This window comes from Callospermophilus lateralis, chromosome 12 (assembly GCF_048772815.1).
Source record: "Callospermophilus lateralis isolate mCalLat2 chromosome 12, mCalLat2.hap1, whole genome shotgun sequence".
NCBI lineage: Eukaryota > Metazoa > Chordata > Mammalia > Rodentia > Sciuridae > Callospermophilus > Callospermophilus lateralis.
In genome coordinates, this window is record NC_135316.1 from 36,252,148 (window position 1) to 36,324,236 (window position 72,089).

At 32.0% G+C, this 72,089-nt stretch overlaps 1 protein-coding gene and 1 pseudogene across 1 annotated transcript; both read left to right on the plus strand.

Moving 5' to 3' along the window:
* The first annotated feature begins 9,387 nt into the window (after positions 1 to 9,387).
* On the plus strand, positions 9,388 to 10,201 carry LOC143411631 (tubulin beta-2A chain pseudogene; annotated as a pseudogene).
* A 21,978-nt stretch (positions 10,202 to 32,179) lies between these two features.
* Positions 32,180 to 38,703, plus strand: Slitrk6 (SLIT and NTRK like family member 6). The gene is made up of 2 exons (XM_076872137.1): positions 32,180 to 32,646; positions 34,993 to 38,703. Exon 2 carries the CDS (start codon positions 35,017 to 35,019, stop codon positions 37,534 to 37,536), a length of 2,520 nt encoding a protein of 839 aa, XP_076728252.1. The 5' UTR covers positions 32,180 to 32,646; positions 34,993 to 35,016; the 3' UTR covers positions 37,537 to 38,703.
* Positions 38,704 to 72,089: the final 33,386 nt, after the last annotated feature.

Consider the following 72,089-nt stretch of genomic DNA (forward strand, 5'->3'; position numbering starts at 1 on the left):
TCTGGAAGATTCATATTTCTTTTCTCACAGAGTGACACCTGCATTCTTCCATTATAAAGGTAAGTTTTCATTACTGTGAACAAAATGCCTGAGAAAAACTACTTAAGAAGGAAAGATTTATTCTGCCTCCTGGATTCATAGGTTTCAATCTAAGTTAGTCAGCTCCATTGCTGTGGGCTTGAGGCAGGCGAACATCATGACAGAAAAAATTGGTGGAGCAAGACTGCTCAGTTGATGGTGGCGGGCGGGGTAGCTGAGGGAGATAGGATATTGTCCCCAAGGGTACTTTCTCCACTTAAAGTTCCACCACCTCTTAAAGGTCCATTCAGATTATGAATTTAACAATGAATTAATCTATCACTGAGATTACTATCTTCATGATCTGATCACTCCCCAAAGCCCCAACTCTGATCATTGCTGCAATGGACTAGGCCTTTAATAAATAAGCTTTTCAAGGATATTAAGATCCAAACCAAAACAATTGTCTTTCTATTAGACTCTATACTCTGTATGAGCAGAGACTTTATTCATTATTATTATATTTCCAATAATAGAATAGAAATAAATATTTTAAAGAATATCTAAAACATTGTGAATAATTGTTGAATAATAAATATTCACTATGATATATAATATTAACTTAATCTTACATTATATACTCTCAAATATATATTGATTCCAAAATTATGAAAACTAACATTATTATTTTTGTTTCTTTCCTTCTTTTTTGAACAGTGTGCCCTCAGTTGAATTGTAAAGTCTAAACTGCTAATTGAAATGCTTGCTCTTTTTTATTAGTAATAGTGCTACTACAAAATAGATGCCCTTTTACCTATGAGATGAATATGTCCTTCTTTTTGTTGGTGGGATCAAACCCAGGGATGCTTAAACACTGAGCCATATCCACAGCCGTTTTTATTTTTTGAGACAAGGTCTTGCTACATTGCTTAGGACCTTGCTGGCCTTGGACTTGAAATCCTCCTCCTTCAGCCTCCTGAGACACTGGGATTATAGGTGGGCACCACCACCCCTGGCCTATATCCTAGATTTCAATGCTAGAGTATACTAGATCTAAAGAACAAAAATTCCTGGCAAGATGATAATATCTACCCTGAATTTTACTTCTTGTTTGTTAATCAAAGTTTATGTCATTTTATTCTACCATATAGATATGTTTTTTCCTTTGAAATTAAAAAAAATGTTATCACTATGTTGTGAGACTCCAAAATGAGTAAAACTTGGAGACCATCTGCCTGGTAACAGATAATGCTAGCTTACCTTGGGGTGTTAGAGGCAAACATGGTAAAAAGTGGTATGATCTTGAATATTATTTGAAAGTAAACTCAATTTACTGACATTTTGCAGTGGCTGATGTGTTGGATATGGAAATTGAGTGAAACACAGAAGTTTAGAATGACTGCAAAATTTTATATCTGAACAATGAAAAGATGGCATTCTAATTAACCAATAGGTCATGATTAATTTCTGGAAAGGGGAGAAAAGAATTCCTCTGGATATTTTATATTTCCTTTCCATTCTATCACTCTTTTTGTTGGTGGTATTGAACCCAAGGATGCTTAACCACTGAGCCACATATCCAGCCCTTTCATTTTTAATTTTTGTACTTCTAAGTACAGTGTTGATTTTGCTGATCCACAAAGTGGATAATTTCTTGTACATTAATGGAAGATTTTAAGAAAATAATAATCTGCATTTCACTGTGGACTCTGAGAAAAGAGGAACTTGGTTTTGTTTTGAAGACCATTTTACCTATAACCTGCTGCCCAATCGAAAACAGATGCCAAATAAATGAATAAATTACTTGGACAAAGAGTACCTGGAATATCTGTGGTTCAGTCAGCTTTTTCATTGCTATGACCAAAACACCTAACAGGAAAATCTTAGAAGATGTAAAGTTTATTTGGGCTAACAGTTTCATTGATGACTGACTCCATTTCTCTGGGCCCAAGGTGAGGTAGCACACCATAGGGGAAGAGCCCAGCTGAGAAAAATTACCTGACTCATGGTATCTTCAGGAAGCAGAGGGTAAGTGGGGAATGCACCCAGGAATAATAGCCCTTCTAAGGCATTCCCTCAGTGATCCACCTCCTCTCCCCAAGCTCCACTCAACATGTTAGCAGTCAGTCCATTCAAACTAGGATGAACTGATAAGTTACAGCTCTCATAATCAAATAATTTCACTTTTGAGTGTTTCTATATTAACAGGAACTTGGAAAATAGGGCTTATAGCAAATCTATGTATTTTCCAAACTTGAATTATAACATTTTTCCTATTGTTTAATAATTCCATTGCAGATATCAAATATTATAAGATTATTGAAGATAAAATGTCAACCTTGTTTATTATAATCATTCTAAATATATATGCACATATATTTTCACTTATTTGATGGCATATATTTACTCTTACTACAGTTTCCTTCATAGAATAAAAAAAATCTGTATATATATATACACACACACACACACACACACACACACACACACACATATACACACACACACACATATGTTTATATCTCTTCTATCTATCTCTATCTATATATACGTGTGTGTGTGTGTGTGTGTGTGTGTGTGTGTGTGTGTGTGTATAGTAAATACATGCTTTTCTGGTATATTTAAAACAAACAAAAAATTCAACAAATTCTGTCATTTTATTCTTTATGTTTAATTAAAATATCAGTAAAATTTTAATAGAAATATTTCTGAATTACTTACTCCTAAAATGAACACAGCATGGAAAGGATATAAAATTTAAAAAAGAGTAAGTACCACTTTGAAGCATGGTTTCAGACAGCCCTGGAGTTGTATCTGTCAGCATCCTGTTCCTGTGAAAGGAATGTCATTGTTTTCTAAATTGTAAAAAAGCAGAGATGCTATGGGGTTTAGCTTTTAGCTTTAGATCTATAGAGGCAGAATCCTTGTTACTCTGCAGACAAGTTGTTGTAAAAAGAAATCAACAATTTTGTTACTTAGCAAATATATATATATATATATATATATATATATATATATATATTTGTTACTTAGCAAATATATATATATATATATATATATATATATATATATATATATATATATATATAAAATTTACGTCTATGCACATATTCATACCCTCTTTATTTACAATTATACTTGCTCAAAGGCTAATTTTTTAGAAGAACTTTTAAGAACCGGACTCAAAGATATTAGACTGGAAAGGGAAATAAAGCTCGCAAAAGTTATTCATAACACTTAGTTTTAAAAAATTATTCTACCCAAACCAAGGAGGTCTACCAATCCTCTGGAATAGCAGTCTTAAGGGAAACATACCCATTAATTTTATCTGCAATATACCATTAGATATTAGTGCTCTGATGTGCGTGTGGTAAATATTTGCTCCCAAAATATGGGCTCTCTATTCACCTCACTGATTGTTTCTTTTGTTGAGAAGAAGCTTTTTAGTTTGAATCTATCCCATTTATTGATTCTTGATTTTAATTCTTGCACTACAGGAGTCGTATTAAGGAAGTCGGGGTCTAATCCAACATGATGGAGATTTGGGCCTACTTTTTTTCTTATAGGTGCAGTTCTCTGGTTTCATCCCTAGGTCTTTAATCCTCTTTGACTTGAGTTTTGTGAATGGTCCAAGATAGGGGCTTAATTTCATTTTATTGCATATGGATTGCCAGTTTTCCTAGCACCATTTGTCGAAGAGGCTATCTTTTCAATATATATTTTTGGCACTTTTGTCTAGTATGAGATAACTGTATTCATGTGGGGTTCTCTATTTTCTATTCTTTATCATTAGTCTACAATTATCAGTCATATGTTCTCACTAAGGATAATGCCTAGCTAGTGAGATAATACTTTATAATTTTAAGATTCAAAATATTCTCTTAGAGGGGAATAAGTAGCAGATGACATCTTACTCAACCTTTTATTTAAAAAAATATGTACATATCTCCACACTAACAGAAAATACTTATTTTAACAATAGTTACAACATACTATTATCACATGCCAGGCTTTATGCTATAGCTTATGTTTATTTTGCTTAAAAGTAAGCTCAATCAAACTTCCACAAACATTCAAGAAATAGGCTCTATATTTAGTACTCATTTTTACTACTGAGGCAGAATGATTAGAATTTCAAAGTTACATGAGTCTCATCTGCTGAGTCAGGATTCTGATGCTATTACTGACTCTTAACTTTTAGCCATTGCACAATGCTACCTTACTAGGTACTTGAGAATTTTTTCAAATGTCCTTACACCATTGGCATGTTTGCTGTGACCCTCCAATGGGAACAGTCTGGGTCTCAGGTAAATATGAATTGCTGTCTAACATGAAGACTGTAACTTTAAGATTAACCTGAATTGATATCCAGACTCTTCTTATTTTTATTTAAATTGCCTTTGAGAAATAATTCCTGAAGCCTTAGTTTCTTCATGTTAAATTTATTACAAAAATTTTATGTAACATTTAGTTATCTGGGGGAAGAAATAAAATAAGTACATAAAATTTTATAGTTTCTGTCTCATAGTGCTGAAAAGATTTACTGAGGTTATGACAATAGGCATTTTAAAAATAAGGCACAGATATATTAGATGAAATATATATGATTGCATAGAAATTATCTTTTTTTAAAAGAAAACATGTATCAATTGATCCTGAATTCAGTTTGATTTTTAACTCAATGCTTTTTAAATAATTGATGAATATATCCTGATTTTTCAAGTCATTCTAGGCACATTTTCTCCTAAAATATTTTGAACTGAAAATAATTCCCTTGTCCTTATGGACTATATTATCAAAGAGTACATAAAATGAGTTCTTATGTCAGAGTTGGCATGTTTGAGGTCATTAGAAACATACCAAACATTATTAATTTTAAAATACTAAGTATGCTTCTAGCAGTTAGAAAGTTGCAATCTCTTGAGCAGTCTCAAATTATTCTTGCGTTCAGTTCTTTATTCATGGTGTTAATATAATTTATTATTATTATTTTTTAAGATACAAGAGTGCTCTGAGTCATCAACTTTATAACTATTTTTGGACTTGAATTCTCATTGATATGTTTATCTTAGCTGCCCAAATCAATGATGTGTCTTCATGATTAACATTAATGAGCTTCTCAAGCTTTTCTATATATCCTTGAATCACAAGCTAAATCACAATCCTTTGCACCTACCTTTCTGACTATGAAGTAGACTGAAGTGAGATGTGCTCAAAGATTTGGAAGATGAATTTATACAGAGGCCATATTCCAGCTGAAGTTTTTGATGTCAAATGATGTTGAGTCACCCAATCTCAGCATTTCTATGTCTGGTCATAAGAATCACAACTGTGGGTAAAAAGAATCAGGGATACAAATATGGCACTTTGTCTTAATTCCATGCCTCAGTTATGTCCCATGATTGTCACTTTAATTCCAGGCCTCAGTTATGTCCCATGATTGTCACTTTTTCAGTAAAGCCATTTAAGCCTCTAATTTTCCATATAGAATCCTTTTCTTCTTTAAGTAGCTCATTTTGTTGTTGTTGTTGTTTTTTCCCTGAGCATTCATATTCATACTTTCAGACAGTCTGTTCCCATAATCACCTAAAGACTTGCCCAGGATTTCTAAAGGAGCATGCACCATTGGAAATTTATCTTACCCATCTTTTTGGTCATGTTTCTTGAGTGGATGGTTTTCAATCCTATTTGTACTTTTTCTCTGATCACTGACTTATTTCCCTGTAATATTTTTACATTCATCCAATTCATTTCTCTTATTCCTTTTTCTCTAATTTTGAGGAATATGAAGTAATCAGAGGAGCTCTACATATTCATCCTCTTTGCTTATCTTCAATGTGTATTTTTCCAATTGTAATGTTATTTTATTAATAACAACACATTATAATTCTTTGAAATGAGAAAACACAGTAGATTTAAAGCTATGAAGAATTATGAGTATAATGGCTCAACTGGACCTTTGCTTAAATTTTTACTGATTTCTAAAACAATGCTTAACTGTATGAGTAGCTATCTCTTCTGTTTTTTTTATTCTACTTTATTACCATCAATTATTTAATTTCTCATATATGCAGGCTAAAATATAACCTTAGTTTATAAATCCCCTTTCCTTCAACCCAGGCTCTCTAAATTTCCTGGAATCTCCATGCTATTACAGCACAATTTTAATAAAAATTTTAAATGCTTAGCATTTGAATGGATGAATCTAAACTTACTCAAGGTCCCCCAGAACAGAAAAAAAAACTCATATTACAAGTAATACCTCTCACCCTTTCCCTTTATCCAATCAATAATCATGTACAACTTTTCCTCATATCAAGGCTGTTATTTACCATTATTCCATAAGGATAAAATCTTGTAGAATCTTTTATTAAAAAAGGTGTACCATATAATAATTAGTATAATGATCAAAATATTAAAATTATCTTAAGCATCCACCATCCATATTTACTAGTATTACAAATTCTTTTGGGGATTTGCTTAGCTCATATTTGATTACTGATATATTGTTAGGGTTCATATAGACCATGAGGGCTTTAGTGGCATCTGTTCCTTAATTATAAAATCCCTCCAAAGTTTATTGGTAGCTAATCTCTAATATTTATTTTATTTAAACTTGTTCAGCTATGTCAAATTGTAAGGTTTCTCAGTAAATGAGACAAGTTATAATCATCTTCTGTTTTCCAAACTGCTAATATGGATCTACAGTCTATTATACTAAACCTATAATTCATAATTTTGTGCTGACTTTACAGTTGCAATTACCCAAGCTACCTTAAATAGTGTTTCTTTGTCCCAGGAACTTATTAGGCACTTTTATCAATTGCTTCTACATGATATTAGAACTTTGGATCCTATGCTAATATTTTAGATTTCCATTTTGAGATAAATATTGTGGATTTGGGTAACTTGTTACATATGTTTAATTTACTATTTTTATTCTATTTATTCTTTTTAATTATATATGACAGTAGAATTCATTCTGATGTAATTAGACAAGCATGGAATATATGTAATTCTAATTAGGACCCCAGTACCTCTCCTAACTTTTCCCCACCTCCTTCTCTATTGATCTTTCTGCATTTACCTATAGTTATTTTTTTTATCTTACTTCTTAAAATCAATTTCTTATGGGTGTACACGATGGTGAAATTCACTGTGGAGTATTCATATATGTAAATAGAAAATAATATCAGGTTCATTCCACTGTCTTTCCTTTTTAATGTGCTATATTTTAATAATTTTAATAAGCAAGTCTCTCCCTCTATTAATAAATTTCTACTCTGATAGGTAGTTTAATTGAAATACAATATAAACATTCACAAATTGAATCATTTAATAAATCATCTATTCAATTTTTAATTATAATGTTTATTTGATGTAGTTAATAAAATATTGTTGGTTAAATCTCTTAGAATTAAAATAATTGCTCTTCTTTCAACTGAATAAAGAAAAGCAATTATTATTTTTCGCTGGTTACTTAAATCACTGCATTCTCTGATTTTTGCTATAACCACTTAATTTTTTAAAAAGAACTCAATGTTGCCATCTGGTGGAGAAGTATTATTGGCCTTTCCTCTTTTTCTTTTAATTCTTTTTTTTTTTTGACCTGGGGATTGAATCCAGGGTTTTTCCTTTGTTAGCCAAGCATTCTAACATTGAACTAAACCCACACCCTGTATTATTGGTTTTGTTATGGTTGCTGCTGTACTTTTTTTTAATTGACAAATGAAAATTACTTATATTGTGCACAGCATTTTTTCAAATATGTAGATGTGGCTAAATCAAGCTAATTAGATATTCATTACTTCACCTTTTATTTTTCTGTGGTAAGAATATAAAGTTTACTCCCTTGCCAATATTTAAGAATATAATAATTGTTATTAACTACAGATCACTATTTTATAATAGATCCTCTAAACTGAGTCTTCCTAGCACACTGAAATTTTTTTTTTGTGGGGGTAGGGTACTGAAAATTGAACTCAGGGACACTTGACCACTGAGCCATATTCCCAGCCCTGTGTTTATTTTATTTAGAGACAGAGTGTTACTGAGTTGCTACTGCCTCACTTTTGCTGAAGCTGGCTTTTAAATTCGAGATCCTCCTGCCTCAGCAGCTGGGATTACAGACAAGTACAACCACACCCAGCCCCTAACACACTGAAATTTTATACCCTTTGACCAACATCTCCTCACACCCACTCCTTCACTCCCTAAAGCCACTATTCTACTTTACTGGAACGAATTTAGCCTTCATAGAATCCACATATAAGCAAGGTAATATAGTACTTGTCTTGTAATTTCTGGCTTACTATATGATTTTTAATTAGAATGACTTTTAAAGTATTATTTTAAATATTTAATATTTCAAGACTTCAAAATAATAAAATTACTTGTAATTTATAGCATACACATATGAAATTCCATAATAATGACTTTAAAAATTAAGAATAACAGTATTAGCCCATAGAACACTAGCACCATAAATTTTTATTTTTTTAGACAAGGTCTTTTATTGAAATTGTAAAGGACATACATTGCAAGGTATCTTCAGATAATAGGTTCCAAGACCCTTGTGTATACCAAAATTGACAGATTATCAATTCCCTTAATGGTGTAATAACTGTATAAACTCTATGCACATTCTTTGATATGCTTTAAATTATTTCTGGATTACTTATAATACTTAATAGTGTAAATGCTAGGTAAGTAGCTATGGTAATGCATTGGTTATGGAATTAAAATAAGTAAAAATGTCTATGCATGTTCAGCATGAACAAGTTTTTAAAATATATTCAAACTGTAGTTGGTTGAATCTGTGCATTCAGAACCAGTGGATACAGAGGGATTACTGCATGTATGTATTACATACATGAATTTTAAATATTGTAGGTAAACAAGATTTTTCAACTTGGAATACAACTTCAAAATAATATTTTCAATGACCTGAAGATAGTGAACCAAGCCCTCTGGCCTCCACCCTCTCCAAAGTCAGCATCATTGCAGGAAATCATGAACATTCAGGCAGGCCAGTGTGGCAACCAGAATGGCACTATGTTGAGACGTCATCAGCCATAAGCATGACACTGACCCCTCACCAGAAATTACCATGGCAATAGTGACTTACAGCTGGAGAGAATCAATGTAAACTATAATGAAGCAGCTGGCAATAAAAACATACCTCAGGTCATAAAACCAGGCACAACTGAGTGAGATTAGGACCATTTGGCCAGATATTCAGGTCAGACAACTAACAGGGGCCCAGCTGGAGAACTCATCATGGATGTGATGAGGAAAGAGTCAGAAAGCTGTGACTGTTCCCAGGGCTTACAGCTGACCCACTAGCAGGGTAGTGGCACTGGTTTGGGTATGGGCATCCTTCTCATCAGCAAGATCTGGGAGAAGTACCAAGACTGCACCATGAACACCTTCAGCATCATGCCCTTGCAAAATGTGTCTGACACAATGATGGAGCCCTACAATGCCACCCTCTCTGTACACCAGCTGGTGGAAAACACAGATAAAATCTTCCACGCTGACAATGAGACTCTATATGACTCGTTTCCGCATTTGGAGGCTGACCACCCCCACATATGGTGCTCTCCTGCTGGCGGCCACTATGAGCCAAGACACCACCTTGTCTGAGCTTCCTGGGCCTGCTGAAGCAGATCTGCGCAACTTATCGGGGTGAACATGGTGTCTTTACCCCACGTGCACTTCTTCATGCTGGGCTTCTCGCCCCTGACCAGCAGGGGCAGCATGCTGGTACCTTGCTCTGACTGTCCCCAAGCTCACCGAGGAGACGATCAACGCCAAGAAGGATGGCCAAGTGATACCCCCTCCATGGTCCCTACCTGGCAGTGGCTACCATTTTCTGAGGCCGCACGTCCAGGGAGGCAGTGGACAAGCAAATGCTCAGCATGCCGAACAAGATCAGCAGCTACTTTGTGGAGTGGATACTCCACAACATGAAGACTGCCATGTGAGACATTCCACCACCTTCCGTGGCAACAGCATGGCCATCCGGGAGCTGTTCAAGTGCATCTCGGAACTGTTCACCGCCATGTTCCCGCTCAAGGCCTTCCTGCCCTGGTACACTGGCAAGGGCGTGGACAAGATGGAGTTCACCAAGGCCCAGAGGATCAAGAATGTCCTGGTGTCGGAGTACCAGTGGTACCAATAGTACCCTGACCAAGGACAGGGAAAGTTGGAGGGGAGGGCGGAGGAGACTTAAGAACTTCCCAACTAAGGCCTGCTTCCTTGGTGAACTTCTACTGTCCTTCAGCGTCATCTTTCTGCTTTATATACTATGATGCTCAGATTTGCCTGCCAGAAGTTCACTGATAATGTGAATCTGCTAAAAACAACAATATTTTCTTTTTCGATTTAACCCAGTGGCGCTTAACCACTGGACCACATCCCCAGCCACCACCCCCCTTTATTGATTGATGGATTGATTGATTGTGTGTGTGTGTGTGTGTGTGTGTGTGTGTGTGTGCTTCATTTAGAGATGGGGTCTCACTGAGTTGCTTAGTTTCATTGTGTTGACCTGCAGGGTGAATGAACAGTTCTCCGAATGCAGACAGTGGGTTGTATTAGGAAAATTAGAATTATAAAATTGAACACATGACTCATAAGTGGAAGTGGGAAATGGTGAGTGAACCAGCTCTGATGGAGTCTCCCTATCAACAGGAGCCATCTGCAACAGTGCAGTTCTCTCTGCATTTTTGCACGAAAAGATTCCCTGAAGCAGCTTCTCACTGTCCATGTCCAGGGTTACTAGTTCAAAGCAATGATTTAATCCCGACAGTTTATGGCCTTGAGATCCGCCTGCCTCAATCAAGCTGCTGGGATTACAGGTGTGCTCCACTGGGACCAGCGACAATATTTTCTTAAAATCTATAAAAGTTCATGCGATCCTTATACTCTAATTTTTATTCTGTTTGTGAGTTATAAAGTTTCAGGGTTTACACTTTCAGCAATAAGTTTTCTGCTTCAGTGCTTTTAGCAATATTCCTCTTCCTTTAGTAAAGAGATGAAAGTTCATGTTTCTTATCTTAACTTTCCCAAAATATTAAACCAGTGGATACAGAAGGATGACTGCAAAAAGAAAAACAAAATTAGTGATATCAAAACTTCAAAAGAAAAACAAAATTAGTGACATCACGCATGCTCATTAAGACACTATGGCGATCTGCTTTTTGTCTTTGTGACTGATGAGAACAATTTAGAGGAGGAAAAGTTTATTTGACTCACAGTTTTAGAGGTCTCACCTGGCTCCACTTCTCTGGGCACAAAGTGATTATATATTTTGGAATTTATTTATCTCATATTTTCTCCAGCAACTCCCCACTTGCCTACAATTACCACCCAGTAGTCCATTCAAATTATTATTCTATCAAATGGATTAATCCACTGATTTATTTGTATAGCTCTCATAATTAATTATTTAATCTCCTAAATGCACACAGGAGCTTTTGGGGGACACCTCCTATCTAAGCCACAACCTACACAGTAAGTCCACTTTAACTCTTTCAAGAAATCACAATGCAATTTTTTGAAGGTCATTAGAAGCTGATACTGATTTCATGGTATTTATGGATGAATTGATGTAATTTTCAATGAAATATGTAAAACATTTTTAAAATATTTATCTCTTGATGACTTATTTACTGAATTTATAAAATTTAAAGTTAATTTGGAATGATTTTTCTTTTGAAAAGAGTGATTTAATGACTTTATTTTTAAAAATTCTTTTTAGTTATACACCAGGATATACACTGACATAATCACAAAAGCATGGAACACAACTAATTCAGTCCTCAACACTTTTCCCTGCCCTTCATCCTCTCCCTGCATTCCACTAATCCCCTTTCAATCCATTTACAGTTTACTTTTTTTTTTTGTCCTGTGTTTACATCTAGTGCTAGGACACAGCATTCTCAAAGAATATATTCCTTTTGTATGCTATGTCTATGATAGTTTTTGTTCAGCAGATGGCAGCACATGCAATATTATAAAATTTTATAAGCACAATTTCTAAAAGTTTGATTTTTTTCAAGTTACTGAACTTATTTAAACAATCTAAAATAATTAATTCTCTTAACATTGGTATTTTGCCTGATGGATTTATAAAATTAATCTTCTTAAGCCCAATAAATGACTTTTAACACATCTCACTGAAATATGTAAAATATCTCTTTGTGCCAAAAATACTGGTGAAAATCTATAAAATCTTCACTAATGTATTATAAAACAATATGTGGTTAGGCTCACCAAACTTAGATTAGTTTCTGTATTTATAATTAAAAGAACCTATTGCCTATTTGTGTAGTGCCTTCAAAGAACTTCTAGATAATGAGTTTAGATCATCACAAAACCTTTTTGAAATCCTTTGGTGACTGGTATTTTTAAATTATTGCTCTTCAATTATTTTAAAAGACATTATTTAACCATAAAAAAGTACTATTTAACCATAACAGAATAAAATCTTCTACATCATTTTAGGAATAGTTACAAATAAATCAATTTTCATATTAAATAAAATTCATCATGTTAAGACTCCATTTCTTGTATTTTTGTATCTTGTAAAGAATAAGGATCTATTTTAATGTGTATTTTCCTCTCCAAATTCGAATAACTCTTCAGAAAAGGCTTTTAAATTTGTTTGACAAGAGTGATATAATTAGATTGTTGAAACAAATACCAATATTTTGACCTTTTTAGTAAATACACCAATTCCATAAGTAAAAAATGTTATAATCCCAAGAAATACACTGCTACTTAAATAAATCTAAATTTAACTTATTTAGGAAATGATAGAAATCACCTAGTTTCCTTATTCATATTACAGGCCATTACAGTATCCCTCAATTTCCTGTTGGTTTCTGGAGTGTACTGTAATACTCATAAAATAGTCTGTTGCTACCCATTTAATCTGCATTTCCTCTCATGTTGTAGCTTTTCACTTTCAGTGCTATGGACATTACCTTGAGGAAACTTCAGGGATGCTGAGTATCCTATTTATATTACAGAGCTGGGGGCCTGCAGTCCTTTATTCACTTTCTGTCATTTGTCGAAAGTGGCCATTTTTGTCATTCAGATTGAGAAATATATATTTTCTTTTGGATATTTATAGTAATTATAATAATCTGAAAAATAGTCTGCCAAATGTTTTATTACTTCACTATGGTGCAATAGCTTACATTTCATTACTCTTCAGTCAGACAAACTATAAGTAGTTTATTACTCCTGTGTTCTTCCATGAATCTTCTCTTTGTATATTCTTAGGTATTTATGTTTGTGCATATGTGAACACATACAGAAACAAAGTTTAAACTTACCATTGAATAAAATCTCAACTACATTAAACCACAATAGAATTTTGTAAAGTTTCTGTTTGATACAAAAGATGGATATTGTAGGTTTTTCTTACTTCATCTGTTTCTAAGAAAGCATTTGTCTATAGAGGAGGAGGGTTATGTTATCTGTGGCAATGGGAGAATAGGGTTTGGATACATCATCTGATTCCCATAGTTTTTATTATGTATTGGCTTTAATGAAATAGACCAATTTTACTTGGCCTGTTAAGAAACATGTAGGAATTCATTACTGCAGTGATACCTTTCTGTTGACACCAGTGTACTAATTGCATACCAGCTCCTTCAAAGTCCCCAGTGGAGTTGGAGGTTCTCTCATTTGAATCATCAAAATATCTGCCTGTCACTATGCATCATTGTTACTGCAACTCAGTGCTCTGCTGCAGACTATGAAACAGAGCTTCGTGAGGGGCTCCAAATAGAGATGCAAGAAAAGCATCCCTGACTTTGGATTTTCATTCAAACTCTCTAATACATTCCTCCACATGACCCTGAAACTCTAGCAAATCAGGGCATAACTGCCAAGACACCTACTTCTCAGTTCTTTCTTTCCTTTCAACTTTTCCTCCCAGAATTGTTTTGGTTTTCAATATTTTTTGTTCACATTATATTTTGCATAATTATATTACCCTTGTTTCTGATGTGGAATTTTTCTACCTATATCCTAAAGTTTAAAAGGCCTTAGTGGATACCACAAGGAAGCATTTAATTGATGAAAGAATGAAAATAGATTCAAAATGGTAGTATTCATTGGAGCTCAGGTACAGAATATTGATTTAAAGTACTAAGATGATATTACATTATTATTTCAATTTAAGATTGTAATACATTGTTAAAATGGAGATTAGTTCAAATGCTTTTAATTGAGTTATCAGAAGTCCATGATAGATCTTTATTTTAGTAAGTTTTTTCCTCATGCAATATGATATGGGAACTAATCTACTCAAGTTGTCTAAAATAGTGAATAAAAAGTGTTTTGAGATCCAGGTTTATCATATGCCTTCAAGGTATAAATAAATTTGGAGCTATCGTGAAGGAAAAAATATTTTCTTTGGCAAATATTAGATTTCTGTGACATTTTCCTAATCTTCATGGGGAGAAGAGAAGTATATAATTTCTCCTTCTTTTCAGTGAAAGAAGCATTAAGGATTCCACTTAGACTTAGCTTGTGTCTCCTAAGTCCTGTGATAGTCCTAGGGGATGCCTGGACTTAGGTCCCAAACCTAGAAAAGCCACAGATGAAAACTGAAAGGTCGGTCTCTGAGAGAGCAAGGGAGGGGACCTCATGTATTCATGAACCACAGCCACCTGTGCACCATCAACTCACTTCATGTTCCACCTAAGAATTCTCTAGAATATTTGTGATGTCTCCCAGATCACATCTGGAGAGCAGTGGTGCCTGTTGACCCAATGGTCTCATGATATTTGTACTTATTTTAAATTTACAATAACCCTCTTGAAGATTAAATGATGGGTGTTTTAGTCAGCTTTTTTGCTACTGTGACAAAATAACCCAACCAGCTCAATTGTAGAGGAGAAAAAGTTTATTTGAGGACTCAAGGGTTTAGAGGTCTCACTCCATAATTGGCTGACTGCATTCCTCAGGGCTCAAGATGAGGCAAGACACATCATACTGGAAGAGTGTGGCAGAGGGAAGCAGCTCACATGATAATCAGAGAGCAGAGACACAAAGAGAGGGATCTCCACTTGCCAGATACAAATATATTCCCTAAAGCCACACTACCAATTCCTATCTCCTCCAGCCACACCCTACCACTTCAGTTATCACTCATTAATCCCTATCAGGGGTTTAATTCACTGATTAGTTTAAGACTCTCACCACCCAATCATTTCTCCTCTGAATCTTCTTGCATTGTCTCACATGTGAACTTTTGGGGCACTCCTCATATCCAAATTATAACAAATCACTTCTAGATATAGTGCTGAAATAGCCTGACCATCTGTCAGGCTCTCTTTCACATTTTCGGCATCTAGAAGAGGAAAAACTTACAGGCCCTGGAAGTTGAATAACAAAAGTGCAAAGAGGTCAAGACTCTTATACAAGGCTTTAGAGTGGTTTAGAGTAGAATTATACAGAGTCTATTCCTTTTCATAAGCAATTGCTTCCCAGTCTGCACAATCAAAACATTAAGTTCTACTATGTGAAGAAAAGTGAATTATAAAAATTAATTATAATGTGTATAAGAGAGAGTGTGGAAATAAATACAAACAGCAGAAAGCGACTGAAGTTTAAACTTGTATTATATAAATTACTAAATGTTATTTCTATAAGTAATTTATTAATCTTAGAGCTAAATTAATTTATTATATTAGTAAATTATTTATATTTTTCCTAATTTTATCTGAATTAATTTAACCTTCTTTTTCTCTCTTACTTTTGATAAAAGTGCCTAATTTTTCCATGTATTTTAAATTTAACTTTTAATTTTTTCTTAAATTATCATAAATAGCAGAGAAGACTAAGTGGTATCTCTGTACTACTACATACCACAGATACAATTTTAATAAAGGGATTAGAAAAACAATAAATATTTTTAACAAATACAAAACAATATTTTTCTTTGAGTGTGCTATGTTTTCAACTTGGAAACAAAGTGTTGGTAAAAATGTAATGTTTTATTTCTATTTTTATGATATGGCTTTTTTATTTGTGCTTCTTACTTATAACTATGAAATTGTCTTTAAAAATGTGTTTAGACTTATAGCTTTTTAAATGTAGCTATTGAAACATGTGCATTAGATGTAGTTTTCCTGTCCTAGAAATCTATAAATCTGAAGGTATTTTTTCCTTAAGATTAAACTTTATAATGGAAAAAAGTTAGCACTCCAGTTCCAGATGATAGACTATGTAAATGTTTCTTATTTGGGTCAACACAGATAATGTTTTATGTATTTTAAAATATATCATCATTGTTATGGAAATAAATATTGGGAATAGCTATATTATGTAGACATAGATTTCAGGAGAATAAATTCGTCATAAAACCAATTTGTCTTGTATTCAGTGTTTAACAGTTGTTACTTTTATATATTTCAATAAAATTAATTTCTGTCTTAGGTAAAATCAGATATACAATTCAAAAATACAGAGATACTGTGAAAGTTTGTATGGATTTATTATTTAAATTAATACATATATTCAATTATTTATGATCACACAAATGGTTTCATAAGTGTTTGCTAACAGCAGAGGGAGATATTGAACTACAAATTAAGATTTTTCAGTGCACATCTTTTGCAGAATGATTTGTAGTGTGATATCTGAATTCAAAGTTTATTTCCTTGAGAAAACACTTTATTTATAAATATTTCCTGGAGCTATCTTTGTCTTAAGATGTGTCTTACAATCAACATGGTGTTTTGTAAAAATCTGAAAATTAATGTATTTATATTATGCTAATATGCAATTTGATATTCAATTTAAATGTCTCACTTTTAAATGTCAAATAACTCAAAACTTATGTATTTTATATTTCATCAGAACTAACCAGTACAGTGAAGTATATAATTTTTACACACAGTAAGACCTGAATGACTGTCTTTAGTCTGTTATTTACTAGATGTGGGATCTTCAGCAAATTATTTTCCTTTTCTAATTTTTACTGTCCTCACATGTAAAATAGGTATAATAATAAGATATTTTATAAGTTTGTTGTGAAGATACAAATTACAGAATACAGTGTCCAACAAAGTAATTTCCCATTATAGATTGTCAATACACATTTATTATTGTTCATATTATTACCATTATTTCATTTAAATACCAAGAGATACTTATTAGTGACTGCATGGAAAATGCATAAAGAGCAATTATTAATCATATAAAATCTAAATTATATAAAATAATACTGATATTATATATTTATACATTGTAATACTTTGTGTATTAGAATAAAATACACCCGGAACAGCTTACAATATTAAAATGTAATTACAGTTTTGCATCTAGTTTCATCCTCCCAGTCTTACTTGTAAAATAAAATTTCTATGTTTTTGTAGCTTTTATTTTAAAAGACTATTATTTATTTAAAACCTTCAACAGACATCATCAGTTATATGAATTTCTTCAAAAGGAAACCTAGTAGGTAAACAGTGAGTGATAAGTTAACACTAATAACAAAGAGATAAAATCTTAGAAGAATGTTATTTAATGACTTCAGATGGAGATATGTGATTGGATTTAATTATATTGAAATTATAGGGAATAATGCTTTTCCTTTGGGTTCACATCATTCAAAAGATGGCTATTGTTTTAATTTAAACTCAGAATTATTTTATACAGCATCATTAAACCTAGTTCCTGTTAAATTACAGCACCTCATTTTCTGATTCCTTTAATTATATTGCTCTATGAATAAAAGGGATGTTTCCATTACAGAACACTGTATTCACCATTAGCAGGTCCTGAGATTTCTACCATTTAATTCAATTGATGAATGTAGCTAAGAATCCCAGATTGTTCTTGGTAGGGGTTATATTTGAAATATATCTATGCATACAGATAAGATTTTAATGAGCAACAGATATTAAATATTCTAGGAAGGAGAAACACCTTAAAAAAAGACACTTTGAGCAAAGGGGAAATGAAAAGTCAATCAATGGATCAATTTTAAGTATATCTACTATTAGATTTTATTGGCGTATGTAAGAATTTTACTAGAAGTCAAATTATGTAGAATTTTGGATTTCAGAGTAATTTGGAAAAGAATAGAAAATCTTAATGACTAGAATAGTGTAGAGTGCATTTGCCAGATATCAATGGATGAATCAGAGGTCATAAAGATAAATCAAAAGCTAAGAGTAAAGCTATGGGGGTAGCTCAGTGGTAAAGCCTGTGCTTAGCAGGTAGCACAGGTGGGTTCAATCTGCAGAGGCAGCAAAAAAAAAAAAAGTGGAAATTCAATGCCCTTTTATTACTCATGCCATTTCATTATTTATTCTGTTATTCACATTGAGTGACATTTTGACATTAGGTCCTAGGAAGGACCTCAGTACTTGAGGAAGATATGGAAATATCTGAGTCAAGGAACCATGAGTCAAGGAACCATGAGACAGGGAAAGTTAATAGTGGTTAAAGATATATTCTGCTGTCTTTGGAAGCCAGGGCAAAATGATAATGTTATCCTATTAAGATTATATATTTCATAGGTATTTTTATATGTAAAGATTCTATCCAGAAGTCAAAGATTAAGATTTTAGAATCATATATAGAAAAATTTTAGGAAGTTGGGAGAGGTGGCACGTGTCTATAATTCCAGCATCTGAGGAGGATGAGGCAGGAAGATTGCAAGTTCAAAGCCAGTCTCAGCAAAAGTGAGGTGCTAAGCAACTCAGTTAGACACTGTCTCTAAATAAAATACAAAATAGGGCCAGGGATGTGGCTCGGTGCCAAGTGCCCCTGAGTTCAACCCTTGGTACCCTCCTCCTGCCCACAAAAAGAAAAATTTTAGGAAGATCTATACAAGAAAGGTTTATGTTGGAACTTTCTGGCACACTTTATCAAAGTTTGCAATTTATAAGGTATGTACTTAGGCCAAATGCAAGGTTGATTCTGTCCTTTATCAGAATTCAATTAATTACTTTTCTACATTTTATTTAATGATTGTTCTCTTCTGTATTGTTATTCTCATTCACTTCGTGTTTAGATATCATGTTGTTTAGTTTTCTGTGTCCTTTATCTCCAGAACCTCAGTTTCTATTTGTCTGCATGATATACCTTAGAATACATCTGAAATGGAGAATGATATACTGGGTTTCCTCCTAGATCTGCTTTTATAAGCATCCTTGAGATAGTAAAAGAATATATACTCTTTCATTGTTCATATTCTTATTTGTATTTGGTGAAATTTTGACAATAGAAATGAGCATTTTTATCCCCAAGATAACATGTTTGGAATTCAAATAATTTTGTAAGATTTGGGTAGCTAGATGTTTAATGATATTTACTTTGATTATTTTTTTTAAAAAGAAAATGTGTGCATATCTTCCTAGCAGATATTAAAGCACAGAGCTATAATGGTGGCAATGTGGTACTAATACAAAAATACAGGTTACAGAAATATAATATAGCAGATATTAAAGCACAGAGCTATAATGGTGGCAATGTGGTACTAATACAAAAATACAGGTTACAGAAATAGAATATAGAGCCCAGAAAAAGAACTTATGAAGATTTAAAATATGAGAAGACTGGCATCATAAATTATTGTGGCAAAGATGGGCTTTTAAATAAATGTTATTATTACAAAGAAATAGACTTTGGGGGCAAAGATAATGTTAAATCCATACTTTGTGTGTGTGTGTGTGTGTGTGTGTGTGTGTGTGTGTGTGTGTGTGAGAGAGAGAGAGAGAGAGAGAGAGAGAGAGAGAAAATATCTGAAATCTAAATATTTTAAAAAATTCTCCAAAAGACTTAGAAGCAATATGAGTGTGTTTATTTTTAATATGGGTATAAGATCTTTTGAGTATGTCTCAGTGTTTGAGCATAATAAAAAAATTTAAAGACTGAAAATAAAAAATAAATAATTGAATTGTTCTTCCACTTGATATTTATGAGAGTAGAAAGATAGGCTCAAAAAATAATAATAATCGTAGCAGTGGCTACACTTAATTAGTAGAAAGAAAAATTTGAATAAGAAAATTTGTCATGAGAATATGCAAGTGGAAACATTGAGACTAATGATAAGAAGCATGTGTAAAATGGGAAACTACTACAAGAAGGAGTGAATAGGTGGAATCAATGGAATTCAAAATCATTTTTTTGTAGTTTTATGAAATAGAGAAGTACTAGATTGTGAGATTCAGGTTACTAGGAAACTAAACTGATGTTAATGACTATGCAGGAACATTGAATAATGAGTAGTCTTCTGTAAGAAGTTGATGGATGTGAATTGTTGTATGTAAAGATGCACATTTTAATTACAAAGGTAAAAGTAATGTTGGGTTCACCTATTTATATTTTGTATCATGTATACTAAAAAATTACTGATTCATAGTAGTTGAATTATAACTATGCATTAACCAATATTGGAAATGATGAACCAATCAAACTCTTCCAGAAAATTCTGTATTAATTTTGAAGTATAACTAAAAGGTTGCTGAGTTTTTATTTCTAAGGCTATCACAGGAGTGCATCCCAGATGCCATTATGTCCAAATGGTCTGAAAGCAGTCAGTTTATGCCTCTGGCATGTGCAAAGTAGAACATACCTTCCTTTGTCTAATCCAACACAGGCCTTACTTGGCTACTGTGTGCAATGAATATATGAGTTGCACTTACCTCTTAGTTACTTTGACTTTTGGAAGCCTTTAGCAGAACCAACTAAACAATACTTAGGATCTTTCTGATTCCATGTTAGAGACTTGAGAATAACAGTAAATAATTCAAAACAAACTCAATGGTATTTTTTGTAGTGTCTGAAATTTGTCACAACTTTTTACTGGGCAAAATATTGTAAAAAACTAATTCCAGATCTCAACATACTTTCTAAGATGTTTGATATTCAATACCCTTTAATAAATAAGTCATGATAGAAGAAAGAACCCATGCTGCTTGTAACATTCTACTATAATTTTATTGAACAAAGTCGTGCATATCATGATGTCCAGTACCTCTTCATTATTCACAGTAGATGTTTTATAAAGTCCCAGTGAATCAGTGAATACTGAAACATTGCTCCAGGTGAAATATGAGACCAGATACCTACTAGCCTCAAGCTACCACAATTTCATAAGCTAATCAATTAATAACCTTGTTTTATATATTATTATATTTAAAATCACCTCATTTGATACATATTACTGACTTATTAACATTGAACTCATGGCCACCACCATTATAACTCATGTCTTGAAGAAATTCATCCAGCATACTATTTCTTAAAGTTCATCACAGTCATCATTTTGCTTAGGAACATTACATAACATGTTAGCATTATATTCATGCAATATCTTAAACAGCGAAATCACCCCAAAATTGGCAAAAATATGAAAAATAGTGTACTAATGTACTATGGAAAAGATTTTTATGTAATGTCTGAGCACTGAGAGAAGTCAGAGTGTCATCACTGTCTTTGAACTCAGCTAAGAATGGACATATGGGGCAAATTAAATTTCTTGTATCTCTGTGTATCCACTGTTTATACTGATTTGAGACTAGCAAGTAGATATTACTGAGTAGGAGAACGCATAAAGACAAAAATATGGGAATAATGAGGATTAGTATTTTTAACATTTATTGTTATATATTCGTAGTTGTTCTTATTCTACTTATCAACAAGCAGAAAACTATCAAAATCAGCCAAGACATAGCAACCAATGAGATATGCTCTGTATACCAGCCTTGAACATTTCTAAATTAAAAGTGATTGTATTCATAAAAAAGTGGTGAGAAGTCTGCTAATTTCACAATCTTCATAAGAAACTATCTTCAATTTATCTAATTATGACATATATTAATTATATATTATATATAACATGCATATATAAACACATTGAAAAACAGAATGAATCACTCTATGCAAGTGAAAATATTATTCTCACTTATTTAATGGTTCTCAAAAACACAAATGAGAATTCTGAAATTAAAGTTTCAAGTCAAACCTTATTCTGATACTAAGCTGTGAAATAATTATGAGCAATATTACTTTTCCTGCGTTTTAATTTATTCATACATAATGATAGAGTGAGATAAAAATTTTTAAAAAGCTTTATGTATAAATGAGAGTTTATATGAATTTTAATATTATAAGAGCTTTGAAAAAGATATTCAGGTATTTGTGCATTTATGAAAATATAGGCATTCTGAATTATAATACCATTGTAATAATTATGTTTATACGATTTGTAAATCTTAACACATTCCTACCTATGAAACTACTCATCTAGCAGAGGGACAAAAATAAGATATTCAACATTTTTCAAAAGACCCTAGTACAGGAATATCTAGAAATCACAACTTTAATAAACAAATGATTATACATATTATATGATTGAGAATTTATTTTCTAAAATTGTACATATATTTAACAAACTCATGTGGTTTTTAACAGTTAGAAATTCAGGTGGTGTAGCTATCACATTAGGGAAGAGTGAAATAGCCAATACTTATAACAATATTCCCAAGCTACCGAAAACAATATGAAAATTTTTCTCTTCAGACATGAATAGAAGACAATAAAATCTAGAAAATTGTGAGAGATATTAAATTGTTATATTTGTTGTCTGAGAGAAGAACTGGATTATCTGAAAGACACAGTGTGACAAGACAGTCCCTTGTCATGTCTGGTTATCACAGGCATTCATGTCTAATTCCTGCCTCTGTTTGTTCTCCAGGTATATGGGGTGCTGGTGCATACCCTTCCCACTCTTATACATGCCCACCCCTTCGATTACTAAAATATACATATATATATATATATATATATATATATATATATATATATATATATATATATATTACAGCTTGGCAAGGGAATGGTGCAGTTGAAGAAAGGGATGCATCTTAAAAAAGGAATATTACATGTATGCTTCAGGGATCTGTTAGGTTTAGATATGAGATGTCCCCCTAGAAGTTCATGTATGAGACAATGCAATAATGTTCAGAGGTAAAACAATTAGATTATGAGAGCTGTAACATAATCAGCAAGATTGATCCACACATAAGGAAACTGGTGGTGACTGTAAGCAGGAAGGGTACAGCTGGAGGAACTAGGTCACTAGAGATGTGCCTTTGGGGTTTATAGTTTTTCTGCAGTGAGAGGAGCTCTCTCTTTCTGCTTCCTGTCTGTCACGTTCTGAGCGGCTGTCCCCTCCCCTGTCCTTCTGCCATGATGTTTTGCCTCATCTCAAGCCTAAAACAATGAAGTTGGCTGACTGTGGACTGAACCTCTGAAACCATGAGCCAAAATAAACTTTTCCTCCTTTAACCAGCTCTTTTGGACACAAAAGCTAACTAAGGGCTGGGGTTGTGGCTCGGTGGTAGAGTGCTTACCTAGCATGTTTGAGGCACTGAGTTCAACACTCAGCACCACATAAATAAATAAATAAAGGTATTAGATGTGTCCATCTATAACTAATAAATATACTTTTTAAAAAGCTAACTGAAACAGAATCTTATGAAATATCTGAGGTTCAACCCACAACAAGAGACTGCAATGGTACTGTGATATTGCACACATCACATGAATAGAATCAAAAGGCTATGGTCTATGTAATGTATAAAAGGCTCTTCTCTTTGGTGTAACCAAAGTAAGCAGAGTAGTATCGCACATAAATTGATTTTCTATTGGTACATAATAATCATATAGAATAGTAAGATTGATTGTGGTTAATTCATACATGCACAAAACATTTGATAAATTTTATTCCCCATTAGCTCTTCTTTTCTCTTCTTCTACCACCCCTTGATTCTCTTTATCAACCCTATTCATCTCCCTTATATTTTCATGAGATACTTTTTTCCCTTTTTGCTCTATAGCTTTCACATGTGAAAGAAAACATATAACCCTTGACTTTCTCATTTTGGGTTATATTGCTTAACATGACACTCTTTTATTTCACCTATTTTCTTGCAAATGACTACTTTGTTCTTTATGGATGAATAAACTCCATTGTGTATATATGTTACATTTTCTTTATCTATTTATCTATTGATAGACACCTAGGCTGGTTCTATAACTTGGCTACTTCAAATCATGCTGATACAAAAATGGGTATATAGATACCAGGAGAGTATGCTAATTTTCATTCTTTTGGGCAAATACAAAGAGTGATATAGCTGGATTATATAGTATTTCCATTCCTAGTATTTTGAGGAATCTTGAAAATGAATTCTCTAGTGAATCTACTGATTTACATTCCTACCCAAAGTCTATATCCTTAGACACATTTTTACTGCATTCTCATCACTACTTACAATAAATATGCAATTGGTCCGAACTCCATTGATATGGGCCTGAGATGAGGCAAAACATCATGATGCCATTCTAACTGGAGTCAGATAAAATATCAGTGCAGTTTTGATATTTTTACAACAGCTATATTACCAAAAATGCAGATTCAATGCAGCCCTCCATCAAAATACCAATGCCATTCTTCACAGAACTAGGAAAAAAAGTTTCAAAATTCATATGGGAGAAAAAAAGACCCAGAACAGTCAAAGCAATTCTAAGCAAAAAGAGTAATAATGATAATGATATAGCAATACCCTGTTTTAAATTATACTACAGAGTTATAGAGGAAAAAAACAGCATGGTACTGGCATAAAAAAGGAAATGAATATCAATGGAATAGAAGGAACAGAAACAGATGCAAATGGATACAGTCATCTGATTCTTGACAAAGTTGCCCAAAATATACCTTTGAGAAAACATAGCCTTTTAAACAAAAGGGGATGGGAATACTGTTTCTTCATATGTAGATGAATTTAACTCATTTTGAACTTTTCACCAAACATGAAAATCAACTGAAAGTACATCAAAGACAGAAATTAGGCCAGATGCAGTTGCACTGCATCTGCAACAAATACATGAAATACTACAACAAATATATGGAAACATGTTCAAAACCCTCAATAATCAGGGAATTGCATATCAAAACTATACTGAGTTCTATCTCATTTTGGTTAGAATGGTAATCTTCATGAATACAAATAGCCAACTGTCAACAATAATGTGGGGAAAAGAATATCATATATGCTGTTGGTGAGACTACAAGTTAGTATAACCACTTTGGAAAGCAATACAGAGATCCTTCAAAAGACTAGGAATAAAACCATCTTATGACCTAACAATCCCTCTCATTGGAATTTATCTAAAAGAACTAAAATCAGTGTACTATAGTGATAGGTTCATTACAAATGTTTATAGCAAAATTCACATAGCTAAGTTATAGAATCAACTTAGATGTCCATTAACAGATGAATGGATAAAGAAAACACAGTATATATACACAATGGACATTTACTCACCTTAACAATGATGAAATTACTACATTTGTTGGTAAATGGTTGAAATTGGAAAACATGATGTTAAGAGGCATAAGTCAGACTCAGAAACTCAAGGGTCAAGTGTTGTCTCTCCTATATGAAAGTTAGAAGGGGGAAGCAATAAAAAATGTATTTCATGAATATAGAAGGGAAACAAATAGAGCAGTGGATGGAGAATGAGACAGAAGGAAAAAGGAGGGTATGGAGACATATTGGGGAACAAAAATCTACCAAATTATGCCATGTCCATTTAAAAAATATACCATAACAAATCCTGTTTTTTTAAATCCTGTTTTAAAATATGTAATTATAATGCACTATTTAAAAATAATACTATTAATAAAAGGGACATCAGTTAAGTAGAACAAGTAAATCAGGGCAAGGGAGAAATGTAGGGAAGTGGAAAGTACTGGGGAATGAGATTGTTCAAATAATATTATGCGAATGTATGAATATGGCGTAGTGAATCCCACTACTATGTATAATTAAAATTCACCAATAAGGAAATGATAACCAATTTTTCCAGTAAAGCATTTATGTTTCTTGAAAAGTAAAATATTTTTTTAAGTTAAAAAGACTATCGAAATGGTGTTTAAAACATTTCTCCTTCATATACATACGACTAAAACCTCATCTTTCTATAAATTTTGTCCAAACTTTAAAATGTTTATTCTGATTAGCAGTACCAGATATGAATGAGCAAATTCCGAATTAGAATAAACAGATGAAAATCTAGATTCCATTTTTTAATAGTTCTTGATATTGGACATTACAATATCTCTTTATGGTCAAGTTTTTCCATTGTAAGAGTAGTAGCCCTGTAGGTTTTTTTCAAAGTATGACTGTGTTACTAAGTACAGAGTACTTACAATGGGTATACACATTTGAAGCACTCCTGTTTACTTCTAATGATACTAAACATCTAAGGAAAATAACCAAAATAATATACATCTAAGATAGTTTTATTCTAATGAAATACTGCAGCATGCTTTTTTTTTTAAATTTGAAGTATTTTCATCTTTCACCCTTTGCAAAAAGATGCTGAGAATAAAAGCAACAGATTGCCAGTGATTCCTACAAAAATATTTTATAATACTTTGCTTCTAATGATACTAAAATTTAATTATTTTTAAATACTATTTTAACATGTCATAATGATGATTTTGGTCTAACAATTACATACATGAACTCGATATTTAGAGTAAGACACCATGTTGTTTTACATTTGCTATATTTTTTTAAATAAAACTTTCCACCAGAGGGTGCTAAAAGAGTAAAAATGATTTAAACCGAACGATCCTTAGGATTTACCTGATTCTCTTAAAACTTATCAATGTTATTACAAATATTAAAGGTTGAGTTTTGATTGAAAATTCATATTTTCATAAATTTCTCCTCTTCCAAAATCAAAGATTATAAAAAAGTAATTTCTACTTATATAGAAGATTTTATTTTCTAAATAGCATGTGTCTTTATATAAAGGAAAGGTGAGCAAGTAAGGGGCATTTTTGAATTGATTTATTTTTCATAATGGAAAAGCTATGCTTCAAAAATCATTTGTTGGCAATAATTGTTTAAACTGTGAAATTTCTAAATATCAGTGGCACCTAGTAGGTTGTAACTACTGATGAAAATTAAGAATCACTTGTTAGAAATGCCTCTTTGGTTATTATTATTAGCCAGATACAAAATGTTTCAAAAATAATTTGTATTTTACTGTAGTCAAGTGAGCTCAAACTAAATATTGTGGAGATGAACAAATTTAAAATCTTTCTCATTTCAAACAAAAATATTAGGAGGAGAATATTTTGCCTTTTTTATTGCCTAGGAAAATATGATATGATATATCCAAAAACTATTTGCTATTCATCCACAGAATATAACTAAATAGTTTCCCACTCACTCCTCCCAAAATGCAAAAGGACTCTATCCATTAATACAAATATGACTTATTATAGTTATTTGATTATTAGTATATATTATTTTTCTTAAAATTTTATTAACATTAATATTTTTAAGTTATATATTATTTGTCACAGTGTCCTAGGTTCTCGTTTAGTATATGGAAACATGAAAATTATAAAAAATGCTATCTTTATTTTCTTAAATACAAAATATTATATGTGGTATACATATTTTGCAGTGTGTTCTACAGAAAACTCATTTGTTCTAAAAGAGACATAGGAGATTGATATAGCTATATGTACATGACATATACATAGTATGATTATACATTAAATATATATGTACTAAAATCATCAAAAAGTAGTTGCACTGTACTAAAATTACCCACATATATCTTCATGTTCTAATTTTTCATAGGTGTACAAGTATGAAATGCATATTCATGTGTTGAATATAAGTTGATTCTTAAAAAAATACCTCTGACAGTATTTGAGTGGATATTTACAACCCCAAAATTCATTATCCAAATTATACAACACATTTAAAAATATTATACTACAAAATGCAATATATAACATTAGGTTATAGCTATTAAAATAAGATTACATCCCTCAAAGACACAGCAGTGTTTGATGAGCAGAGGCTATGACAAATGAATTGTTTTGGGCAATGGGAAGACATTTAGAATTTAAAATCTCCTGCAGGTGGTTTGCTACAGATGATCTATCATATGTGTTTGATTCAGTGGCAGTTATCATTATCATTATTATTAATCTTTTTGATATAAAGTAATATAGTCATATAGATTTGTTAGAATAATTTTAAAACAACCACATTTGGAAAAAATACAGGGGTCTAATTATGGTTACTACTTTTTAATCTTGAATTTTAATATTAAATTTTTATTATATAGAAAAAAAATCTAAGTCCTGAAGAACAAGTAAAGGTACAATGACCCATAATAGTGATAATATACAAAGAAATTATTTGACAGGTTTGCATGTGTTAACAGACTCTATAGTGATATGGAGGAAAAAATAATATGAAGGAGATACAAGCCCTGCTTCAAATAGTCTCTTCCACTATCAAAACAACTTACAGTCTAGTACTATTCCAATACACCTTCTCTTACACATTGCTCATTATTCATCATGGAAACATTCATCAATATATTCAGGTTGTTTTTAGTTGTCTTATTTTTATGTCTGTTTAGTCATCCATTTGAAGTAGGGAGATTTATGAAATCCCCAGTATCCTTTATATGAAAACAGCTCATTGTTCATGCTTGTAAGAAAGGGTTTTGTTTTGCTTTGCATTGATTTGTTTTGTTTTACATTTTGCCAGTTTAAGCAATGATCTAATGAAATCCTTTGTGTCAACAGACTTTAAATCACCAACAGGAAGTTTTGTTATAAAACTTCTCATAGAATAAAATAATTTAATTATTAATTTTATATGTTTGCATTCAGATCACTTATGCATGAAGGAAACTTAAGTTTTAAATAAATTAAGTTTTTTTTAATTAATTAAAGTTTTAGTACAAAATGGCCAGTTTTCCTACACCCATTTATATGGAACTGGGCAAAATATTACATCTTCCCTACACTTTCACTGAGAGAAACCATTGTACATGATGAACGTGTGCATGTCTTTCTCACCTGTAAGCAAGAAAATCTTCTATTCTTCTTTATCCCAAAGTTACCTTAATTAAAATGTATATTAATATTAAAAATTCAGACATAATAATAATTATACTACCACTCTAAGGGATCCAAATAAAGAAAGGATTGTAAAGTGTTTGAGGTCTCTTTGCCAGGACAACATGAATGAAAACCCGAAGTTCAATATATGAAGAATAAATGCAATGATTTCTATATAATATGGAATTATGAAAGATTAAAAGCAATAAATATTTCTTTGTTATTAGATTCTATGAAGAGTATTTATATAAATAGGTCAGATCATATATTTCAGGTAAACTTTAGCATATATTTTTAGAGCTCTTTTCTTAAGTTAATTTATTTATTTAATTTATTTTTGATACTGAGGATTGAACCTAGAGGTGTTATACCATTGAGCTACATATACAATCTTTTTTATTATTTTTTTATGAGAAACATTCTCAAAATAAAGTCAATGATAGTTTTTACATATGTATATAATTTTCAAAATGTATATTCAACAGACATCTTGAGATTTCTCTATGAGATTTCAGCTAAATTGCCCAGGCTGGCCTTGAACTTGCCATTCTATTTCTGAGTTGCTCAGAGTATAGGCATGCACCACTAAGCCTAACCTCTTTAATTTTTAAAAGTTATTTTTGTATATACAATGAACAAATGGGAATACAAAATAATATACATCTGAGTTGTATTTAACAATTTTAGATTTTTAATTTATTTTTGATTCTTTTAAGTTTTATAACAAAACTATGGAATTATTATTAACAATTTTAGATTTTTAATTTATTTTTGATTCTTTTACGTTTTATAACAAAACAAATATAATTTTTAGAGACACAAATTTAAAGTACATGTTTATTATAAAAGGAGCAATGTGAAATATCTTTATTAATGTTTATGAAATTAATGCATCAAAGACTCTGTGAACTTAAATTTTTATTTTAAATGAGTTTTTTTGGTAGAATTATCATAAATTTCAGTAATCTCCTAACTCTACAAACTTTCCTCAAAGATCTCTGTTGAATATATATTTTAAAACAATTATATAAATAGGTAGAAAGTGTCATTGATTTTTTTTTTGTTTTTAATGTTTTTCTTCAAAGAATAAAACTTGCTATGAATATTTAAAATGTACCTATAGTCATATCATCCCCAAAGGGTCATCAAGTATTATACTTTTACTGCCAGAGTATTTTAATGTGCCTCAGTCTATACCACAGATGGTTCAGAGTTCTGTCTCTGCAAGCCATTTAGATTCTGGAATTAAACTGCATCTGGCATATCTTCACTTTACCTCTTAAATATGACACTGAAAAAAGTGCACAGATGCTCTGAGGTGCAAGTGCTCCTATGCACAATGAATAAATCTCTTTCAATTTCTTCTTTTCAGTGTTCAGTCTTGGTCTTTTCATTCTATGTGTCCCACATACATACATTATCAGCCTGACAAATTTCATAAAATATTCTTCTATCTAGTTTTTGTGGCCCTTGGCTATTATGATGATTTCTACCCCATGCATGAAAGCAGGGAAGGCAAGGTATCCTAGTCCTAAGTGCTCTAGGTTGACTGAGATGGGTTTATTTCTTCTGACTGCTTGGTATTCTTAGTGTAAATGTAATTCCTACTGTTTGCCACTTAGAGATGTCCACACTGAAAGGCAGAGATAATGTTAAAGGTCACAATAAACATAATCTATAAGTTGTCATTAATTGATTAGTTCATAGTTACCTTTTATATGGAGTCACTGGGGGCCTCTACTAACTTCATATTAGAAGGGAAAGTTAACAGAAATATTTGTGAATACTTTTAGTGTCACCACTTTTTTTCTTGATTTTTAGTCTTGCTAATTTTCTTGATTGTTATTTATTTTTTCTCTTTACTCATTTCGTTGTCTCCATTCTATCTTAAAACACATTGCTATTAAAACAGGTCAGGAATTCAATGAGTGGAGAATACAATATAAAGGAAAGTGGAAATATTAAAAATAATCATAAACCTTTATATTTTAAAATAATATTCTACACTAAGACTATGAAAAGTATATGGATCTTAGTGCATACCAAAGGTAATAATAATTAAATATTTATATTTTTCTATTTTGATAATTGAAACAAGCTTAAACTCCCTTTTATTAAATAATATTTTTGGAAATGAGACTTAATGTGTATTAAGTGGCCTCTGGCATCTTTAGTCAACAGTGAATCTAAACAGAAATTTTTTAAAAAATGATAGTTTATAGTATATTCATTTTGAATGCAAAAATGTTTATTTACTTGAAATGTAGGTAAGGAGAAATGATTTTATATAAGCAAAAAGTTGGGGAAATAAAGAATCTGTTGAGAGTTTTTTTAGAGTCATTCAGAAAAAGTTCTGAAGTGAAAGTTAAATAACATCTTTTTGGGAAAAAATAGTTCTGACCTAATACCATAAAAATCAGGATATTGTCATTTGTACATATTTAATTTAACTTGCTGAATTTTATACATGAAGATAGAATTTTATATCTTTATGAGTGCTAAGCTGTGTTATATCAATGACAATCATATTGTAAAACTTTGAAAATATTTTTATTTCAATAAAATAGTTTTACTCTAAATATTATTTTTAAATAACTGAATGAGACCTTATTTCTAGCTTCATTATTGAAAGAAATAATGTGAAAGAAATAATGAAATATAAAACACAGTCACTCACATTAAAAAATTTGAAATGGTAAATATATATATACATATGTTGTAGGGAAGCAGTTTATGTTATCATTTTAAAATTTAATTAGTGCACAATTTCACCTCTGAACACCAACAAAAACAAAAGAAACTACAGGAAGCAGCTCCTCTACAGGCAGCATGCCTGCTGTTTTTCTGCACTTGTGTGTGCAGTACAGTACTGAGTTAGATGAGACTTCAACAGAATACATTATTTAATTTCCCATAAATAACAAAATATATTATTAAACATTTTAAAAAACAGGTAATTATTTCCATCAAAATCACTTGCTCCATATTTGGTATTAAAAGGAGGGGAAAGATCATTTTCAGAAAGAGGAGGAGTTGAGCAGTCCCAAGGTGGAGCTGTCTCTTGTGTTATATGACACGGGCGGATTAAAGTGCTCTGATGGGGAAGGGCTTAAAGGCTGAGTCAAAAGCCAAGAAGTCTCTTTATTTACGCCTCCCTCCCAGCCCTTGGCAATCTGACTAATAACAAACTGAGCTAACAAGAAAGACTAGAAAGGAAGGAAGGAGAGCCCTGCTGCAGCTTGGATCTACAACCTAAGAAAGCAAGAGTGATCAATCCCAGCTCTGTTAAACATCTTGTTTATTGGCTGCATTCAGCAGCTTGCAAATGGTTAACTATATGCAAAAAAGTCAGCATAGCTGTGAAGTATGCTGTGAATTTTAATTGGGGGAGAAAAGGACAACTGCTTCAGGATGCTCTAGTATGTACTCTGCTTGCAATATTTTCAATGAAATGCTCATAGCTTTGTCCTTCACCAGAGATTTTAACTTTCTAAAGCTATGGGACTTGTCAAAAAGTGATCTGAGAGAAGAAAGTACCTGACAGTTGGTGTTTTCTTTTTTAATACAAAACTGAATTACTTTGAACACCTCTTCCAGCTGTGCATTACAGATAACGTCAGGAAGAGTCTGCTTTACAGGTAAGATGAATGTTTCCAGGCTTTTCTTATCCTGATTTTTGCATTATCATAAATTGATTAGATTTATATGTTTTTGCCTCTTAATGAAACAAAATAACTTTGCCTTAAGTGATATTTGGTTTCATTTTGCTCAGTGGCCCAACTAATGCTGTAGCAGATGCCTGTTTCTCTGAGCAACAGACATTTAGTCCAACAGCTGGCTGTGGAGAAGCACAAATATAATAATATGCCACTATTTCTTTTACAACATGCAGTTTGTTATTGGAAACTAAATATGTGTACTTCCTGAAGGGAAGATCGCTTCCAAATGTCATTGCTGAATTTAAAATATAAGCAGAATATTCTACAAAAATTCTTTTAATTTTGTATAATACTTTGTTTCTGACATACACTCTCTGAAAAATATGTAAACAGGGAGTTATGGCCTCTTTCACATTGTATCAGATATGGTTACTATAAAAACACTCTTAAAATTTCTGATAAGATTAGAAACTGTTTCACAGCACATTTTGAAGAGAATAAAAAGCATGTAAGATTAAAATAATGAGATGTTGTCAACTAGAAATTATTTACTATTTTCCCAAGATGCTGTACTTCATGAAATGAATTATATTCATTGTTTGTAATTTATGGAGAGGTACTTAGAGTGTTTTGGAAAGCTAATCCACAAGTTGAAGACTCCAACTACAAGCTCCTTGACTCTAAGCATAGCACTCAGAGCTATGTAAAATCAAACTGTTTCCCTATAGAAATGTAAATTCTCATAACTTTTTTTTTATGTAGACTGTATTGTTTTGTTCCTTCAGTTGCTCAATTGCCATTTTCCTTTCAGAAATTTCAGGCTACATGTATTTGCAATGAAATAATGTATTTTTGGGAAATAAAAATTACTTTCAGGATGAATGATTGGGTTCTAGGATATTTTATCTCATTGTGAACTTTAATTAGATCCACAGTTACTATTCACACTTGACCCAGGATAATGAAAGCATTTGGCATTTTCAAAAGCTCAGTAGTCATAAGATGTGGTATTTAACTTTCCATTTGTTTTATGTAAATTTAGGAGCAATATTTAAAGGAAAGGAATAAAATTAGATACCTTTAGAGTTATATATGCTTACCTTACCATTGTTTTTATGTCTAAGTCAGAGTCTTTTAGAATTGCTGTTTCATATGCACATTTAGATTTTGAAGGGCTTGGAAAATGTGATGTTGTTAATATAAACTTTTTTTTTAACCAAATGAGACATATCTGGAAGTATTTTGAATTGTGTAGTTTGTTTCAGAGTTTCTTGTTTGAGACTTTAGGTCTTATAATAAAGGCAATTGACTGCTCCATTACAGAATGACTTTGAGTGCCCTAAAGCCTATTTCAAGACCTCAATAGGAAGTTATTTGCTTAAAGTGAACATGAGGTGTTGTTTATTCTTCCACAGTGGATTGAAATGTGTGCTGCAGATCAGTCTCCTTCAGTTTTTGATAACTTCAAACTTGTCCATAACAGAATTAAAAAGTAGCCAGAAGTATCCTATATTTAGAAATACAAAATAAAGTGTGCTTTCAATGAAATTTGAAATCTTAAGCCTATACATATGATGCTACCATTATACACACTGACTCAGACAAAATAGAGTTCTTTTCACAATGCCTTGGCTTATTAGCCATTGAGGACAGATTTTGCTTAAAGTTTTGAAATAAAAAAATCAAGTTAATAAGCATCTTAGTTCGAAATAAAAATAGCTTAAAACACAGACAGGTTTATAAATACATGAATATAATGCATACACTTGGAAACATTCTTACATACATACACACATGTATATACATTCTTTCTATAACTTTTACATTTCCTGTAGTTCTCTAGGCTTTTGGCTAATACCTACATATTTTTTTTATATTATAATTCTCCAGTCTTAAATTCCTTTACTTTAGTGTTAAAAAATATTAAAGCATTCTCACATATATAATTTTACATCATATTGAAATGTTGGTGGTCCACTTAGCCAGAAAGCACCTCTCTTATCTTTCATAAGGCTAGTTATTTGACAGATATGAACACAAATATGTTGACATAATATTACAAATTGTTGCTTTTCTAAATTTTATATTTTGACCATGGTGCATGTTAAAAGTAACCCAAAATATGCCTGTCCGAGTATTATGAGAAATTTAAAAAGAAGAAATGTGTGTGCAAAGTGCTCAGCCAGACTGCGGCACAAAGTATCTATATTTTCATAGTAACAAGTAATTTATTCTTTAGTGGAAGACCTATCATTTTGAAAATGTCAAATTCATGTCCCTGCTCCCCCCCAATAAAATCCCTTCTTATTGCATTTTATTTTACAGAATCAGATTTCATCACATGACAACATGAAGCTGTGGATTCATCTCTTATGTTCATCTCTCCTTGCCTGTATATCTTTACAGTCCCAATTGCCGATACCCTCAATCAGAGGTTCTTGTGATTCTCTTTGCAATTGTGAGGAAAAAGACGGGACAATGTTAATAAATTGTGAAGAAAAAGGTATCAAGAAGTTATCCCAAATAACTGTGCCACCATCACGACCTTTCCACCTAAGCTTATTGAATAATGGCTTGACAATGCTTCACACAAATGAATTTTCTGGGCTTACCAATGCTATCTCAATACACCTTGGATTTAACAATATTGCAGATATTGAGACTGGTGCATTTAATGGCCTTGGCCTCCTTAAGCAACTTCATATCAATCACAATTCTCTAGAAATTCTGAAAGAGGATACCTTTCATGGACTAGAAAACCTGGAATTCCTACAAGCTGATAACAATTTTATTACAGTGATTGAACCAAGTGCCTTTAGCAAGCTCAACAGACTTAAAGTGTTAATTTTAAATGATAACGCTATTGAGAGTCTGCCTCCAAACGTATTCCGATTTGTTCCTTTAACCCATCTGGATCTTCGTGGAAATCAGTTGCAAACATTGCCTTATGTTGGCTTTTTAGAACACATTGGTCGAATATTGGATCTCCAGCTGGAGGACAATAAGTGGGCCTGCAATTGTGACTTATTACAGCTAAAAATTTGGTTGGAAAATATGCCACCACAGTCTGTAATTGGTGATGTTGTATGCAACAGTCCTCCCGTCTTCAAAGGAAGCATACTAAGTCGACTGAAAAAGGAATCAATTTGCCCTACTCCACCAGTGTATGAAGAACATGAAGATCCTTCAGGATCATTGCATCTGCCTGTGACATCTTCAATAAGTGATAGTCGCATGTCAACCAAGATCACACCCATTTTCAAACCACCTACCAAAGCACCAGGTTTGATACCTTATCTTACAAAGCCATCCACTCAACTTCCAGCACCCTACTGTCCTATTCCTTGTAACTGCAAAGTTCTATCCCCATCAGGACTTCTAATACACTGTCAAGAGCGTAATATTGAAAGCTTATCAGATTTAAAACCACCTCCACAGAATCCTAGAAAGCTAATTCTAGCAGGGAATATTATTCATACTGTAATGAAGTCTGATCTAGTGGAATATTTTACTTTGGAAATGCTTCATTTGGGAAACAATCGTATTGAAGTTCTTGAAGAAGGATCATTTATGAATCTAACAAGACTACAAAAACTTTACCTAAATGGTAATCATCTGACCAAATTAAATAGAGGCATGTTTCTTGGTCTTGACAATCTTGAGTACTTATATCTTGAATACAATGCAGTCAAAGAAATATTACCCGGAACATTTAACCCAATGCCTAAACTCAAAGTCCTCTATTTAAACAACAACCTCCTACAAGTTTTGCCACTGCATATTTTTTCAGGAGTTCCCTTAACTAGGGTAAATCTTAAAACAAACCAGTTCACCCATCTACCTGTGAGTAACATCTTGGATGATCTTGACTTACTGACCCAGATTGACCTTGAGGATAACCCCTGGGACTGCTCCTGTGACCTAGTTGGATTGCAGCAATGGATACAAAAATTAAGCAAGAACACAGTGACAGATGATATCCTCTGCACTTCCCCAGGGCACCTTGACAAAAAGGAATTAAAGGCCCTCAATAGTGAACTTCTTTGCCCAGGTTTAGTAAATAACCCAACTCAGACCAGTTATGTTATTGTTACTACTCCTACAACAACGACAAATACAGCTGGTACTATTTTAAGATCTCTTACTGATGCTGTACCTCTCTCAGTTCTAATATTAGGACTCCTGATTGTGTTTATAACTATTGTGTTCTGTGCTGCAGGGATAGTGGTTCTTGTTCTCCACCGCAGAAGAAGGTACAAAAAGAAACAAGTAGATGAGCAAATGAGGGACAACAGTCCTGTGCATCTTCAATACAGCATGTATGGCCATAAAACAACTCATCACACAACTGAAAGACCCTCTGCCTCTCTTTATGAGCAGCACATGGTGAGCCCCATGGTTCATGTTTATAGAAGTCCATCATTTGGTCCAAAGCATTTGGAAGAAGAAGAAGAAGAAAGGAATGAGAAAGAAGGAAGTGATATAAAACATCTCCAAAGAAGTCTTTTAGAAAGGGAAAACCATTCGCCACTCACAGGGTCAAATATGAAATACAAAACTACAGACCAATCAACAGAATTTTTGTCCTTCCAGGATGCCAGTTCATTATACAGAAATATTTTAGAGAAAGAAAGAGAACTTCAGCAACTGGGAATCACAGAGTACCTAAGGAAAAATATTGCCCAGCTCCAGCCTGATTTGGAGGTACATTATCCTAGAGCCCATGAAGAGTTGAAATTAATGGAAACATTAATGTACTCACGGCCAAGAAAGGTATTAGTGGAACAGACTAAAAATGAGTATTTTGAGCTCAAAGCTAATTTACATGCCGAACCTGACTATTTAGAAGTTCTGGAGCAGCAAACATAGATGGAGAATTTGAGGACTTTCACAGAAATGCTGTGGTTCTGTCTTAAGTCCAAACTTTGGAAATAAGTGCCTTACATGAGTGTGTCATCAATCAGAACTTAAGCACAGCAGTAATCCTATGGGAAAAAAAAGAAGAAAAAGAAACTCAGGGATCAATGGGAGAAGCCATGGCATTATCTTCAGGCAAATTAGTTTGTCCCAAATAACATAAATCCTTGCATGTAACTCATACAAGGATTCCAGTAATATTTCTCCATATGCTTAAAAGTGTTTCATAGAAGTCCTCTTGCACATCTAAGATAGGGGTTGAACACTAAAAATCACCCTTATCTTCTTGAATTAATTTACCCATGGATTAAATAAAATTGGGTTTCATTATTTTAAAACTATCCTATACGTGTAGTTATAATATGTAAGGAATATATTGTTTATAACCAGTATATACTTCAAAATGTGCATTGTCAAACACTTAATTTTCTTGCAATAAATGCAAAAGAAAATTGAACTTGAGATTTATAATAATAAAGAAAAAAGTGGAATGGTTGTAATTATTGGGACAATTTGGGTGGCCCCACACTCTGAACAATGGAGGGTTAATCAAATGCCACCCAAATGTTTTCTGAATTTACAAAACAAATATTATTTATAGTTCAGGTGGAATAAATAAGCAAATTTTTGGTTTTCTACACACTTTGTGTGGAGATTCTTAATGTCAATGCTGCTGTGAATTACGGTATGTCGTTTGTGCTCAAAAGTTTAATGCTTCTTGGAATATTTTTAAAATGCTACTGAGATTCAATTGTAAATATGATTAGATCACCTAAGTTTGCTTTCATTCATACTATTAATCCTTTGTATATCTGAATGAACATGATAGAAATACATTCCTTGTGGCAAGTAATTCAAAGGTATAAAACAAGTAGTAAAGATTGTTATTTTATTTTTATTGATGTATACTGATAGATGCCATAAATTAGTAGAAAAGGCACTTCTAAAGGTAAGTGATTTAAGTTGCCTCAAGAAAGGCACAATGTAGCTTTATTTTACAAGAAGGTATAGCTAGATTTCTATGAACTATTTATTCTGTACAGTTTTGTATATTTTTGGTTCACAAAAGTAATTATTCTTGGGTGCCTTTCAAGAAAATTAAAGATATTGATCATTACAATAAAGCTAAAATGAAAAGTCTATTTTCAAATGTGCTTTCTTCAAATAGTGTGTCAGTCAAGTCAGAATTAATACTCAAATACATACATAATGCACACACACAAAAGAAGGGTTTCTGTTGGGCACAGAGAAGTATTTTGTTTACCATGTGCAAAAGGATATTAAAATTCTGGGAATGATGGACACTGAGCCAAATGTAAACTATTATTAGCAATTTTCCCTTTTAAGCAAATCATTTTCCTTTGCAATAGAAATGAAAATAACATTTTTTTCTAACTGCAGAATAAATATAGGAATTTTTCATAGTAAAATTAGTAAAGGTAATCTAGGTCTGTTTTCTTAGCACCATGTAAACTTATGCATTGGTTTAGGAAGGAATCCGTTTTGTACAAAGAAGTATTTTTAAAAACTTATTTAACAATATTTCAGTGATTTGTAAAAATGACCTATTAAATGTCTTAGCTCTTAACTCATTTCTGTACTACTAGCAATACATACATTTTTGTTTGATTTTGAATGAGAAGCCTTGCTACTCATGAAAATAGTGGGGGCCTATGCTGCAGGATATGAAGACTGATTATGGCTCTTTTATGAAACCATATTACCAGATTTCGCTTAAATAATTGCCTATATTAAAACAAAGTCATCAACCATTATATAGCAAAGATTTACTGAAAACCTAAATTTCTTCCTTTATTTCCAAAGTTTTGAAGGACAAAGTTGGGAATTATTCCTTTTAAAGCAACAATTTCTAAGGTAAAATGTATGTCAATATGGTATGCTTTATACTTACCTACAAAAAATTATTCAGCACAGTAGTGAATTGTAAATCCTCCAAAGAGAGATTTAAAAAATTATATTCTGAAGAGAAGAAAAAAAGGGCAGTAAACATGTCATGATGTTTCTTTATTTAATTGAGTATCTGCCAATAATTTTATTCCAATCAAGTGCATTCATGCAGTCTGCAAAATTTAAGAAATGTCCCTGCCTGGAGGACCTTTGGAATGGATCCATGAATTCAGACAGAAACATGTCCTTGAGAACATTCTTCTGTTTTGGAAGGAGTAGTAGTTTTTAATCTTTAATTGTTGTTAATTACCTAAAGTAATAATGTTCATTTTTAAACTTAAGATTAAGGGGAACACAGTTGTTTATGAAGACATGTAAGTATGTCTCCATACTTAATATATCATCCCAAGACTAAAAGGAAATAGAAATATAAAAGAAACTTAAAAAGGTATGGAAATCATCATGTTTTACAAAGAGGATAATAGTTTAGAAACTTAAAAATGTTCATTCATGATGGATTTCTTCTTATGTAATTTGTTTCCCTATTAGTTGTGGGAGCTGACAAAGTTAATAATGGTTTTTACCCCTTAAAGGGTTTTGTGATCTGTGAGAATCTCAGAACTTTCATTATTTCACCTGCATTTCCTATGACTTCTCCTTCTAAGAAGATTTTTTTGTAATATTATTTGACTATTTATTTAAACAACCAACTTTGTCTCTTTCTAAATTCAACAGAAATATTCAAAGTCCTAATTCTTATATGTGTTCAATATTCTCATCCTTATACACATAACTTGGTCAGTAAAAGAACAAAAAAGAATGTTTTTTAATGATCTGGGGTTTGTTTCTTGATTTTTATCAGAAGTTTGTCCAATGCCCATCAGTGCAAATTGTCATTGATGTCCCCAAACTAAATTTTTCTAATATGATGGGTGTAGTGTAAAATCATACTGGAGCAAAACTTTATATTCAAATAAATCTTTTAGACATAACTTATAATAATATTTACTTAATGAATAACTTCCTCTCCACCAAATTACCTATTGTAAAGGTATGAAAGTGTTCTTCAGATATCTTCCATTTCATAGTGACATGAAAATTTTAGTAAGAAATAATCATTTAAATGTGTTACCCTCTTTGAATCACATTCTCATATTGTAGCAGAGAGAAAGTCTTTTCTTTTTTCCTTTAATATTAAATAAACTGAAGCAAATCTAAACTGCTTTAAGCTGCCTTCATGACATGGCCTAAATAATTTAAAAGGTTTAAGATTTGATTCAGGATTGAAGAATGTGACGTGAGCATTCCCTTGTAGTTAAATACTCTTTTCTCTTTTACTTATATTTTATTGGTACATTATAATTATACATAATAGTGGAATTCATTGTGAGGAATAATAATACATGCCCATAGAATAATTTGGTCTGTTTCCGAAATGCAACTTTTAAAATGATGTTTTATATCCTTTCTTTATGCCCTTCATGTATATAGGAAGCATATTTCTATATCTGATATTTATCAGTTAATAAATATATTTAGGAGATATACTTTAAAAGTTGAATTTTATATATTATGTATGTGCTTTATACACACAAATATATATATATATATATACATACATACGCACACACATACCTATGCAAAACAAAAAAGGTGAGATAGTCTCAATATAATTGTAATTTAATCTGCATTATATATTATTCTATGATACTCAATAGATATATAATTAAAAGCACTTTTAAAAGGAGAGGAATACTACTAAGTTGCAAGATTGTTTACCCATTAAAACACATACATAAATAATCAAAGAAAGTCCAAAAAAGTTCCTTATATGTGAGAGTGTCTACAAAATTACCCCGAGAGACTGTTCTCTTTCTGAATAAAAGAAAATAATCCATATGTTTGCAACTGCTATTTGACAAGGAAAGTCTGGATCTCCTGGTAATTGGGAAAAGGTTTCACAGTGAGTGTGAGGATTTCTTTCTCTTTCTCCTCTCTATATAACTCTTTATGTGAAGATAATGGCACATCATAAAAGATGTGCCCCACTTTTTATTGTAGGGTGGGAGAAAACTGAAAGTCTTTTTAGGGGGGGTGGCTCTATACCTGGTAGCCAAATGAATAAAAGATCTTGTCAATGAGGAATAGATAGTAACTAAAAATACAGAATTCCCTTTTGCCTTTCCAGCTATACACATTGTGAAACAGAGATATTTGCCCCAACATTCCACTGAGGTTCTTCACTTTAGCAATGTCAAATTAAAATTTGTATATAATGGTTAATTGTTACAGAATTATGATAAGGCAATTATATTTTAAATTATATTGTTTAACAACTTTGTCATTTATGGAAATAATGGACATTATCTGTCTTACAGATATAGCTTCTTTTTACGAGGTACATTTATGTTTATTATATATGCATCCATTCTTATGTATATGTAACAGAGGAGACTGCCAGATGTAAAAATCCTCTTCTAGCTGCTTTGAAAGCATAATTAAATAGACAAATACTCTTCTGTTAGTAAATGTCTTTCAGAGGATTAGTGAATGAAGAAAGGAAACAATTCAAAACAACAAATTGCAGACACACATTCATGTATTCACAAATTAAATTATTTAAAATTGTACACTTTTCAAATAAAGTACCATTGTTTCTAAATCTTAAAACATGGAAAGTAGGGAGATGTGACCTGCAAGCAATTATTTGCCTCTTCATATCTCTTAGGTTTTTACTGGTGAGAAACTTGATTATCTGAGAATGAATAAGATATTTTTGAATTACTTATCTTCTTTAAAATTTCTGGATATTTAAATGTCATTTCATTGCTTTTGGTTTTATAGAAGTCTTGAAGAGTTGTTGCACACAAAATTCATCACCTTGCCAAAATGAACTTGTTTAATTTTAAATTTACATGGTTGTCAGCAATGAATTCACCATTAGTGAATGTATGTTAAGTGATTTCCATACATTTTCTCCTAGGTATTATGAGAAAATAAGGATAACTAAGCCCCTGTAATCACCTTTGTAAGATTCATAATGTCAAAAGTTAAACGTAGCAACATGTGGGAGAATAAGGAGGGCAACAGTAGAGTTCAAAGTACTCCTATTTTCAGGAATAAGGTTATGCTAAATGCAACATGTGGTTTTATCCATTAAAATCCATTTTATCACTGACACATTTTGGGCTTTTCTTAGCATTTTGAAGTACTGTGGGTTAGAAAATATATTTGAAAAAAATAATGTATTATGGTACAGAAAATACAAAGTTCCTGGACATCAGCATACATAAGAAACCTTTACATTCATTCTAACTTTTTCTTACTTTACAAATAAAGTAGATAAGAGTTTTACCAACTTTATTTGACCATTAAGTTATAAGCCAGAGTAAGAACACTGTTTCTTGATGATGTTGATTTATTTCTTTGTTTTATTCCTAGAACAGTGGTCCTCACCAGACTGCCTGTCATAACCATGAGCATTTACAGGCCATGTGGAATCATAGAAAATGTGTGTCTTCCCTTTGTACATATTTTATTTCTGTGTTCAGATATAACAGTGTGAGTTTTAATTTTTTATTTAAATAAATATCAGACATTTGACTAGTCATGCGTTACATAATCCTAGATTATTCAAAATGATATTGCACAATTTAGATACAGTTTTTAAAATGGTAAAGGATTTATTAGATTGGACCACATGTATACCTGGAAGACAGGAAAACACTGCAGTATTCCCCCCCCCTCCATCACTATAATTAATATTCATTTATATTTTTCAACTAGAATTTTTAAGAATTTATTTTTTCTACTTCATAGAATAAAATGTTGACTAACAAATTATAGGGCACAGTTCTCATGATATTGCATTAATTTAAAGCTTCTATTACTAATACACAATTTAGCTGCTATTAAATTATAAAAGAGCCTGTACCATTTTGCATTTCCACAACTGCGAATGAGAGTTCCTGATACTTTATACCCTGACTAAAAGGTCTTGTTGCCATTCATATTTTTGGGCATTCTTAATAGGCATAAAGACATCTCATTTTTGTTTTAATTAGCAATTCCCTCATCACATATAATGTGGGTTGTTTTTATATGCCCATTTACCATATATATGTCTTATATACTGGGGTGAATGTTGAGGTCTTTTGCCCATGTTTTAAACTGACTATTCATTTTTTAAATTGAGATTTAAGAGTTCTTTGTATAACTTTGTTAGAAATCCTTTATTAGGAATGTATGTTACAAATATTCTCTCCCAGTCAAAGGCTTATCTTCTCATTTTATTAACAGTGTCTTTAACAGAGCAGATTTTTTTCATGAAGTCCAGCTAAAAAAATCCTTTCTTTCATGGGTCATGCCTTTGGTGTAATGTCTATAAATTCATCACCATTCCCAAGGTCATCTAAATTTTCTGCTCTGTGATATGCAAGGAATTTTATATTTTTCATGTTCCATTTAGGTCTCTAATCAATTTTTATTTAATTTTAAGGGATTTAATGCTTCTGACTAGATCCATTCATTTGCATGTGAATATCAAGTTTTTCCCCAGGATTATTTGTTCATATTTCATGTACCATTAATGCTATATATCACTAACGACTAAGGGAATATAACATGTGAGAGAATATTTGACAAATGATAGATTATTATTATTTGATCTGAAATATTTAAAGTACAAGAGTATTGGTTGTGACTATGAGTAGGATTACCAGATTTTTTCTTAATTATTATACTACTTGAAGCCTGAATTTTATGTACTAATTTTCATTAATGATAAAAATATCTAAAATTTAGTGTTGGCCTACCAAATTCTCATACCCAATACAAGGTGCCTTGAATACATTCAAAGTTTAATCCTTATATCAAATCTGCAAATATTGTTATCACCCTTTTACCAATAAAGACAATGAAGCTCAAGAACTTAAATATCCCAGAATCAAATATATAGTCATGGCCAAGATTTTCCAGACTTGGAAAATCCTCACTTCTGTTACTTTATCAGGCTTCATCTCGCAATAATTTTAGGAAAATATTTTGAATTTTGAACCCCACTTATTCGTTTGGGGAAAATTTTATGTTCACATTTGTGAATGTTGGAGTTTTACTTCATGTTATAATGTTGTTTTAATTTTAAAAGTGTTTATTTTAGCTTATGATTATATTAAACTAATTGCTATAAAGAGTAACTTAATATTTAAAAAATTTTTAAAAATTTTTTTTTAGTTGTAGATGGACACAATACCTTCATTTTATTTATTTAGTTTTAAGGGTGCTAAGTATCGAACCCAGGACCGCACAATGCGAGGCCAGTGCTCCACCGCTGACCCTCAACCCCAGCACTAATTTTTTGATATTTAAGAGATATGAAGTATTTATGTTTGTTCCTACTTTATTCACTTAAAATTTTATTGAGAACTTCTTCATTTTAGATACCAGCAATGTGCTTTTATAATTACTATTTGCCAAAAAGCAAACTTTGAACATTAATTATGTGAAGTTACATAAGTAATAAATTTTGATAATTGAAAAATTGATGAGTTTGGTAAGTAAAAAAAACACAAAATAATATTTCCTCTATAATGGCAAGTTTGTTTCTACTTTATAATAAGAATATATTTATTTCCTAATAGGTTTTTAACTCAATTGCTTGTTCTATTTCAATGTGGTGACACAACCATAAAGCCAACTCCAGGCAATATTTCATACTTTCATGAAGTTCATGTTTTCTCGACTTGCCCCCAGAGTATACTGTTGAAATAGTCACAGCTCTACCCTTTCTTCTATACATGAATTGAAAGCCAACAGCATGTGAGTCACACATGATGTACTTTTTGATTACAAGAGTAGCAGGTCAGTTTCCATCTCTACAGCCTTTCCCACATACTGTAAAAATTGACTTGGTTGCTTTTAAAAGCTTATATCTTATGCTCCCTATTTGCCTCTGAAGAGGCAGGAACACTACAATTTATCTACCTACTATCCCATGACCAATTCAGTAATCCTTATTGAAAATATCTTAGGTATTTTTTTACAGGAAATTCTAGTAGGAAGGATTATAAAAATCAACTTGGAAGAATTTCACTAGAAAATGAGAATTTGTAGGATGAGAGAACAGATAAAGATGATCTTTTGGTTCTTGCTTCTTTGTATTCTTGACCCCATTTAATACTTGTTTTTACACAAAATCATGCTATCAGCAACCTCTTAAAGTCAAATGCTGACAATGGCTGTATGGAAATCAATGTCTGCAGTCCTTTGGGCCATACAATTTCTCCTTTATGTTCTCCCCTAAGTGGATGGGTCTTTCTCTTAGCATTGTTGCTGTCATCTCCAAATAAATAAATACATAAAGTAAAACAAAAAGTTATCTTGGTTTTAGCTAAATCAACCTGTGAGTGTTGGTATGGTTTGGATATGGTTGGTCTTTCAAAAGTTCTGGTGTTGAAAGCTCTAACCTTAATGTGGAGATAATAAGAGGTAGGGGATACTTTAAGGAGGTTTAGCAATTGAGTTGGGTACAGTGGCCCATTACTGTCATCCCAGACACTTGGGAGGCTAAGACAGGAGGATCATAAGTTTGAGGCCAGTCTCAGCAACTTAGTGAAGGCCCAAGAAATTTAGTGAAACCCTGTCTCAAAATAAAAACTAAAAAGGGCTGGGGATATAGCTTAGTGGTAAAGTGTCCCTGGGTTTAATCTCTAGTACCAAAAAAGCAAAACAAACAAACAAAAACAAAAAAAAGGAGATTTAACAATTAAAAACTAGAAAAAATCCAATAAAAGGATTTCAGACAAAGTAATAAAAATTTCATTACAAGAATATTGAGAAAATGTAATACAGAGACAAAGATCAATACATTGGTTGTTTACACATATTCAGCTCCAAATTCTTACTTCATATAATTTGGTAAGGTATAAGTTTGTTAAATATAATTCCATTAAGAAACTTGCTTTTATGTCAATCACTAGAATTTTTTGAATATATGTTTGGATTACTGATAATTTATAACTGAACAACCATTCCCTTCTACAAAACTGTATAATGTGATATTACTAAAACACTTAGTAGTCCATTTTGCATCTTATTCCTGTTGTAATTTACCTTCTATATGATACTCATCATATAATTTTTAAAGATTGTTTTATCTGCTTTATTTTCAAAGTAAATATTACTTAATAAAATGCCAGTTTTATCTCTTTTCTATGAGATTATATATATGTATATATGCATGTGTATATACATGCACATATACATATATGTATGTATTTTCTGAATACATCACTGTTTACTTTTTTTTTCCAAATATAACCCATTAATATTGTCCTGCACCACAAAACAAGGGTATCTTTGTTTGTCAGCATTTCAACTCTGTGACAAATCTTCAGAAAAGCAAATTAAAAAAAGAAAAATATATTTTGGCTCATACTTTCTGATATGCACATACACACACACACATACAAATATATGTATATACACACATGCCATGTATTGGAGTGTATGTAGTAGGCTACACATGTATTTTCTACACATGTATTGGGACATTCCAGTTGCTATCAACTGCTTGCTGTGCTAGCATTTCAGTGCCACTACATGTTTGGGAAAACACGTAGCTGAACATTTTATTACTCCTTTTGGTATATTACATTTATGTTAGGTTTGAAAAAAAAATTGATGCAAAATTCTGGATATAGCCAGAAAAGTGACAATAATTATGCTTTGATTAATTTGAGAATCATGCAACAGTGTATAATCAGCCTTCTCTGTGGTTTTATGCAATTTTCTTCATATTTTTTATTGTTTTATTTTCTTACATTTAAAAATTGATCACAGGACTATGCAAGTCTAAGTGGTATTTGGACATGAAATTATATTACAAGTAATAATCAAATCAACTAACATTTTTATTGATGCTTTATTTATATGAGGTATAGTTGTAAGGACTAAAAAGTGTCAATTGATTTGATCCATTTAATGTCATATGTTAGAAATTTATTTTTACCATTTGGCCAATTAGGAGATGGAAACACAAAACTTGCTCATCTAGAAGACAGAAAAACTTGGATTTTAGCTTTCTGAGTTCTAGAATTTATACTCTTCGGTAAAATATCCCACCACTTCTTGATAGTAATGAAAATTAGCAAAAGTAAAAATAATAAAATTATGTGTCAAAAATTAATTTAGATCTATTAGGTAACTTTTTCCTATTAGAATATACATATATATATATATATATATATATATATATATATATGTGTGTGTGTGTGTGTGTGTGTGTGTGTGTGTGTGTGTATACACACTGCTTTATATACCTATATTTATTCATTCATTCATTCATTCATTCATTCTTGGCTAGAACTGTCAAAGAGGGCATGGCCTTGCTGACCAAGAAGTTGGGTGCTGCTATAACAAATGTTTACACACACACAAAAAAAGAATGAAAATAATAGGGGTAATTTAAAATATATTTTATTAACCCTCATTTATTTCTATTTTCCTATCTTAAAAATGACAAATCTGAAATTTTTTGATATCTATATATTTATAAAATATATTTATATGTGAACATGTCACTGTGCTAAACTCTTTACATATAATTTTAAATAAAATCATTTCTGTCATTTAGAAAAAAATATTTGTATGAACCTAGTAGTGGACTGAATATTATCCTCCAAAATTCATGTACACTCACAACTTCAGAATTTAGTTTTATTTGGAAGTAGCACCTATCCTGATGTAGCTAGTTAAATTTATACTGAGTTAAGGTAGATCCTAAATTCATTGGTTCGTTTTCTTATATGACAACCATGGAAAGACATGCACAGACATGTAGGTGAGATACCATGTGACTGTAGGAGCATGAATTTACATGAATTTACAACTCCAAGGGTTGCTGGAAAACATTAGAAGCTGGAAAGGCAAGGAAGGATTCTTGGCTAGAACTCTCAGGGAGGGCATGACATTACTGACCAAGAAGTGGGGTGCTGCTGTAACAAATATTTTAAATTATGGTAGTGGTTTTAGAATTGAGTAGAGGATAGAGGCTGGAAGAATTTTGAGGCAAATTATAGCTCAGTTTGCCTTAAAGAGATTGTTGATAGAAATATGGATGTTAAGAGATGAGTGAGGAATTCTTGAAACATTTTTAGGTATTTGTAACAGGAGCACCCCACTTTTCAGTATCAAAACATATGTTAGTTTAATACTGCTGCAATAAAATACTATGATCCAGATAACTACCAACAACATAAATTCATTTTGTCTCAGTTCTTGAAATCGGGGAGTGTTGGCATAGTCGTGTTTCCTCCAAAGACTCTAAGAAATTACCCTTCTTCACTTCTTTTATATTCTGGTCATTATCAGAAGTGCCTGGTTACTTGAGTTATAGCCAAATCTCTCCAATGTCTTCTTCTATGTTTTCTTTAAAAATGAGAGAAAAGCTTATCACTTAACTAATCGATTATCCAGTATTTCCTTACTGTATCTATTGTGTTTATTCCTCTGAGGCCCACAGTAGTTTTCTCCTACTGTCTGTTAAGGTATTCACATATTCAATTATTTGACAGTAAGTTGGTATAGGACAGTATATTACTAATAGGTAAATGATTTTTTCAGAAAATAAGAGAGTTGTGTAAAAGTACAAAAGATAAAGAGATAAATATTTAGGGAAGTCTTTCTGATAAAGCTTATAAATGATGTTAATAATTCCCAACAAGGGGCTAATAAGGAAATGGATCTCTATAAAGACTTTATATAAATTAATTCAAAATATATGAATAGGCAAGTAGTATGAACAAATTAACTGAAAGCTCGACTTTGTAATTTGTACTTTCATCCCATCTATAAGTAATATTAATCTCAACAAATGCCTAAGTATTTCAAAATCTTAGACATTTTTGAAATAAGTAATACAGTAATTATATAATTCACTTCAATAATATCAATAGAATTTCACTTCAATAATATCAATAAAATATGTATTTTTGGATCATAAGATAATAAAAATGTTTTATCAAATTTTAGTGTTTTTACAAACTGTGAGGTGAATAGAGAGCCTACTTTATGGGAGCAAATATTTACCCCTCACACATCAGATAGAGCACTAATCACCGAGGTATATAAAGAACTCAAAAAGCTAAACACCAAATAAATAACAAATAACCCAATCAGAAGATGATGTACAATAAATTAACAAATACATGAAAAAATGTTCATCATCACTAGCAATTAGAGAAATGCATATTAAAACGACTCTAAGATTTCATCTCACTCTGGTCAGAATGGCAGCTATTATGCATACAAACAATAATATTATGTTGGTGAGGATGTGGGGGAAAAGGTACACTCATACACTGCTGGTAGGACTACAAATTGATGCAGCCAATATGGAAAGCAGTATAGAGATACCTTGGAAAAACTGGGAATGAAACCACAATTTGACTCAGCTGTCCCTCTCCTCAGTCTATACCTAAAGGACTTAAAAACAGCATACTACAGGGACACAGCCACATCCTTGTTTATAGCAGCACAATTCACAATAGCTAAACTGTACCAACCTAGATGCCCTTCAGTAGATAAATGGATAAAAGTAAATGTGGCATATTACTCAGCAATACAAGAGAATAAAATCATGGCATTTCAGATAAATGGATGGAGTTAGAGAAGATAATGTTAAGTGAAGTTAGCCAATCCTCAAAAGCCAAATGCTGAATGTTTGCTTTGATATAAGAAGGCTGATTCATAGTGGGAGCCAGAGCATGGGAGGAATAGACAAACTCTAGATAGGGCAGAGGGGTTGGAGGGAAAGGGAGGGGGCATGGGGTAATTAATGATGGTGGAATATGATGATCATTACTATCCAAAGTATATGTATGAAGACATGAATTGGTGTGAATATATTATGTACACAATCAAAGATATAAAAAAACTGTGCTCTAGGTATGTAATAAGAATTATAATGCATTCTGCTGTCATACATAAATTAAAAAATTTACATAAAAATAGTGTTTTCATTAATATAAGTAAAAATATTTCAAATGTCTTGCCTGTAAAACCACTTTTCTATTTTACATTGAATTTTAGATTATAGGAACTACTTAAACAACACAAATCATCTGAACATAATAAATGAAAACAAATAATCCTTCAGAAGGTAAAGTTTTCCTTTCAAATTTTTGAACTAGAGTATTAAAGGATCATTTAAGTGAAAAGAATTGACTTTTTAAATCACATTTAACTATGCATCAGCTATTTTTATTATCTGAAAACATTTCTTTATGAGGTTTATGGGTTTTTTTTTGTTTGTTTGTTTTTTACACATTCAGATGTGAATAAGGCCAAGAATGAGAAAATTAGAAAGAAATGGTGGAATAAAAAGATACAAGTAGCTGGGACCAGTGGTGCATGCCTGTAATCCCAGCAGCTTAGGAGGCTGAAGCAGGAATATGGTGTTTTCAAAACCAAACTCGGCAATTTAGTGAGACCCTATGTGTAAATAAAATTACAAAAAAGGCCTTGGAATGTGACTCAGTGGTTGAGTGGTCCTGGGTTTAATCCCTGGTACCATAACAAAAAAGATATAAGTATTATCCCTTTTACATAAAAGCAATGTAATTTGTTAATTTGTTTTCAGATTTTAAATTACTGTGCCTGATTTTCACATAACATTTATTCTTTAAGTAAAACTTTATACCTTTTTGTGTTAGCTGGATTTGTGACAAATACTGTATGATGCATGTCTTTTATATACATAGAAACCAGACAACACAGTCAAAAAAATTGGAAGGAATATGCAAAATATATTAGAGGAATATGGGAAAGATAACAAGAAAAATAAAAGAGTAATACTATGCTTAGTGACTTAAGAAGGTGTTTGGTCTTTAACTATTAATTCGATAACCAATACCAAAATGATGGATTATTGGGTAATCAAATGTTAAAGATGTTGGTGTATGAGATACTAAAAAATTTGGAAACAACTGATTTCTAAATTAAAGAAAATTATTTTTCCTTACCTCTAATTTTGTATTACATAATCATAGATACTGAGTCTATTAAAATAGGAATGTGATGGCTCACAGCACTGGAATGGAATAAAATTTTTATCTCAGCACTTCCAGGGATGACATATTAATAAATGAAACAAGTGTGAATAAAGCTCATACATCTATGAGTTACAAAATTTCAAAATTATATTTATGAATTTCAAAGGTCCAAAACATATTACCATTGATGACCAAAAGATTCAGAATGAGGTAATGTCCAAATCCATATCTTTACATATATTCAGATGTGGTCAGGCTAAAGTTTTACTACAAGGTCATAGTTCACCAAACAATTTCCTGTTGCCTTTAATAGGATTCACACTGGCTTTTCTGTATTCCTAACATTCCTCTCTGAATGTTCCAAATTAAAGTGCCAGAAAACATTTGAGTTTCTTTAGCTGATATACTCCCCGCACCCTTTACCCAGTAGGAGTAGAATTCTAAAAGGAAATAATTGCAAATGACCTTGACCTTCCTTTGCACATAAAAGTTAACTTCTCTTATATTCAGTACTTTGCCTTGTAATTTAGTAAAATGATAACATAATGATATGTAATTGTGCAATTTGCCACAGACTCAAAAGAAACAAGAATTGATCTGGCTTAGTATTTTATCACAGGGTAGTCAATCTCTCCAAAGAAGTTTTTTGTTACCATTTGTCTACTACATAAGTCACATTTATTTAGAACAGTAAAACATCAACTAGAATAAAATGGGAAGAATTTAAGACAGAAATCTTTATGAGTCAATCATAAAAACATTAACTGGTGTGTGAACATGAAAATCATATTTGTGATCTCATTTAGAAAACAATTATTGGAAAGGTTAAAGGAAAACAATGTAATATCTTGACGACAAGTAATAAGTAAGTAACACACAGGAGTCACAAGATCTTGTGGATGCTTCTCTTCTCAGTCATTGTAATTAGTATAATTATACATGGGAAGTTCTAAAATCTAAAAGAAAAAACAAGAGCACACAATCAAGTATCTTGTTCAAATCATAAAGAAGCTTTCAGGAAAAATAGGGATCAAAGTTAGAATTTCTTCAATTCAGTTCCTTTGAATTTTAGAGATTTTAAAAATTATATATACTTAAAAGCATCATAAAGAGTCAGAAATTAATTCATTGAATACATATATTGTATGCACGAGGATACCCATGAATAGATTATACATGATCTGCAATCTTAAAGGGCAACAAATCTTTCATTATTTTGACAATAATAACATCATTAAATTAAGTTGATCTAGTCTCTCAATTTTAATTTTAGATCTTAACATTGATTTTATAAACAAAGACAAAATCTTAGCTGCTAATAAAACTGCTATTGATTGTTCCATGTTTTTGTCTCCTTTCACTTCTTAACTGGAGTTGAAGGTGCTTATAGATAAAATATGAGTTTGGTAAGAAAAGATGTATAAACATACAGATAGTAAATCTTTTAATGATTTTAAACGAATCAATTTGTTTCTAAATAGTTTTGGCAAGATATCTGACTAGTTTAACAAAACAATATCTAAAATTTCTAAGGGGCAAATTGAAAGTATATGTGTTATACAAGGAATATGAATACTTGGAATAAACAAGCAATAAGTTTTACACCTATGAAGTTCAAAAGAATAACTCTTTCAAAAATTCTAAATTATTATAATATTTCATAATGGTAATAAAAGGCATTCTAATTTAAAATTTTGCAAATATTAAAAATTATCAGTCCTTTTCATTGGAAGGTGCTCATAATAGAAACTGCCAGTTTTACCAAAATGATTGGTATGACAGTTTAATTCTTGTTTAATATTTTAAAATTCTGAAATCAAAGCAAAATTCATTAGTAATATACACACCTAATTCAAGGTTTTGTCTCATTTACAGTGGAATTAAGCAAGACTTTTTTTTTTCACTAGTATATTGCTATTATAAAACCTGTGCAGACTTTTCTATTTTGTTTTCACTATTAAAGATGATGTTTGGGTAATAGTGATTGAGATAACTATCACTTAAGAAGATATGTTTTGTATGATGTCAAATAACAACCTTGGAGGCTAAAACACAAATATATGATTCTACATTTACTCAATTATTTAGATATTTCTCACATATATCATGAAGATATTCTCTGCTATGCACTTAAATCCATTGTGTATCCAATGCATATAAAGTGGAATCGTGGAAAGAACTGCTAAGAAGTCTCATTTATGACAGTCCCATCTCAGCAAAAGTTGAGCTTCTAGCCTGGATTCCAACAGCAACACCCACTCATGTAAGTCCTCTAAATGAAAGTGGACAGAATTCTAAAAAGAACAATATAAGGCCAGGTGCAATGACATATGCCTGTAATCCCAGCTACTTAGGAGGCTGAGTCAAAAGGATCACAAGTTTGAGGTCAGCTGCAGCAGCTTATGGACACTCTGTTCTCAAAATAAAAATATAAAAAGAAAGGGTAACAGGGGAAATGTATCCTGGGTTCAATTCTCACAACCACATACAATAAAAAGTAGGAATTAATTTACTAACATGTCACTAGATTATGACTAAAGTGAGATATTAAATAAAATGCAACAGTCAGTCTTGAAAGGAATAAAATATGTTAATTAAGCTCAGATAACCATAGTAAAGTATTTAGACAAGGACATTTTGGAAATTGAAAGAACATATATAAACCAAATTTATTTTCCTGCAGGCATTTCCTGATATCTGAGTACAAGAGTCTATAAATTATGATTAAAAACATAATTTGAGTTTTATTAGTCCATATTCCTCTACCAACTACAATCTACCAAATGCAATATACAGACTATAAAATGTTGAAAAATAGTAAAATTTCTGTTCTTCTAATATCATTTGATTTTATAAGTAAGATATAACACAACAACAAAAATGCATAGCAGTTATGATTAATTTTGTATATATATTTACTCTGCCAGATCTTTAAACTTTAGAATTCATAATAATCAAAATGAGTGAATGGGCATCTTTATTCAGTGATCATGAAACAGGTGATCCCATGACCTTCAAGACTAGAGAATCTGTGGGTTAAAGTAGTGGACTCAGGGAAGGTCTCTGGAAATGAAAGGGAGAAAAGCTATATATGTTATACATACATACCAGATTTAGGTAAATGATTTTGAAGAATTGGGTAAGTACTGGGTATATTGGCAAGATGTAAGAAATAATTTAGGAACCTGAATGAACAGTTTATAGACTATAGAATTTAAGTAGGTTGCGTTGAAGAAAGACAAAATACATCAGAAAAAAATCATAGCTTCATTATAATTTTTATCATACTTCTCATAAAATTGGTAAGAAGCCGGAGAAGGTAGTGGATCAGCATAATCCTCAAATCACTTTTTATTCATTTATAAAAAAGTTGATTTTTAAAATATTTGAGCAGTTAATCCAAGTGTCTTTACTATCCCTCAAAATTTAACAAGAGTAATGAATAATTTATTGAACACTTTTATGCAAGGATTCAACAAATTGACCCCTCAAACTTCTTATAAATCTCTTTGATCATCCTTTTCTCTATATTACATTCCTTAGCCAAAATATCACATAGATTGGGCTCTGCAACATTTTGCGTTCATTTTCACATTGTATCATGGCTCATGATATTCCTTCTCTACTAAAAGGGTCAGCCCATGAGCTCCCTTTTCAATGAGACCTACCTCAATATCCTTGATCATTTTCACTTAATGGAGCATTTGACTGCCTCATATTATTATTGATCTCTCTGCAAGTATCTGGTTTCTACTTGATTGTAAACCACTTGGTATCATGATTTATGGTTTTTACTTATTTATGTTCCCTATTTTGTATGTGACTTTTAGTCAGGAGCACAAACAAAATAGAAATTCAAACATGTATATATCAATAATTATTACTTTTTAAAACATACTCCACTAAGAGTTTAATATTATTATTTTTCCTTTTGCATATTCAAGATATTTTTAAATAATTAAAAAAGTCATGTACAAACTTATCAGAAATAATATGAAACCAGGGCCTCATGTATGCAAAGTGCACCATCTACCAGTGAGCTACATTCTCAATTCAAAACTTATATGAATTTGGTATTACCACAAAGTTGTTTTCTAAGATGTGATATAAATTTGTTGCCATTCTATGTGTGGTGTACATTCCAGTTTAAATACTAGAATGAAGAAATATAAATATTGTAAAGGTCTGTTTCATGAGTCCTTTATATAAAAATCCACATTTTAATGAAAATTTCAATACATTGGTGATAGTGATTTAAGACAATAGCAGAAGATATATTTGCATATAATTTTATTCTATTTATGTAACCTTCTATATGTTTTAATAATAATTACTTCTTGTCTTGAAACTTAGAGTAGCATTTTTTATTTGGTAATATTATGAAGGATGGCTGTATTGGAATAGATCAGTGTTTAAAATGATGAATAAATCTATTACTTTCAATTCATGTAGTATAGAACCTGTCTTATAATGATTTCAGCACTGGGGGTTTTGTATATTAATATCTTATCTGCAGATCATTAAAGTTTACTAAATATTATAGCAAGAAATTAAATATAGACTAGGTACTGTTTTTGGAGGGGCTGGATTCATCCGTGATTATGTTTTATTTATCAACTATTTTGGAGGACATAAGAATAATTTAAGTTTATAGGTCTAATGGAAAAATTTGAGTTAATTTTTATCACTGTGATCTAATTGAAAATTATGTTATAAAGTTTTAGTCAGATTTGGAAAATTTAATAAAGCTGTCAATGGAAAAATGCACTTTGGGTTTTATGCATTAATTCAGTGATAATTGTCAATATTGTTAATCACTAACATAGTGATATTCACATTGGTGGGGATTCATAACATTATTGATAGAAAGAAAGTTGGAGGTAAAACACAGACAATAATGAGTTGTAAGAAACTGAAGTGAATGAGGGAAATATTTTTAAAAATTATCTAAATGCAGTAAATAAAAATGATGATAAATATTTTCTAGCAATGAGTAGTTAAAACTTCAAGTAGTTAATTTATTTAATTTTATATTTGAAAAATTACATTAATGTTATATGAATTGTTCTTTCAATTATATCAAAAGACCTTAATAGAATATAAATATTTTTAAAGCTTTAACTTTTCACTTTTATTAGTTTCTTTCTTTTTTTTTGTACCAGGAATTGAACCCATAGGTACTTTATCACTGAGCCATATTCCAATCACATTTTTAATATTTATTTAGAGACAGGGTCTTGCTGAGTTGCTCAGTGCCTTGCTAAGTTGCTGAGGCTGGCTTTGAACTCGTAGTTTTCCTGCCTCAGCCTCCAGATGTGAAGCTTGGATTATAGGCATCTGCCACTGTGCCCAGATATTAGTTATTAATGACACATATTTGTATACATTTTTGAGGTACAATATGTTTTGTTTCACATAAATACTGGGTAATATTCTGTAGTAAAACACCAATATATATGGAGATACACAGAATAGTTTGTCACTAAGATAAACTTCCATCTCTAAGATGACAAATTCTGGGAAAATGTATTAATTCTTACTTTGAAATGATAACCATCCTAATGGAGGGGGAGGGTGGGGAAGGGAGATAAGAAGGGCAGCAGAATAAAATAGACACTAGCATTGCTGTATGTATATACGTGACTGTATGACCAATGTGATTCTGCAACCTGTACACTCAGAAAAATGAGAAATTATACCTCATTTGATTCAAATGTAAAAAAAAGAAAGAAATGGATCATCTTATGATTACTCAATGAAATAATGTTAGATACTTAACAATACTGCTTCAATATAGACCTTAATAAGAACATACAGTATTACTAGCAATACTCACCCAAAGTCAACCTTATGCTTGGAGTGGTCACATATGCCTTTAATCCCAGCAGCTCAGGAGGCTGAGGCAGGAGGATTGTGAGTTCCAAGACAGCCTCTGAGTGCTAAGCAACTCAGTGAGACCCTGTCTCTAAATAAAAATATAAAAGTAGGAATGAGGATATGGGTCAGTGGGCAAATATCCTGGAGTTCACACACACACACACACACACACACACACACACACACACACATATTAGGGAGGATGTTATGTTCTAATTAATATTTAAATAGGAATGGATTTGTAAATAAGTTCAACAAAGGAGCATTTCTGTAGGAAAATAACAAGTTATATATTAAATCTATCATGAGAACTCAAAACACAAAACTCAGGAAGTTTTCTCTAAAATAAAAAGGTAGTATCATGCAAATATTGGCAAGTGGTAGAATTCTGCATATAGTTAAAATAGTAAGGTAAGAAGGATATCTTAGAAAACTGTAAGCAACTGAAAATACTAATGACTGAGTTGAGCCTAAATATCTTTGTCATTCTCAGAAATATAAAACTCATGATTCAGCACTGAGCATGGACCAAATGCAATTTGCATTATTCTATAAATGTGGTCAGCATAAACATTTTAGGAGGTCAATATATATTTTTATTTTTAAAAATTTATTCTATTATGTATATATCACAGCAGAATGCATTTTGATTCATTGTACACAACTGCAAGACAACTTTTCATTTCTCTGGTTGTACAAAATGGAGTGTCGCACCATATGTGCAGTCCCAAATGTACCTTGGGTAATGATGCCCATCTTATTCCATCATCTTTCCTCTCCCCATGACCCCTCCCCTCCTCAGCTTCCCCTTTGTCCAATCATAGTTCCTCCATTTTTCTCATGCTACAACCCCCATTATGGATCAGCATCCAATTATTAGAGAGAATATTCAGCCTTTCGTGTTTGGGGATTGACTTACTTCATTTAGCATGATATTCTCCAACCCCATCCATTTACCTGCAAATGCCATAATTTTATTCTTCTAATGCTAAGTAATATTCCATTGTGTATATATACCTCATTTTCTTTGTATATTTATCTACTGAGGAGCATCTAGGTTGGTTCCACAGTTTATCTATTGTGAATTGTGCTACTATAAACATCGATGTGGCTGCGTCACTACGGTATGCTGATTTTAAGTTCTTTAGTTATATACCAAGGAGTGGGATAGCTGGGTCAAATGGTGGTTTTGTTCCAAATTTTCCAAGGAATCTCCATACTACTTTCCAGATTGGTTGCACTAATTTGCAGTCCCACCAGCAATGTATGAGTGTGCCTTTCCCCCCACATCCTAACCAATACTTATTGTTGTTTGTATTCTTAATAACTATCATTCTGAGTGGAGTGACATGAAATCTAACCAATACTTATTGTTGTTTGTATTCTTAATAGCTATCATTCTGAGTGGAGTGACATGAAATCTTAGAGTATTTTTGATTTGCAATTTTCTAATAATTAGGGATGTTGAACATTTTTATATATTTGTTTATTGATTTATATCTTCTTCTGAGAAATGTCTGTTCAGCTCTTTAGCACATTTATTGATTGGGTTGTTTGCTTTTTTTGGTGTTGAGCTTTTTGAGTTTATTATATATCTTGGAGATTAATGCTGTATCTGATGTGCATATATATGTTAAAGATTTTCTCTCATTCTATGGGCTCCCTCTTCACATTATTGATTGTTTCCTTTGCTGAGAAGAAGATTTTTAGTTTGAATCCATCCCATTTATTGATTCTTGATTTTATTTCTTGAACTACAGGAGTCTTATTAAGGAAGCTGGGTCCTAATCTGACAAGATGAAGATTTGGGCTTACTTTTTCTTCTAATAGGCACAGTGTCTCTGGTTGAATTCCTAGGTCCTTGATCGACTTTGAGTTGAGTTTTGTGCATGTTGAGAGATAGGGGTTTGTTTTCATTTTGCTTCATATGGCTTTCCAGTTTTCCCAGCACCATTTGTTGGAAAGGCTATCTTTTCTCCAATTTATGTTTTTGGCACCTTTGTCTAATATGAGATAACTGTATTTATGTGGGTTTGTCTCTGTGTCTTCTATTCTGTACCATTTGTCTACTGCCTATTTTGATGGCAATAGCATGCCATTTTTGTTATAGCTTTGAAGTATAGTTTAATGTCTGGTATTGTAATGCCTCCTGCTTCACTCTTCTTGCTAAGAATTGCTTTGGCTATTCTTGGTCTCTTATTTTTCCAAATGAATTACATGATTGATTTTTCTATTTATATAATGAATGACATTGGGATTTTAATTGGAATCACATGGAGTCTGTATAGTGCTTTGGGTAGTATGGCCATTTTGACAATATTAATTTTGCCAATATAAGAGCATGGGAAATATTTCCATCTTTTAAGGTCTTCTTAAGTTTCTTTCTTTAGTGTTCTGCAATTATCATTTTAGAGGTCTTTCACCTCTTTTGTTAAATTAATTCCCAAGAGTTTTATTTATTTATTTATTTATTTATTTGAGGCTATTGTGAATGGTGTAGTTTTCCTAATTTTACTTTCAGGGGATTCATCACTGATGTATAGAAATGCATTTGATTTATGGGAATTGATTTTATATCTTGTTACTTTGGTGAATTCATTTATTAATTCTAGAGGTTTACTGGTGGAGTATTTTTGATCTTCTAAATATAGAATCATGCCATTGAATAATGATAATTTGAGTTCTTTTCTGATTTGCATCCCTTTAAATTTTTTTTGTCTCTCTAATTGTTCTGGCTAGAGTTTCAAGAACTATATTGAATAGAAGTAGTGAAAGAGGGTATCCCTGTCTTGTTCTAGTTTTTGGAGTGAATGCTTCCAATCTTTCTCCATTTAGAATGATGTTGTCCTTGGGCTTCACATAGATAGCTTTTACAATGTTGAGGTATGTTCCTATTACCCCTAGTATTTTAGTGCTTTGAGCATGAAAAAGTGCTCTATTTTGTCAAATGTTTTCTCTGCATCAAGTGATAAACTCATTATTCTGATCTTTAAATCTATTGATGTGATGAATTATATTTATTGACTTCTGTTTGTCAAACCAACCTTGAATCCCTGGAATGAACCCCACTTGATCATAGTGCAGTATTGTTTTAATATGTTTTTGTATGCAATTTGCCAGAATTTTACTGAGAATTTTTGCATCTATGTTCATCAAGGATATTGGTCTGAAATTTTCTTTCCTTTATGTTTCTCTGCCTGGTTTTGCTATCAGGATGATACTAGCTTCATAGAATGAGTTTGAAAAGGTTCCTTCCTTTTCTATTTAATGGAATAATTTGAGGAGTATTGGTATTAATTCTTCCTCATAGGTTTTGTAGAAATGTGAATCCATCTGGTCCCAGGATTTTCTTTGTTGGTAGGCTTTTGATGGCATCTTCTATTTCCTAGCTTGAAATTGATCTGTTTAAATTGTGTATTTCCTCTTTACTTAGTTTGGATTGATCATAGGCCTCTAGAAATTTTTTGGTATCTTTGAGGTTTTCTTTTCTATGGGAGTATAAATTTTCAAAATAGTTTCTAATTGTCTTCTATATTTCAATAGTGCCTGTCATGTTATTTCCTTTTTCATCATGAATTTTTAATTTTCATCATGAGTTTTTCTCACCTTCTTTTCATTAGGGTAGCTAAAGATTTGTCAATTTTATTTATTTATTTTTTCATAAAACCAGGTTTTAGTTTTGTCAATTTTTGAACTGTTTCTTTTGTTTCAATTTCATTGATTTCTACCCTGATTTTAATTATTTCTTGTCTTTTATTGTTTTTGGTATTGGTTTGTTTTTCTTTTTCTAGGGCTTTGAGATGTGATATCAGGTCATTTATTTGTTGACTTTTTCTTCTTTTCATGAATAACCTTAATGCAATTAGCTTTCCTTTTAGCACTGCCTTCATAGTGTCCCAGAGATTTTGATAAGTTGTTTTGGAGTTCTCATTGATCTATAAGAATTTTTTTTATCTCCTCCCTGATGTCTTCCATTATTGATGTGTCATTTGTTAGTGTATTATTTAATCTCCTGGTGTTGGAGTAGCTTCTATTTTTAATTTTATCCTTCTAATTTTATTCCATTATGGTTAGATAGAATCAGGGGAATATCTTGATTTTTGTATTTGTTAACATTTTCTTTGTAGCATAACATATGGTCTATTTTGGAGAAGGACCCATGTCCTGCTGAGAAGAAATTGTATTCACTCATTGATGGATGGAATATTTTATATATTTTTGTTAAGTCTAAATCATTGATTGTTTTATTGAGTTCTGTAGAGTCTTTGTTTGGAAGATCTATCCAGTGGTTAGAGAGGTATATTAAATTCACCCAGAATTATTGTGTTGTGGTCTGTTTTATTCTTGTTTTTGAGAAGGGTTTGTTTGATATACATAGATGCCCCATTAATGGAGGCATAAGTATTTATGATTATTATATCTTGTTGATGTATGAATCCAGTAAGCAGTATGAGATGTCCTTCTTTATCCCTTTTCACTAGGTTTGGTTTGAAGTTCACTTTATCTGATATGAGGATAGAAACCCCTGCTTGTTTATGTGGTCCATATGAGTGGTAAATTTTTTCCTACTCTTTTAACCTTTAGTCTGCGAATGACTTTTTCTGTGAGATGAGTCTCTTGAAGGCAAAATATTATTTGGTCTTTTTATTTTTTTATCCAATCTGTCAGTCTGTCTTTTAATTGATGAATTTCGGCCATTCACAATCAGGGTTATTATTGAAATATAGTTTGTATTCTTGGGCAGTTTGGTATATGTTTGGTACTCAACTTGACTTGGATTCTCCTTTGATTGGCCTTTCTTTTAGTATAGTTCCTGCCTTTGCTGATTTTCATTGTTGTTTTTCATTTCCTTCTCCTGGAATATTTTGCTGATAATGCTCTGTAGTGCAGGCTTGCTCACTGCAAATACTTTTAACTTTTGTTTATCATGAAAAGTTTTGATTTCATCATCAAATCTGAAGTTTAATTTTGCTGGATATAAGATTCTTGGTTGGCATCCATTTTCTTTCAGAGATTTGTATATGTTGTTCCAGAATCTTCTAGCGTTGAGGGTCTGGGTTGAAAAATCTTCAGAGATATGAATTTGTCTCTCCCTATTTGTTATCTGATTCCTCTCTCTTGAAGCCTTTAAGATTCTATCTTATTCTGTATGTTAGGCGTTTTTACTATAATGTGCCTTGGTATAGATGTGTTGTAATTTTGTACATTTGGTGTCCTGTAAGCTTCTTGTATTTGATTTTCCAATTCTTTCTTCATGTTTTGGAAATTCTGATGCTCTGTCATTGACGGGATAATGTATTCCTTTGATTTGAACTCTGTGCCTTCCTCTATCCCAATAAATCTCATATTTGGTCTTTTGGTGTTATCCCATAATTCCTGGATGTTCTATTCATGGTTTCTTATCATCCTCATTGTTTGGTCAACTTTATTTTCAAGATTGTATATTTTTTCTTCATTATCTGATGTTTGGTCTTCCAAGTGATTTAGTCTGTTGGTGATGCTTTTCTATTGAGTTTTTTATTTGGTTTATTGTTTCCTTCATTTCAAGGATTTTTGATTTTTTTTTCCAAAATCTCTATTTCTGGAAGTAATCTTTTGCTACTTTTATTTGCTCTCTTATATCTGTTGGTGTGATCAATGGTTGCCTGTATTTGCTCTCTTATGTCATTCTTTAATTCATAGATCATTTTAATTATGTACATTCTGAATTACTTCTCTGACTTTTCACCAACTGCACAGTCAATGAATCCTATTATTGTAGTATCTTTGTTTAGGACACTTTCTTCCCTTGGTTTTTCAAGCTGCTATGTGTCTTCCTTTCTTGAAGTATGAAACTGAGGTATTATATTTCTATCCTATAATCTTGTAGTGTCCCTGCAGATTACCTGTACCTCACCTTGGTGTTGAGTTTCCAGTCCCTGGACTGGTGTCCCAAGATGGATGTTAATGCTACTAAAGGTGGTGGTGGTGGCAATAGTGAAGGTAACTCAAGATAGCTATGGTGTGGAGACAAGTGCATGGAGTACCACATATATGGCATACGTTAAGGGTATCTGTGTGGAAGGCCACTCCCCTAGTGCTAGGCACATGAGTGGCAGGCCGCTTACCGGATAGGCACAGCCCTGGGCATGAGGCCATGGGTTGCAGCTCCTGTGTAATGGCCCACTCCTCCATTGGTTACTTCAAGGCCAGTTAGCAGAAATTCCACTGGTGGCTGCCTATAATCTGCTTAGCTACTACCTGAGTATATATACATGGTAACTGAGTAATAAAATAAGACCTGCTTCCTACTTGGTCTCCAAAGGTCTTGATTAGTGACTCCGCAGCCACAGTCTCCTCTACCCTGTTCCGTGGACCACCTCGCTGGATGAGAGAGTGCCCACACACTGTGGGAATGTCCCAAGATGGATGTAACCACTTTCAGAGATGGGGCTGAAAGGGTGGGTTGCCTGTTTGAAGATGCAGCTGACTCCAGGCCCTGTCTGTTGTCCCAACATTGAGGCTACTGCATCAAGAGGGCTATGACAAAGGCTGCAGTGTCCAAAGAAGGATTCAGGCTGGGGGAGCAACATGTTGGTAAAGGGAAAGCCCCAGCATGGTTCTCCACTCTGCACAGGAGCGGTCCTGGGCATGACTTGGACCTGGGCTCCAGTGTGGGTTGGCTGGTGTCAGGTGGCTGTCCGGGGCCTAACTTTGGCCTGGGCTCCCACACTGGTTAGCAGGGTTGGGCCTAGACCTGGACCTAGGCTCTGGCATGTGTTTGCAGGTTGGCGGGAATTGTCCTAGGCAGATGTCAATATAATTTAATGAAATGATAATTAACTGGCTTATATGAAATTAGGACTGAGACCTAAGACTCAGCTACCATTACTTCATGGAAACATTTGCTAACAGGATTGAGTGTTTGTTTTCTATTGTTCCTAAAGAATTTAGCCAGAAATTCCAGAGATTAAATCAGTAAGTTCTTACTTCCTTTTTCTTCAATTCAGAAATTCAGAAGCAAATTAGCACTGTGATTCTGGCTCTGAGCCTCTCATTAGGTTGAATTTGGGACTAGGTAAGGGTACAGTTGTTTGAAGATTAACTGTGCACTGTCCTACACAGCTCCCTTTTGTAGATGTTTGGCAGGAAGCCTCAGATCTTTGCCATGTATACTTCTCCATGATACTCTGTAAAAGTTTCTTGTTTTAGTCAGCTTTTTCACTGCTGTGACCAAAAGACCTGACAAGAATAATAAGAGAAGGAAAAGTTTGTTTGGGGACTCGCTGTCAGAAGTCTCAGTTCATAGAGGGCTGGTTCCATTATTAAGGGTTCCAGTTGAGGTATACTATCATGGCAGAAGGAGTGGCAGAGGAAAGTAGCTATGGACATCACACCAGGAAGCTTAGAGAGAGAGGCAGCTCCATGCAACAAGGGCAAAATACATAACCCAAAGGCACATCCCCACTGAATTCTATCTCCTCCAGTCATATCCTATAGGCCTTCAGCCACCATTTAGTTAATTCCTATTAGGGGATTAATTCGCCAATTTTGTTAAGGCTCCATTCATTTCATCCTTAAACCTTCTTGCTGTGTCTCACACCTGAGCTTTTTGAGGCCATCTAATATCTAATTCATAATAGTTCTCATGCCATGTCACCTGGTTTCCCTAGAACAAGTGATCCAAGAGAAAACTCAATGCACTCCACAATGTATCTAATAACCTAGCCTTGGAAACCACAGTGTTATTCCCTCAATACCTTATTACTCACAATTATACCCTTTATAATATCAGAAAATACACAGGGTGTCAATAGCAGAAATCTGTGATCAGTGGAAGTCATTTGGAGACCGATCACCACAGGCTACTGTCATTTAGCAGTTACATTTACAACCAAAGCAATTAAAGATCTTAGTTTGGACATCAAATTATATTTTACTAGAATTACCTTATAAAATGGTTTTTTAATATAAAAATGGGATAATCAATATCTCATTTCACTCTTCATGATTCAATGAAAATTATCTCCAAAGAATAGACATTTTCACTTTTTTGTATGAATTGAAATATCTTTATTAGCTTAGTACTATCAATAGGATTAATAATATATTAGTTATGATTGGCATCTTAGAACTGAACATGATGATATAGGCATTAATGAGGACTCTTGGATTGAACTACACATAACTCAAATGTGTTCACATACTAACCTAGTGGAAGGTGCCTGTGGAAAGTTATAGCAAATGACCTACCCTCACTCACCAGCTATCAATTATAACTTCAGTCAGCCAATATTTTGGGTGCATAGTTTCTACTAAGAACACATTCTTCTAATTGAGTAAGTATTAACTCTCTGGATAGGATAAGAATAATTCAGAATTAGATCACCAGCTTTCCAATCAGTGTTGCTAGCTAGATTCTTATTATTTTTCTTTCTTTGTCATCAATATTTTAGGAAGCTAGGTTTCAAATGATTCTATCTCCTTCTCAGATGCAGGCTGAATGTTACAACAGGAAACAACAAAATTATGGTAGGTCACTGAGCCTCAAAATATCCCTCCTAAGTGATAATTACCTTGTCTATCAGAGTGTTCATCCTAATATTGACATGAAATTCATATGCTGCTTAGATACAGCAATTCCCTGAATTAAGAGTTTTGTACAATTAAAAAAATGTGGATTTAATTTACTTTTGTTTCCTTCTGAAATTTTTTCAATGCAATTTCTTCAGTATAGAACTAATGCAGAATAAAATATATATTTTTGAGTTAGGCACCCCTTCAGGGTTTATAAGTATCACAGCATAAACTTCTGGATGTAGGTATATCTGTTAAACCGTCTTGTTTTTTGACTAGTGGATTGCTCTAAGTCTCTACTGCCATAAGATGTGAAATATCAGTTATTGTTCATCAGTGGCTCATCATTAATCATCTGGAAGAAAGACTATTTATGTGGTAGCTCCTTCATGATTACAAGAAGCACAGGAGGAGAGAGAACAAATTTTCAATAGATTGAAGCAAAAATGAATGTAAATAACTGAAAGATAAGCATGAAGGAAAGAATTTAACATCACAACCCAGGGATCCTACCAGATTTTTGCTTTTGAAGAGGCTTCTTTACATAGAAAACACAGTGATGTTTGCCACTGTTAGTAAAGAGCTACTTCACTTTCCTTTATCCAAGTAATAATTTTGTGGAGGTTCTGCACATAAACAAGTTTATTTGACTGCTATAATTTAACATTATTTTAAAAGTACAAAACAAGCTAAAATAAAATGTAAAATAATACTAACATTCATTGTTATTTTATAAAAAATAATTTGTCACCAAGTACGATTCATTTCAGCTATGCAAAGGTGCTTCAATAATAAAAAATCAATTAATGTAATCCATCACATGAACATGTTACAGAAGAATATATGATAATATCGATTGATGCAGAAAAAATTGACAAAATCCAGCACCCTGTCTTCATTCACAGGTGGAGATGGTATCACTCTTTATGTAGAAAATCAAAAAAGGATAGAATACCAACCCCCAAAAAATACCTCCTGGAACTAATTAGTAGTGTTTTAAGGTTGCAAACATGAGGTTAAAAATCTAAAAGTTAATTTCTTTGCTATATAGTAACAAAGAAGAGTAAGAATTTGAAATAAAACCTCAACACTATATATCTCAGAACCCCCGCAAAAGATAAATAAGTATAAATTTAACAAAATATGTGCAAAATATTTGATACACACAATTAAATTCTGATGAAAGAAATAAAAGACCTAAGATAAACGCAGAGCTGTTCCAGTTTCATGTATAGGAACATTTAATATTAATGTTAATGTATCATTTCTTCCTAATTATATACATAGATTTAATGTAATTATGAGCAAAATTCCAGGCATTATTTTGTGAATATCAATTCTAATATTCATATAGAAAACCATACAACCAAAATAGCCACAATGTTGCTAAAGGAATGAAAAGAAAAACTTAAGACACAAGACAGTTCTATACTTCAAGACTCGCTGTAAAGTTACAATAATAATGTCAGTGTGAAAGAATGGACAATAGATATATGGAGGAAAAGAAAGATCCCAATATTTGAACAGAAATATAATCAACTGATCTTTGACAGATGATCAATAGTAATCCTATGAAGAAAGGGCTGTCTTTTCAACAAATTGTCCTAAAATAATGAGATATTCACATGCAAAACAATGAATTAGAGTTCATATTTTCTCAAAAACAAACTCAAGAAGGATAATAGATCTGTATGTAAAATAAAAAACAACTATAAAACTTTTAGAAGATGACAAAGAAGAAGAGGTGATCTTGAGGTTGACAGTTACTTTTCAGATGTACCATCAAAAAATACAATCTATAAAAGAAAATTATAAGTTGGACATTATTGTATTAAATACTTCTATTCTGTGGAAGACTCACACAAATAGCAAAAAAAGAACAAACCATGGAATGAATGAAAGAAAATATTTGCAAATAATATATCTGATAAAGAACTTGTATTTATAAAATACAAATGCTTATGGGAGTTCATAACCCAATTGAGTCAAATGTATGAAAGATCATATATCATGAGCTTTGTAATATTTTGAACAACCAATAAAAAAAATCAATGATAAAAAATAAAAAAATAAATTAAAAATTTAAAAAAAAGAAATAATTAAAATGAACAAAAGTTCCAAACATTTGATTAAAGAAGATGCAGACATGGCTAGTAAGCATATGAATGTCCAGTCTCACATGTCATTATGCAATTGCAAATTAAAATAACAGTGAGATAACACTATAGATATTAATATGCTAAAATCCTGTATATTGACAATTCCAAATGTTGGCCTGAGTGGGCAGCAGCTAAGCCCTCTCTGCTTACTACATTAAGCATGCAAACTGGTTTCAGCTTAGTAGCGTCTTACAAGGCTGAGCATGGCCTCACCATACAATCCTCTAACTGTGCTCCTTCATAATATCCAAAAGGAAATGAAGCCTATAGTCCATGCAAAAACCTGCATAGTAAAGTTTACAACAGCTTTATTCACAAGAAATACACACACAACTTCTGAAAAATATATCCTTTTCATCTTAAAAAGCACAACAAATACAACATGTAGTGAATGCAAAAATTTAAACAATAATATATTGATATCATATGTGATTGATTTAATATAGTCATATATTTAATTGCAGTTTACATTTGTATATTTCCAAGTTGTCAAAAATTAGAAACATCTACAATGTACTTAAATAGGTAAGTGAATAAACAAATCATGATACAATCATGTAGAATATTCTTCAGCAATAAAAATAAATGAACTATCAAGTTTCAAAGGCATGTAGGAATATTAAATGTATATCTACAAGTAAAAGAAGGCAGTCTGAAAAGACCACATATGGTATTATTACAACAATATGACATTCTGGAAAAGATAAAACTATAATGATAGTAAAAATATCAGTGGTATAGTGGAAAGAGGATACATAAATAGAAGCAGAATAAGGTATTTTTAAGATAGTAAAATTATTCTGGATTATATTATAATGGACACATGAAGTAATGCATTTTTCAAAACCAAAAAACTACAATACAAGAATGTGAACTGTAAAATAAGCTGGACTTCAATTAAAATAAGGTATTGATATTGGTTCATCACTTGCAATGTACTACCTTAAGGCTCCATTTTAAATAATGGTGGAAACTGCGTTGGGTAGCTGAGGGAAGCCTATGGAAAGTATCCAAATTTTGCTAAAATTTCCTGTGAACTTAAAAATCTCTCCCCAAAATAGTCTATTAAAATGTCTTTCCTTTCAAATTGCCTCCCCCAAATTAAGGTCCTGAATGATAATTACAAATAATATTTGATTCCATGAATTATCCTTATATTTTTCATTTAACAAAATATCTTCAATTAAAAAAAACATTGCAATCGATAATATCATGAAAAACATTGGTACAAGTATTTTTGTGTACTTTGAAGACTACAGTCATTTGTATGTACAGATGTTTTTCACTTCATATTTACTAATTGATTCATGTTCAAGGCAAAAGTATTGTGGGAATGTATTAACAACAAATACTTCATAAAATGAGAAGCTCTTGGATTTCTTTTTGAACTATAGTATCATAGAACATGAAAGAAAAAAAAAACACTGAATAAAAAATAGAATATCACTGAACTCTGAGGAATAACAATATTGGGAGGGTATGTTGACAAGCGACAACAATCTGTTCTGACTTGAATTAATATTAAGTCTCTGGATTCTGAACTTATTCCATCTATCCTTAAAAGGAATGTAAATTGGCACCTATGCATTGCAGTACAAAGATAAAAGCATACTCGAGGATGACACAACAAAATTTCAAGAAATCATATATGTTTAGATGCTAAACACACAAATTTTAAAGTAATAAACACAATTAAATCTTTTTTTAGAGAGAGAGAGAGAATTTTAATATTTATTTTTTAGTTTTTTCAGCGGACACAACATCTTTGTTTTTATGTGGTGCTGAGGATGGAACCCGGGCTGCACGCATGCCAGGTGAGTGCACTACCACTTGAGCCACATCCCCAGCCCCACAATTAAATCTTTAGAACATCTCCTGGGAAATAACAAAGATGTAAACAAAATGAAAGAAGGTGACTACTACTGAAAAGCATAAAGAAAGACAAAGTTTATTTTGATTTTCTAGGACCTTATAAATACCACATCAAAAAGATGAATGGCAATTTGGAAAAATAAAAATAGAAGTTGAGAAAAATTAAATTTCAAAGGGGCTCTGTTGTTTTACTGGTCTACCTGATTGAATGTATAAAAGAAAATCTATTTCAGATCACTTCTTTGCATCTATCACATAAAGCAGACCTTCCCCATGTCTTAGAAACAAACTATTTTCAGTTAGAAAAAAATCCTGCATGAAGTATGAGTAGGAAACGGATGATTTTCTCTGGGGAGGTTGAGGTAAAGCTATCATGACTATGGACAAATTCTGAGGAAGACTAAAAATCACACAGTATATTGGCAGTATAAATATTCCCAAACAATGGAAACCTGCTTCATACTGCTCTCTCCTTCTAGTTTTAATCACTTGAAGGGGATTGAATCCTCCATCCCAACCCTGATTTACTGGAATATCCACTTATCTCTGTCCATAATTATCTTAAGTTTTTCCATTTAATAGTATTCCTAATAATTCCATTTAATAGTATTCCTAATAGTACTATATTTTTCTCTTAAAACTTTAGTTTTTAAAATCTATTCAGTATCCATATTTTAAAATGAATCAATCACAAGCATTTGTTTTATTTTAAAACTGATGCAATTAGAACTAAGAAAATATAAGTAACGTAATTCTCGATATCTTAAGCTATAAATTAAATAACAAGTGTTCAAATCCACATTATCAGGGGCCCAAACATTGCATGCCTGGTCATGTGATTCTTTCTCTTCTTTCAAACAATCAATGTTTACTCTATTATTCTTTTCTTCTCTTTTCCTGGTAGATTAATAATATTAATTTCATTAATTCATAATGAATACTATTGTACTCCTCACTAGGAAAAGAACATGAATTAAGAGGAATGTTTGAAAAATAATATTCTTAATGAAATATAAACAAAAGTCATCTAATATGCTGAATGCAATTAGATGGAATATTTTGTTTTCTTACAAATGAGAGCAGCAACCTTAGCTCCTTTCTGAATAGTTTTCCAAATATGTCAAGTTTCTCTTCATAGCCCTTGGGGAATAATATTTTGAGAGTTTCAACACCATCTCTTTTTGAAAATAGAAAATAAAAGACATGGCATAAATGACTGAACCTAAGTCTGGGTCAGGTTCTCTGGAATCAGTACAAATGTCTGAAACACTTCTTGGTATTTATGTGACCAGTTTGTTATTATGTATTGAATTCATTGGACCAAAATTTTCATTAGTATCCAGACTGTCTTCTGCCTAATTCCAGGGCATTTCTGTATAAAATTCCTAAATCCTTATCCAAATTTCAAACCTATATATATATCCAAGGAATTGTATTACCATCTTATGTAGTATATATCTTTTAAAGGATTGGTGTTAAGTAGAGAATTTCTCTTTACTAAGTCTATAAAGATAGAAAAGTTTCCCAGTCATTTTATTACAAAAATTTTAATTAGAAAATGAAGAGTTTATGACACTGAATCAAATTAAATGCTTCCATTTTCTTTCTACTTTGGAACGTTTGAATGTAACTTATGTGGAATGTAGACCATGCTTTTTTGTGTTAAAGTAGTAATATTTCTTTAGAAGCAGAAGAGGTTGAACAAAATCCACATTACATCTCAAATTACTTGAGATTTACCTAGTGTACTTTTCCTTTTTGTAAAGTTCCACTATTATGAGTTTTCATTATGAGGTAGATGGAGGTGAATTATAGGTTAGAGAATTGCAAACAATCACTGAAGGAGTAAGAAAAGGAGAACCATTCATAGAATAAAATCAAACAAACCTCACCTATTTTATTGTGAGTTTTATTTTCAAAGGTCACTGAAAATATTTCTTAATCTGCAACTATGTTTTCCATCCTAGATTTTAAAATAAAACCTTTTGTAGAGGAGTATTTAAAAGGTTTGTAATAACTATTTCCTTAGTAAGGAAAATAAATATATTATAGTGCCAAATAAAATTTTAGTATTTTTCTCTGG

Coding starts and splice junctions, on each gene's coding strand:
- Slitrk6 (XM_076872137.1), top strand. CDS start 35,017: ATGAAGCTGTGGATTCATCTCTTATGTTCATCTCTCCTTGCCTGTATA.